Raw genomic sequence first — 72,089 nt, 5'->3', positions numbered from 1 at the left:
GGGAAATAGTTTTACTTTGTGTAATGACACATCCACTCCCAGTCTCTATTCAAGCCTAAGTTAATTGTATCCAGTTTGCAAATTAATTCCAATTCAGCAATCTCTCATTGGAGTCTGTTTTTGAAGTCTTTTTGTTGTAATATTGCGACCTTTAGGTCAGAAATCGAGTGACCAGAGAGACTGAAGTGTTCTCCGAGTGGTTAATGAATGTTATAATTCTTGACATCTGATTTGTGTCCATTTATTCTTTTACGTAGAGACTGTCCAGTTTGACCAATGTACATGGCAGAGGGGCATTGCTGGCACATGATGGCATATATCACATTAGTAGATGTGCAGGCGAACGAGCCTCTGATATTGTGGCTGATGTGATTAGACCCTATGATGGTGTCCCCTGAATAGATATGTGGACACAGTTGGCAACAGGCTTTGTTGCAAGGATAGGTTCCTGGGTTAGTGGTTCTGTTGTGTGGTGTGTGGTTGCTGGTGAGTATTTGCTTCAGGTTGGGGGGCTGTCTGTAGGCAAGGACTGACCTGTCTCCCAAGATTTGTGAGAGTGATGGGTTGTCCTTCAGGATAGGTTGTAGATCCTTGACGATGAGTTGAAGAGGTTTTAGTTGGGGGCTGAAGGTGATGGCTAGTGGTGTTCTGTTATTATCTTTGTTGGGCCTGTCCTGTAGTAGGTGACTTCTGGGTACTCCTCTGGCTCTGTCAATTTGTTTCTTCACTTCAGCAGGTGGGTATTGTAGTTGTAAGAATGCTTGTTTGTCTCTGTCTGAGGGGTTGGAGCAAATGCGGTTGTATCGTAGAGCTTGGCTGTAGACGATGGATCGTGTGGTGTGGTCTGGGTGAAAGCTGGAGGCATGTAGGTAGGAATAGGGGTCAGTAGGTTTCCGGTATAGGGTGGTGTTAATGTGACCATCGCTTATTAGCACCGTAGTGTCCAGGAAGTGGATCTCTTGTGTGGACTGGTCCAGGCTGAGGTTGATGGTAGGATGGAAATTGTTGAAATCGTGGTGGAACTCCTCAAGGGCTTCTTTTCCATGGGTCCAGATGATGAAGATGTCATCAATATAGCGCAACTAGAGTAGGGGTGTTAGGGGATGAGAGCTGAGGAAGCGTTGTGCTAAGTCAGCCATAAAAATGTTGGCATACTGTGGGGCCATGCGGGTACCCATAGCAGTGCCGCTGATTTGAAGGTATACATTGTCCCCAAATGTAAAATAGTTATGGGTAAGGACAAAGTCACAAAGTTCAGCCACCAGGTTAGCCGTGAGATTATTGGGGATAGTGTTCTTGACAGCTTGTAGTCCATCTTTGTGTGGAATGTTGGTGTAGAGGGCTTCTACATCCATAGTGGCCAGGATGGTGTTTTCAGGAAGATCACAGATGGATTGTAGTTTCCTCAGGAAGTCAGTGGTGTCTCGAAGATAGCTGGGAGTGCTGGTAGCGTAGGGCCTGAGGAGGGTCTTTGTTTGTGTAGGGGAAATCACTCAGATTCTGGGCCTTTGCATGCCAAATTTCAGCCTGCATTGAATGTGCATGTACTTTGGTAAATACTATGTCTAGTGGAAATATGCATCTGACTAAAACACTGGCAGTGTAATGAGACAGTATTATAATATGCTCTTTAGGTGCTAAGGGAGATATGTCTTTTAAGATGCAGTCTACTCCTACTGTGCTGGGTAATTGGAAGCCTCCAAACTTATTTTTCTTGTAGTCTTATTATATAAATTGCAAAAGCATCTAGAAATCCCAGCTGAGATTGGGACCCATTGTGTTAGGCATCATGCGTACATGTAGTAAGAGACAGTCTTTGCCTCCCAAGAGATTTTAATCTAAATAGGGAGGCAGTCACCCAGATCTAAATAGATCTCTTCAAGAGTTTATAATCTAAATGGATATCTTAAGTCTGAATTTTACCTCTTCCCAAGTTTTAGGCCCACACAACCACCCAGATCTCCATGCTTGTGGTGGTTCTGTGTCCAATATCCACTCCAGGTGTCATAGTGCCATTCCAATTCCACCTCCTCATTTGGCTCCAACATCAGTGGGCTACAGCAGAAAAAACTGTCTTCCCTAATTGCCTTCCCCTGCTTGGAAGGGTGACTTCAGTTCTACCTATTGGCTTCCCAGTGTGCACACGTGCCTAAGTGGGGTGTATGAAGCCCCATTAACAGGTGAGGTGGGAAGATTTTGTAACACCCTCATGAGTGTTGGACAGTGGATCATGAGTACAAAAAGATGGGGAGATGTGATCACAGCTGGCAAGACAGTTGGGTGCAGGCCCATGCTACATTTTCAAGGGCCCCTCAAAAGGTTGCTTTGTTACTGAGTATCTCTCATTTCTATATGCCTATTTTAGAGTGATTCTAGCATAGAGGCCAGGAAACTAATGTTTGAACAATCCGGTTAGTATCAAGACAGAGTAGACCTATTTTTTATTAGCACAAAAACTGCCAATGAACATAAAACACAAGACATGTTCCCCCAAATGTTTCCTTTTATTGGGACACTGAAACAGTTTAATGCTCAAATGCTTCGGGTTAACCCTAAGCTCATGTACATTTCTTGTATCTGAGGATGCAAAATACTTTTGCAGTAGCAGCTTCATAGATCAGTGAATGCCAACACCCCGCAACCTAGTTTAAAATAATAAAGTCCAGATGGAGTGACAGAAAGGAGACAGTACACTATTCTCTGCAGTGACCTGGATCATATTTCAAAAGTGTAAAATCAAAGCTACTCAGCCATACCTTCACTTCTTTCTTAATATTTTCCTTATGTATTTCACCTCCCATCCAAAAAATAACGATCTCTACCATAAACAGAAAAGGGAATTGCAGATTTCCTTAAAAAAATGAAACTAAATACAATCACTTATTTTCAAATGTTCAAGTAAATAATCTTCTTTGGGTTTATAATCTTTGAGAAACTGATGGCGTTAGGTAGCACGGAATTATGAATTTTATACTGTAAAGATAATTTTGCAAAAGGAAATTATCTGGCTGCCATCAAAAAACACCCAATCTGTATTACTGATCACTGGCCACTTTAAGAGGACAACTTCAATAACTCACTATTGAATTAAGATTATTTTTTTCCCTAGAAACCAGATGCTAAATTTTACTAAAAGTGTTAATGCTCCTTATTCTTGATAGCTACTTTTAACCTATTTTTATGGCACATCAACCTGCTATCCCTATTGAGGTGAAACCCTCAGGGCCAGAACCTTAGCTGCTGTAAAAAAAATCAACATATCTCCAAGAATCTGGACCTTTAGCTGCAAGAGAAGCATTGAAGTTTAGGATGAGGCTCACATGGATTTCATCTTAATCCCACCTGAATTTGATGAATGCTTTTCCATGTACTTTAATGGGAACAGGACTGGGTCCGATGTATGTTACTTGAAGAAATACGCCTTATGATGAAATACATGAACAAACTGATTTATGCAAATATAACAACAAAACACCTTTGCCCATAAAATTGTCTGTATATGGTTCTTGCAAGCCTAAAGTACTGAAATTTAAAGTGTCCCAACTAAATATTGCAATCTGTTAACTTCCTAGTGTGAAAAGCTTAAACATATTCACCAACCATCATTATCACCATCCCCTTGCCCTGGCCTACATAAAGAAACAGGGCTAGATTCAAAAGAGGGACTTAAGAAGCCTGTTGCCTAATGGAATTCACAAGCCAAGTCAGGGGCCTGAGCATAGTATGGGGAGAGTTAGGCCCCTAAAAAGGGATTCATAGAAGCCATCTCACTGACTAGGGAGCTGCCTAACCTACCCAATAGGAACTGCCAAGAAGAGGGGTTGATCTCACGATTAGTTATTTTTCTAAAAGATCTGCTCTAGGAATTATTTTCGGGAAGTTCTATGGCCTGTGCTACACAGGAGGTCAGACTAGAGGACAGTGGTCCCTTCTGGCCTTAAAAATCTATGAGTCAAAGGGAATTAGGCACCTAAGTCTGGCCCAGAGGGAGTTGCCTCCCTCCCTTCAGGATTCACAACTATCCTGAAGTTAGGTGCCTAAGCCAGGTCAGTCCTTTCTCATAGCCAGAGGTGGTGGTGGTATGGCTTCTGCCAGCAGTGCACCGCCCCTCACACCCAAGAGTCCCGTGGTTAGAGCACTCAGACAGAATGTGGGATACACAGGTTCAAATCTCCACTCTTCCTGATCCAGAGCAGGGACTTGAATCCAGGTCTCCCACATCCTGTGGGAGGGCCTTAACTACTGGGCTTTTGGGTGTGGGGAGGCACTGGTAGTAGCAGCAGGACCACCATCTCTGCCTGTAACAAAAAACTGACCCAGTGAACATATAAGTGTTTCATACAAAGTGGAACAGCTCTAACAGGGGAGAGTCCCACACTAGAATACCCTCCATTAGACCAATGGTCAGAGTTCATCTCAAAGGAAAAACGGGTAATGGAATGGACATGAGCAACACATCTCAAAGAACAACAGTTACGAAATGTAGGTAACCATTTTTCTTCTTCGAGTGCCTACTCTTGTCGATTCCATTCTAGGTGACTCACAAGCAGTATCCATGGAGGTGGGCTCGGAGTTCACGGTAGTGCGGCTTGCAACACTGCTCTAGTGAAGCCAGCATCATCACAGGCCTGCTGGGTAAGTGCGCAATGAGACGTAAACATGCGGATAGATGAGCAGGTAGAGCCCTGCAGATATCTTGAATCAGCACTTGGGCCAGGAAGGCCGATAACAACGCTTGTGCCTTAGTCGAGTGGGTGGTTACAATCGCCAGTGGAGACACTTTCGCCAGATCATAGCAGAAAAATGGATTAAGGCAGTGATCCAAGATGAAATTCTTTGGGCGGACACTGGAAGATCGTTCATCCTGTCTGCCACTGTGACGAACAACTGCATCAACTTAAGGACTGGCTTGGTCGTTTTGATGTAAAAGGCTAGTGCTCTCCTGACGTCCAGAAAATGTAATTTGCATTCCTCTTCTGACTTATGAGGTTTTGGAAAGAAGACAAGCAAGTATATGTCCTGCCTTGTATGAAACTGTGAAACTACCTTGGACAGGAAAGTCAGGTGTGGTCACAGTTGGACCTTGTCCTTGTAGAACACCGTATAGAGCGGCTCCAGGTAAGCACTCTCATCTCAGAGACCCTGCGGGCAGACATTATTGCGACCAGGAAAGAAACCTTCCAGGAGAGGAGGAGAAGGGAATGGGAAGCCAGAGGCTCGAAGGGGAACCCATGAGCTGCAACAGCACAAGATTCAGGTCCCAAGGAGCGACGGGGTCCCAGACGTGGGGATAGAGTCACTCCAGACCCTTAAAAAAATGAACCATCATATCGTGAGCAAAGACTGACCTGTCCTGAAACAGAGGGTGGAAAGCTGAAATAGAGGCGAAGTAGAACTTAACTGATGAAAGGGACAGGCCCTAGAGCTTGAGATGTGGAAGGTAGTCCAAGATCGACTGCAGCAAGGCCTGCTTAGACCGGATACCCTGATCCGAGGACCAGCACGTGAACCTTTTCCATTTGGCCAGGTAGGTTGCCCCGGTGGAGGACTTTCTGCTACCCAACAGAACCTGCTGGACAAGGGCCGAGCACTCCTGCTCTTTCCTCATTCAACCACGCAGCAGCCAAGCCATCAGGTGCAGCGCTGCCAAATTCGGGTGTAGTAGACCACCATGGTTCTGGAACAGCAGATCCAGCCAGAGAGGCAGCTGCAGCGGGGTGGCCACCAAAAGGTCTGGCAGCATGCCGAACCAGTGCTGATGAGGCCAAGTTGGGGCTATCAGGATTACCTTCGCCTTGTCCTGTTTGACCTTCATGGGGACTCTGTGGATTAGTTGCACTGGCAGGAAGGCAGACGTTAGAGCCCCGACCACAGGAGCAAAAAGGCATCTGACAGGGAGCCTCTGTCAATTCCCTGAATCAAGCAGAACACATGGCACTTCCTGTTCTGTTGGGACACGAACAAGTCCACCCGAGGAGTCTTTCACCCCACCTCTGGAAGATCACACTGACCACCTCCAGACGGAGTGACCATTCATGAAGAGAAGGACCTGCTGAGGTGATCCACTAACATGTTCCTGGCCCTGGGGAGGTGGCTGGTCATGAGATGAATGGCACACTGCACACCCAAGTCCCAGAGATGGACAGCTTCTCAGCAAAGGGCTGATGACCTGGCTCTGCGCTGCTTGTTGATACATAACATTGCGGCCATGTTGTCTGTCAAGACCTGTACCACCTTGCCCTTCGGGTGGGGCAGAAAAGCCTGGCAGATCCAGTAAACCGCTTTGAGCTAACATTTATGTGGAGGGAACGATCGTCCCGTGACCACCAGCCTTGTGTGCTGAGATTGCCCAGGTGGACTCCCCAGCCCAGTCCGAGGTATCGGAGACCACAGTCAACGACAGGGACGGGGCTGCAAAGAGACCTCCTCACAACACCAATCAGGGATCCAACCACCATTCCAGGGACGACCGTATGTGATCCGGCACCCTGACTACTAAGTCTCGTTGGGGATGTAGACCAACAACAACCACGCTTGCAGTGGTCTGAGATAGAGCCGGGCGTGATGGACCACTTAAGTACATGCTGCCATGTGGCCTAACAACCTCAGGCCGGTGCGAACAGTGGTGAGCAGGTGAGCCCTCACATGAGAGATCAGGTCTGACATGGCTTGGAAATGGGCCCCTGGAAGGAAGACTCTGGCCTGCATGGAGTCGAGGACTGCCCCATTAATTCTATCCATTGCACCAGCATTAGTGTCGATTTCTTTTTGTTTATTAACAGGCCCATATCGTGGGAGGTAGAACATACCAGATTGAGGCTCCTCTGCACTTGATCCCGAGATCTGCCCTTGATGAGCCAATCGTTGAGGCAGCAACAGAGAAGTGGTGTGAGAAGGGCAATGGCATAACCAGCATGCCCCACACAGTTCAATATGGCTACTGGCCTTGCTGCCAGGTCAGCACTGCGAAAGCCGAGGTGGTCTCAGGCACCCACAAGGGACACTGCTGTTGTAGTGAGAGGCTGAAGTCCCATTCCAATTCAGACGAGTCCCCTTCTGGTGGCCAGGGTGGGGCCATAGAAGCTTTTGTCTGGCAGCTGACCGTAGCCAGGGGAGAGTGATGCCTCGAATAGGAAGACTGTTTTTCCAGAGACCGGTGCCGAGAGCAGAGAGATTGTTGCCATGCTGCTGATTGGTCCTGTAGTCAAAGGAAACGATGCACCAAAGGAGATCTAGGCCGAGGGATCGGCTGGATGATCAGTGCCAGAGGTATGGAGCCCAATGTTTCCCTATAGGCAAGCCATGCTGTGCTGATGGTGACTGCAAGCATGATGCCAGTGCCCTGGGTCATCTAACGAACGACCTAGGCTTTGGAGCCAGGGAACACTACCTCTTCTCTGACAACTGATGGCATTCAACTGCCCTCTGGGGCATTCTCAGGGCTGGCTTACCCCCATGGGGAGCCTTAGCCGGATCCAATGCCATGAGCAGTACCGGCAGTGCCAGGAGAGCACTCTGATCCCTGGATGCCAGGAGAGCCTCAGATGTGGACAGCCGCGCCAAATGTCTGGGCCCCCTACCACTCCCGGGAGTCGGATCCCTAGGGGGGTTGGGGAGTCTGGTCCGAGAGGTATTGTGGCTCTGGAGAGGTCAGGTGGCCCAAACTTGATCCTTTGCCCAACACCCCTTTGATCTTTCTTGCTTGGTGCAAGGGAGTCTCGCTTCTTCAGCTGCTTCTTGGGCACCGGTGAAGGGGAGCAGTGCAGTGCACTGTGTACCAAGGCAAAGGTGCTGGGTGTAGAGTCAGAGTGGGAAGACTCCAACGCCGGGCAAAGTGCGCCCTCCATGAGGAGGGCCCTTAGACGAATATCACGCTCCTTTTGAGTTCTAGGATGAAAGTTCTTGCAAATACAACACTTGTCCTTCATGTATGACTCCCCCAATCACTTTAGGCAGCTGCTATGGGGGTCGCTAACAGGCATAGGCCTATTGCAGGCAGAACAAGTCTTAAAACCCGGGGACCAGGGCATGCCTAACCTCGGGGCTAAGTCCCTGCTGGGACTCTCCTTCACTGACTAACACTACTTAACACCTACTTACTAACTACTGTAAACAACTATACAAAGCTAACAATGATGAGAGTTGGAGAGAAAACAGCTATCCACTTGCAAGGCAAGGGGAAGGTGCTCAGACCATCATGGGTGGAAAGAAGGAACAGAGGGCATAGGACCAAGTGGCGCCGAATATACCGATGCATGAGCGCGCACTTCAGAGGGCACCACTGCCAAACCTACAGATACCGTTTAGGCAAAAATCTCCAATGACTGTGTACATTGGTGCACACACACCTAGAATGGAATCGACATGAGCAAGAACTTGAAGATGAGCCATCATTACTGCACAAGGTGAGTAACAACTTCTTTCTTCCCTCACCAAAAGGAGAGGAACCCCTTATTGCTTTTTACCTCCCACATCCTGGATAAGCCCTCTAAACACTGGACTGTCGAGAGCTCCTCCACCACCACCACCATCTTTTGTGCATGTCACGCATACTCAGAGCATGCCTATGGATTGAACCTCAGAGGCAAGATAGGTAGGGAAATGCCTAGTTTGTAAATCCTATAGGGGCTAACATGAATTTAGGTGCAAAGTAGTTGGGTAGTGTCAGGACTCAGGTGGCTTTGCGTATGCCCACTGCCTGGAATGTAAGCACCTATTCTATTAGATAGTAGCTGAGCAGCGGTTATGCGAATGCCAGTGGCATCTAAATGTTGGACTTAGATGCCGAAAGGAGGAGTTAGGCACCTAAGTTTGCTTTGTGAATCTAGCCCATCATGCTTTTTAATAAATAAAATAAATAAATAAAAGCTAAGATGCAGCAGACCACATCTGTCTAAACCAGCACAGGAACATCTATCCCTGTGCAAGCTAGCCCCCCTGTACCTCAGGGAAGAATTTACTTGAATGATAAGTGGCTTTTTAGCGTGGCTGTAGTAACATTCAGTACCAAATACCTGTTAATGCTAGCCGTAACAATTCTACTTTACATCAACTAACCGCAGGTTAACTCTATTAAGCACTATCATCACTGGAAAAAGGATTTTCTGTTGATCTCAAAAATAGTAATGGCAGGTTTTCAGGTGAGAAGAGAAATTTTACTTTTTTAAAGACCATGTAGAAGTTAGCAAAAATGGGACGGACTATAATGCACATTAAAAAGAGGGGGAAATAAGCCATGATTAAGTCGAGATGTATTCCTGGACTTTGAATTTGTGGTGGAATTCTATCACTTACTATCAAATGATGCTTCAGCATCTGAGCTTTAATTTTTAAAATGTTCCTAGCCCTTTTAATTGCAAAGAAAACCCTTCCAAGGGTAAACAGAACATAATTCAATAGTAACCTTTGAGCATGCAGATAGCCGGAAATAAAAAGTGTGAGAAGTGAATGTGGTATTGACTCGGATACCTAATATTTCAGCGTTGGTCAGTGTTATGATTACATGTTAATATGTTTATTATTCACTTCCAACCCATTTCCTACACGGCCCTAGTGTCAAATGCCTGACATGTCCCCCAAATACTGTCAAATGCTTAACTTTGCCCCGACAAGTTTAACAATTCAGTTGTGTGTTAATACAAAAATATGGCATACTGAAAGCCTAGTGGCAGGATAAAATTAACTTAAAAAGAATACTGTGTGCTTATTCATTTGCACATTTAAGTCAGGAATAGGTTCCCAGAATAGTATAGCATTTAGGTCTAGCTTGTTGCACAGTAGAAGGGCCTTTTATTCTGGTCCTCTGCCAGAGAGATTTGGGAGTTAGGATGCTCATGTGATTCAGACAGAGTCTCAAGAGAGCTGGGTTCTATTCCCAGCTCTGTCACAGGCTTTTTCTGTGAGTCTGGCGTCTGTGCCTCAGCTCCCGTCTTGAAAGTGGGGATAATACTCCCTTCCTCACAGCCATGCCTATTCAGATTGTCATCTTTTCAGAGTCTTTTACTGTTTCTTCAGTACCTAACAAAATGGGGTCTTCAGCAGTTAGGGATCCCAGGGGTGCTACTGTAACACAAATACTTAAGCCATTCCTTCACATTTGTGTGAAGGCCTCTCTGTGCAGTCAACTTCAGGTTACTATTCTTGTTGCCAGCAGCAAATTGTGTCAGTCATGAAGGTGTTCTAAACCATACAGTGTACTAAAATGGATTGCCCTTGTAAAACACAATACAGTGGGATTCACCCTCTTTTGGGCCAATGGTTTTCTTTGAAAGGGTTGCATTAGAAGGGGATGTTGACCTAGCTACAAGATGTGCAGAAACAAATTCTCCCATATCTGACTGCACAACAGAAGATAAAGCACCTGCACGGAGTTAAGAGGGAGCTGATGAGGGATAGTGAAGTTGCAAGCTTGTTTCCCAGTGGCTGGACACCTCCGATATATAACGGAAGCATGTATCCTGAATGATGTGGTGATACCTTAGAGAAAGCGCATTTGTGGGAGGATATTCTTGTGATGTTGGCTACGTCTACAATGAGCTAAGTGAGTCATTCCCTGGCTTGTGTACACATGTTAAACGGTAGCTCAAGTATAAATAGCAATGTCGCCATGGCAGCATAGGTAGCAGCAGCCCTGCTTAGGCACATCAAGTACAAGCCTGCCTGAAACTGGTGGGTACCAACTTAGGACAGCTAAGCCATGCCTTTGCTTACGCCAACTACGCTACCATAGCTACGCTGGTATTTATACTTGCACTAGCTCAGTGAGAACTAGCGTATGTATACACGAGCAAGGGAAGCCTAGTCTGAGCTCGCAGTGAAGGCACAGCGATCAACTGAAGCCCAAATGTAATTACTGCACACAGAAACTGCTCCTATGACCACACCAAATGGCATGTGAATTGCATAAGCAGAAATTCTCTAACCAGTTAACCCCTGCTTATTTGCAAGTCTTCCTCATTCAAAATGGTTTGTTTGGCAGTTGAAAAAAATAAGATGCAGGACCTGAGTATCACAAAGGTTTAGGAGTCTAACAGAGTAATTGACAAGCAGCATTTTTGGATGAAGTTTTTTTGCGGTTTTTAGCACAGTGTTTGTATCCTGTGCAAGTTTATTGTTGGCAGCACACAGGCACTGTTCTTAGAGCATTCTCCACTAACATCCTTAAAAAAAAAAAAAAAAAAAAAAATTTCCTATGTGAGCTACCTTTCCATGTTATCCTGACATAGAAAGGAGATGTCTTCACAGTTTCCTGTAGCCCAAGGCCTGCAGTCAAAAAGAGAGGAGGATCTGTCCTTGTTCTGAATCAGGATTTTGGCAATACCTGCTGATAAAATATACTGTCAACACTTCCAGAAGTAGGGCTCTGAAGGAATATAAAATACTCCAAGCAGAACGCAAACACCACACAACTTTGGTGGTGTATCTGAGTGCAAATATCTTGTTATACTTGGAAAGACAGCACACAGACAACCTCACTATGTACTGAAAAATTTGACTGAAGTGTCTGATGTAGAACATTCCACAAAAATTTTTAAATTTGGTAGTAATTTTACTGTGACACATGACATTTTGAATCAAAGATGTTTAACTTTATTTAAACAAAGTTCTTTCCCAAATATAGCACTGTAGTCTTTGTAGCAGCAACCAAAAAAGACATTATAAAAACCCAGAATACAGAATAGGCAGAATACAAAACATGTTTTCAAACACAATTAGCCTTTCTAAAAGCTCCTGGAGTACACAGTAATGGTTCATATGTTATAAAAGTCACAATAAATTATGTCACCCTCCCTCAGTTGTTTTCCAAGTGATTGGTGTTATGTTTGTACCCTCATCTGTGTTTACTGCAAACCCGCACATGGACTTGAAGGTGGAGATTTTCAAAAGTACATAAGTTCAGTTGTATCTCAGTGGGACTTGTATACCTAAAATCCTTTAAGCATTTTTGAAAATCAAAGTCTAAATTATAGTTATTGATAAGTAAACCACAGCATAATTTAGAGATCACATTTCAGAACTTTCACATTGTTATTATTGGTATACAGTGGAGGGGGGGGTGGGGAGTCAAAATTTTGGTTAGTCCCCCGCCCCGCCATTTAAAGTCTCTCCTAGATCTCTTCAAACTAGTAGTCTTTAGCCCGGTGGTGGGAAACCTGCGGCCCGTCAGGGTAATCTGCCGGTGGGCCGCGAGACAGTTTGTTTACATAACACATCCCTGAGGCCCGCGCTGCTTCCTGCAGCTCCCATTCGCCTGGAATGGTGAACCATGGCCAGCCGTGCCTGCAGACGGTCAGTATAAACAAACTGTCTCGTAGCCCACCAGCCGATTATCCTGACGGGCTGCAGGTTGCCCACCACTGCTTTAGCCCCTTGGCTGCATACAGTATATGAAAGGTAGCAAATTCTAAAACTAGATGTGAGTTAATCATAAGAAAAACCTCATCTATAACAGTCAAACCAACATATACTTACAGATCAAATCCATTAATCAAACTGTATTTGATGTGAATCTCTCTTTTTGGAAAATGGACTATTATAGGGGCAATGATTAAGAACTGGTTTCAAGGAACGGTTAACCGAAGAAAGTTTTAGTTTATAAATATAGGATGTACATCATTTTAATAATAAAGTACTTACGTACTTAGTATAGCTCAAAACCAAGAATTCCTTAATACCTTAACTATTTAGCTTTTAAATATATTAGAAATATCTTGAAATAGGTAATATTTTAAACAAAATTAAATTTACTTTATCGAGATTATATTAAAAGTTCCTACATTCTCATAATGCTCATCAATCTTTTGAGAGAAATGGAGTGTTTAGATTTTCAGGGGACTGAGGGAAGTGTAAGGCCTTTACAAAGGGGGGGGAAATCAATATAAAATACTGCTGCACAATAATGATATTCAATTTAAAACAGTACTAGAAGTAGAGTTTGTACTCTTTACATATGGTGTATGTCATTTAGTAATTCCAAAATTCATCGTTTTTCCCCTCACCAGATCTACACGATTCTGGAATGGCTCCATTAATTATCAAGGTTTCAATTCTATCAATGGTTGAGCCATAAACAGCTGGAACCTTTGGAGTGGAAGCCAAGACACCATACAGTGGAAAACATTTTTTCATAATGTCAGGATACAAGTATCCAAATCAGCAGTTTAATTCAGTACAGACTCTGCAGCTTCCCTGATAATCGATGCAGCTTTATCCAATTCTTCTTCTGTTTGTTCCACTGTTACCACTACTCGAATACTGAAAAGACAAAACCAGAAGAGTTGGCACTTATAATGGCAATGACACTTATTCCTTGCTTTGTTTCTCCTGAACCAATTTTAATTTATATCAGAATTGTTGGGTAAAAAACTTGGTTCACACCAACTTAACAAGCTTTATTAATTTTAAAGCTTTAATGTGAGAATTTTAGAATATACTACCACCTTAATTAAAACACAGTATAAATGTGTAAATAAAACAGAGAAGAAAAGGGCAGTAATCAGTTATCTGATCATGGGGTGCAGGAAGGCTGTTTCTTTCATTACCAGATCCAGACTGGTTTGATCTTGTGGTGGGGGTGGAGGGGAGGGTGTGTGTTCTGCATTGCTTTGATTTTTAATGCTTATGTAAGCTGTACATTTCTGCATACTCATACCTAATCACTTATTTCCCTTGTCATATCGGATATATTTCATGCTATGTACATGCTACATTTTTATAGAAAACACCCTTCTAATTGTTCCTTCATATCGATTACATACAGATCATGCATAGCAACAGTGTCATTTTGCCCATTCACCCTATTCATATGTTTGCTATTTTTCCTCAGCTTATCTACTTTGCTATCTGGAGTACTTGTTCCTGATGTTTGGGGTCTAAGGTACTTTGTTCTTCTCAAACCACCTGTTTAACTTTTAGCAAGAATCTGTTTTTCTTAACTTTTAGTTAAGACGCAATCTGACAGTTTAGAACATTTGGTCTAATAAATAAGATTATGTTGAACTGAGCAACTACATTTTCCATTCTTAATAAACGTTACATAGATTATTAAAGCTTGCTAAGGGTTTGGTTCATTTAATGATAAAGTCCTTAACTTAACAGGCCCCTCATCCTAATAATAAAGAGACTAAGGCCTAGCCTTAACTCTTTACTCTATTTATGTAACTATGACCCTCACTCAATATTTTGATTCTCCAGCAGAGTGAAGGAATGGCTCCCTCACTCAAAGGCAATGTTTGGGCCATGAACTCAGGCACAATGACAAGTAAGGTATATGGCAAGATAGAGAACTTGTGAAGCAATGGCTCTCTAGCAAAGAAAATAGACATAGTATCTCTTTCCAATTCGGCATTGAGCATGTCACTTGCCTACCACACACCGTCTTATTCCCAGATTTAGATGTACTTTCAAGTTCAGTGGGCCTCTTATGAAAACCTGTGTGGTAAGCAGCCAGGGTAGTAGTGAAAACAATACAATGCTGGTACTGAAGATTCAGTTTATTTTGATACATTATCTTGTAAATAACCATTAGAACATGCCATAATACCCATTTAAAGTTTATTGTAGACAGCATATTTCCCATTCCTCACCTGGCAAACTATTAAAAGGCCTAAAGCAGACAGCTTTTTTTTGGGTAAAAGTCAGGTGGTTTTCTTCATTCAAGACAGATAAAAAGAAACAGAGGTTTCTGAATTTCCACTCACCTCGGCGGCGGAAGACATTTCTCTTCCTTCTCCAGATAGCGGGCCTGAGTTAATGCAATACTTCTATTCATACACTGCAGACATATAAATAAGCAGTTATGCAACTGAGAACTTTGATACCACATTACCATTACATTCTATGAACAGTGGTTATTTAATGTCTGGAAGACAAACATGGCAGAATTTCATACAGCACAGTCAGAGCAGAAAGAAGTATACATCAAACCAACACCAAGTCCAGTATCAGAAGAGAATTATTAGCATCTCTCTAATTAGCTGTCAGTAAGAAACATTCCTGCACACAATGCATCCTTTAAAAGTTTAAAATTTTAGAAACTCATTTGAGGCTTTTTTAAATATAGGTGGCTGGGTTATACAAGAAGAATAGAGATAAGGGGGTAGGTTTGACCTGTCCTTCTACAGCTTATGACCAGCTTTTGGGAGTGGTGAAGTTGGTTTTTAGAGAAGGAGGCCTGAAATGGAGTATGACGACTGCTCTCCTAGGTATTTCATAAGTCAGTTGAAGTTCTTACATATACCAAACTGGGAAGACTAAGGATAGGCTTCTTTAATTTCACATTTGTCGAAGTTCAGCTCAAAAATGTTACTTGAAATAGGATTAAATTGCCTATTTACAGAATAGTGGTATTTAAAACAAAAAGGACTAAAGGAATCCAACTATGTCTGTTGAGTATCTCTGCTTTGCTTCTATGGACCAACATTTCTATTTATCCTAGGATGCTTCATAAATTGTTCACGTTGGTTAATATACGCTGACTACATGTCAGTATCTAGTAACCCTGTCTGTAGAAGTCGTTGCTGCTGGAAGTCAATACAACTACTGTGACTAGATTTAAGAGAGGACTGATTAACTTCATGACTTAACATTTGTAGCTATACTGGCAGAGAAGAAGGTAACTGCAGTCTTTAAGGAATAAAAAGTTATTGTAGGTTATATACCATGAGTATTATCTTATTCTTTAATAAAGACTCCCATGGAAAAAAAGGAGAGAGAGCTCCTCAGCATAATGGCTCTACATTATTCAACTTGTACTAAAACCACCAAGGTAGGCAGTTACTGGGCATATACAGAAAACTGTTTAATATGAATGCTGACATTTAAAAGATTTCTTAAAACAGAAGAGCACCTCTTTCAAAGAATTACATTCTTCGAATTTGGATAAGTTAGATGAGCTCAAGCACAAAACAAGTACTATCATCCTCCCCCAACCCGAAAATGCACAAGACACATCACTCATCTATAACATACTTATACACTTCTCAAATTGGGTGTCTTGAGAATTAGTTTCAGAGTAGCAGCCGTGTTAGTCTGTATCCGCAAAAAGAAAAGGAGGACTTGTGGCACCTTAGTGTATAGTGATGATGGAAAGTGCTTTAAGTGCTAAACATTATAAAAGTCTGCCAAATAATAATAATGTTCATGGACTCAAATGTAAAATTTCATCCTGTAAAAACAAACAGCTTTATAAAAAAATACAGCTGAATCACAAGTGGTTCAGTACAGCAACAGAAATCTGCTCATAGAGAATAACCTGAATTTCTATAAATCTCAAAAGTTCTCTCCAATCTGTTCATACACATCCATTCTCTTAAAGTTAAAGAGAAACTTGTGTTTTGATATGTCTCTGACATGTATTAATGTTGTCCAGTACCAAGGTCAAATATTTTATTGATTATCAAAATCAAAGCAGGAGAGGGGAGGAAGACTGCTACCATGGGGTGGATGATAAAGACTTTTGCAGCTGGGGAAGTGAGTTTTTGAGTGGATGTTTCCTCCCCTCTCAGGCTATTTTCCTAACCTCACTCCACTCCTGTGATTGTTTTTTTTTTTTGTTTACACCATTTCCTCTACATTACCATCTCACCTACACTTTCAAGAAGCGAACACAGGCCTCTGCTGTTCTCTCTATTCAATTGCTATTTTCCAAATGGGATCTGGAACACTCCAGGTCATACAGTAATTCAACCAACTACATGCCATGGCTTTGCACAAAATTGTTGCTTTGCTAATAATTAAAAGGCAGATATGCTTTAATTGCAAAAGGAACACTTACATAATCTGCAATTCTCTTGAGTAACTTCATATCATTCTCTCGAGAGCCACTGGTCTCTTCTAACTGAAGGTGTAATGCTGGAGAAAATGACTCTCCCACAACTAGTAGACCAGAGATTCTGAAACAAATCAAATAAATAGTTTCAGCGTACATCTGATCGGAAGTATATAAATAGACAGCGAAAAGATGCTATTTAAAGGCTTGCTCAGTTTTGGTGGTATTTCAGGAAAACTTTCTAAATTGTTTTACATCGGGAGTATTTGTTACAAAACAAATTCAGACGCAAACAAAGCTTTACACCTTTGAACTTCTGTATACCAGCAACCACAATATAAAATTTAAACTATGTAGCCTTGAATTACTCATGAGAACATCTAATTATTGACCAAATCAAACAACCCACTCCACATTGTTTCTTTCACACTCCTGGTGAATCTGGGCAAGATAGAGGATTTATTTTAATTCAGTTTTATTGCTTTATACAATTCCTATCCCGTATATTCTTTATCTGCTTTCCTCTGATTTCTCCCTCGCAAAACTAATTAACTTTAATAGCTTGTCCTGCTCAAACAAAAAATTTACAAAACAAATGGGGAATCAGTTGTCTGCCATAGCTAATGTTAATTTTTAAAATAAGATTTTATGTCAATTGAATGCCCTTCCTTTACAATTCCTTAAGGTTTGTAATACACGAACCTAACATAACTTATTCCGTGATTTTCAAGACTCTGATCCTTTCAAGTCTTTAAAAAACAAAAACAAAAACAAACACTTGAGAAAAGATGTTTACATGCAATGTGTTTTACCAATAAAAAAAGAAGACACCTGGACACCGAAATCATAATTTAGAATCAGTAGTGGGAGAGGGGAAGAATCACCTTCTCTCATGCAGAGCTGTAAATTCCCTATCAAGAAAGGATGAAAAAAGCCAATCCTTTGCTCCCAAATATTAACAGCATATCACATATATGCACTATTTTGCTACTGTCAACCTTAACTTAGATTTTCTGACTTTGGTCAGTTTGTATTACACACAATGTGTTGTAAATGTATAAAGTATTTTTTATCCCCATATTAGTTTCCTATTAAAAAAAGCAGCAAGAAGTTAGGGTCTTTTCAGAAAACACAAGTTGTCAAATCCATGGGAAGAACAGAGTGCCACAGACATAATGAATAATCGAAAGAGATGTTTTAAGGTCTGAAATACGCCTTGTATTTCCACAAAGCTCTACTGATTTGGAGCCCAGTTTTGAAAGGGAACTTAAACTGGCCTTCAATTTTTGCAGCAACAAAACTGCACTCACAACTGGTGTCATGTAGATATAAAATCTGAAGTTGTTTCTAAAAAGAGAGTCATGCAGTTAAAAGAGCAAATGTTCAAATACTGGCATATATCTTTAGAAATCCTGGGGAAGACAATAAGTGGCAACATATGGAGCCATGAGAAGCAGTCTGAGGCCATTCTGTAATGTAGAATCACAAATGGAATATATAGCATGACAGATGTCAGTCATTAGGTACGTTCTATGATAGTGACCTGATGGTATAGAAGCACAATTCTAGAAATTAACAGATAGGCACTGTAGTCAGACATGTTACCATACAGCTTAAATTAATAGATAAAAAGGTTTCCTTGCAGCAAATAATATTCTCTTAGTCTTAAAACTGAGTATATATCTGCTAGAACTTAATGAATACTTGCTACTAACAATGAGATTTTCTTTTTAAAAGCTGTGCATCAATATATTAATGATATCAGTAGCTAATTACATAATATGAAATTTTAATTTAAGCTAGGTAAAGCATTCATGAACAGCCTCAAAAAGAAAGGAGGGGAGGGCAGGAGAGGATGAGTAAGAGTTAATGTATTTTAAATCAGGAAACAGCCTTTGTATCACTGCCAATGCAAACTTTGAATCTCACTGACTCTGTCCAGACAACAATGTCTTGTATTAACTATACACACTTGACTTAGAGGCTGCTTTGCAAATCCCAAATTGACGTCTAATTTGAAGTTCTGTCAGTTACAACTCTAGTTAATAAACCCTAATCCGACTCAAGCAGCTGTCTAACCAAGGATGAACAATAAGAAATGCAAAAGAGCCAGTTCAGCACAGTTTTGTCAGAGAAAGGGACACTCAGTATGTGAAAGAAACAAAAGGTTGGCTGTGCTTTTCTTGCAAGCTTTGGTTAAGTGAAATAACATTTGCAAGTCCACAGCATGCACAGAGTAGTAACATCCCACCCCGCCCCCGATCTTAACTTTTCCAGTGAAGCAGCTAAATTATGGAATCTTGCATAAAAGTGTTTCCCACCTCTAATCACTGCCATTCATCCATTTTTAAAATAGGATACCAATTCATACTATTTAAAGACAATATTGTATAGGAATCTCATCCAATGCCTTGTCTGCTACCTCAAGAAAAGGCGAAAGAAACTTAAGAGCAGAGAGTGATGGAATAACTTTACTATCGGGTTTAGGAAGAATTACATCCTCCCCCCACTCATTAGCTAATGGTTGGCTTGTGCCCTGAAGCATGAGACCTTATATATACTTACCTCCTTATTTTAACATATATATGGGAAATGTGGATTTTCTCATTATCCTTATGAAGATCTAAACCTATTCTGAATTCTATTAAGCTCTTGGTATCGGTGGTATCTTGTGACACTGAATTTCAAAGTGCCTACTTGTGCACTGTGTAAAAAAGGATTTTTTGCTGGTTTTAAATTTGCTGCCTTTCAATTTGCTTGTTTTTGTGTTATGAAAAGGAGGAAAAATCAAACTCCTGTTTACCTTTCATTATTTTATACAGTTCTATTGTACTTTTCACTTCTGAAAACTTATATCCATTCTTTTCAATCTTAGTTAAACTGTATAGATATGTATATATGGGAGAGAGAGAAAAATCAGAAGTAAATACCGTATTCCAGACAAAGGCATACTACTGATTTATATAATGGCATAATACATTCTGTATTTTCTATATACTTTTTTTTATACACCCTATTTCTCTCCCCTCCCCTGCTATTTTGGCAGTCACCGCACATTTTCTAAAGCGATTATTAATTTAAAATCCAGCAATATGCAAGAGTAGTTCAAATTATTCCTTCTGACGTGCTTTTACGTTTGTCAGGGAATTTCATCTACCCTTGAGTGCCCACAACTAGCACCAGTCTTTTAGTCTTCTCTAATGCTGCTGAACTTAAATAATTGTGTCCTCTACAGTAACTCCTTGCTTAATGTTGTAGTTATGTTCCTGAAAAAATGTGACTTTAAGTGAAACGATGTTAAGCGAATCCAAATCCCCATAAGAATTAATTTAAATGGGGGTGGGGGCGGGGTTTAGGTTCCAGGGAAATTTTTTTCACCAGACCAAAAAACTGTGTGTGTGTGTAATATATATAAACACACACACACACACACACACACACACACACACTAACTATACGTTTTAAAACAATTTAATACTGTATACAGCGATGATGATTGTGAAGCTTGGTTGAGGTGGTGAAGTTAGAAGGGTGGAAGAGAGTGGGATATTTCCCAGAGAATGCCTTACTGCTAAATGATGAACTAGCTTTTGGCTGAGCCCTCAAGGGTTCACACGTTGTTAATGTAGCCTCACACTCTACAAGGCAGCACAAATGGAGGGAGGGGAGACAGCATGGCAGACAGACACATACCCTGTGTGTGTGGCGGGGGGTGGGGGGGGGGAGAGAGAGAGAGAGATGCGCATTGCCCCTTTAAGTACACTGACCCCACTCTTAAGTGCATTGTCTTTTTAAAGTCGATCAGGAAGTTGAGACACCAGCTGCTGCCCCAAGCTCTCTGTCTCTCTCCCTCTGTGTCCCCAACCTGTTCTATATGGAGGAGGGGTAAGCGGGGTGCAGGAGCAGGGGGGAGGGAGACACCCTGACATTAGCACCCCCTTCTCCCCCACACACAGCAAGCAGGAGGCTCCCAGGAGCAGCTCCAGGGCAGAGGGCAGGAGCAGCACATGGCAGTGGGGGTAGGGACAGCTGAACTGCGAGCAACTGATAGCCTTCTGGGCAGCTGCTGCATAGGGAACTTAGGGGAGCGGGGAGCTGATGGGGGGCTGCCGGTCCACCCTGGTTCCAAGCCCCACCAGCTAGCTCCAATGGGCTTCTCTTCCTGCAAGCAGTGGACAAAGCAGGCGGCTGCCAACATAAGGGAGCACTGCACAACTTTAAAAGAGCATGTTCCCTAATTGATCAGCAACATAACAAAACAACGTTAACCGGGACGACTTTAAGTGAGGAGTTACTGTACAAGTTTTGCCATTATACAGTTGCTCAAGCCCTTATCAAGAAGAATGTAAGAAAGGCCATACTGGGTCAGACCAATGATCCGTCTAGCCCAGTATCCTGTCTTCCATAAATGGCAGGTGCCAGATGCTTCAGACGGAATGAACAGAACAGGACAATTTCAAGTAATCTATTGCCTGTCATCCAGTCCCAGCTTCTGGCAGTTAGGGACACCAGAGCATGGGATTGTGTCCCTGACCATCTTGGCTAATAGCCATTGATGGGCCTATCCTTCATAAACTTATTAAATTCTTTTTTGAACCCACTTCTACTTTTGGCCTTCACAACATCCCTTGGCAATGAGTTCCACAGCTTGACTGTGGGTTGTGTGAAGTAGTACTTCCTTATGTTTGTTTTAAACCTGCTGCCTATTAAGATCATTGGGTGAGCCCTGGTTCCTGTGTTATCTGAAGGGGTAAATAACACTCTCCTATTCACTTTCTCTGCAACATTCATGTTTCTATAGACTATCATATACTGTCCCCTCTACCCACACCGGTCATCTCTCTTTTCTGAAGTGAGCAGTCCCTGTCTTTTTTTAAAAAAATTTCATATGGAGGTGGTTCCATTCCCCTAATAATTTTTGTTGCCATTCTCTGTACTTTTTCCAATTCTATTATATTTTTTTGAGATTGGGCGACCAGAATTGCATGCAGTATTCAAGGTGTGGGTGTACCATGGATTTCTATAGTGACACACACACACCCCTTGAATACGGCTTGCGGGGTGTGGGTGTGGGTGTGTATTATATATATATATATGCCATTATATTAAAAAAAAACACACACACACAGTTAGCTTTTTTGATAGTGATATTAAATACCAGTCCTAGTACAGAATCATGAGGCACCCCACTGTTAGCCATTTGTCAGATTGAAACTTGACCATTTGTTAATCCTACTCATTTTCAATTTTGCCCAGTTCCTAAACCGTGACAGTACTTGTCTCACCCTGTGCTTAATTTTCCATAACATCCTCTTGTGAGGATTTTGTCAAAGGCATTTTGATAGTTAAAATAAATTGACATCCAGCTCTTAGACACTTGTTGTAGACACCAAGAGTTCTAATAAATTAGAGGTGCACAATTTCTTCTTACACGCAGTCTGTCCCTATCACTTTCATCTACGTTTGTAAATATCTTTGTAACCAATTTTCCTCAATACTGAAGTAAGGCTCTTGTCTGTATTTCTCAAGATTACTACTAACAGCTTTTTAAAGGTAAATTCAAAGTTTCCAGTGTAGTAGCTGATTTTAATGAGATTTTGTTACTGACAGTTTATCTGCGTGACATTCAAACTTCTAGTCTGTTCATAGTGAATTTGTTTGAGTCTGTATTGTTCCTCTAGCTACACTCATTAATTTCTTAAGAAAAAGTTTATATGGCTCCTATATAAATACCTACAAATATAACTACAGAAGAATAGCACTGTTACATATCTGCTATGACCATTTTACCTCAGTTACAAGTTTCAATCATCAATTGTTTAGTGCCCCCCATTACGATTAGTTGTAAGAGAATTTAAGTTTATCAAGCAACATTGAGACCAAACAAACAGTTATTGGCACAGAAGCACAATTCAAGGAGACCAGACTGTTCTGGACTACTTACATCACCTTACAAGGAAAGCCTTAAGCAAAAACTGACTTTATTTCTTTATCAGAACCATTAGAAATTTTTTTTTTCTAGATTACAAAACTAACCACTAAAAGACTATCAGAAAGAATACAGATAAAGCAAATACTGTTGTGAAATAAAAAGTAGAATATTGTAATTGCTTGACCACTGCTAAAAAATCAGTGGTCATTAAAACTGGATTATAGATTACTGCAATAACTGACAGAATTTTAAGAAACTTTAATCTGATATTGAAATTGAATTGGAACTATAGGAGCAGGTAGGTATTTATTCTGAAAATTAGTCAATTGACTATAAATACATAAGGTATCAAATCTAGAATACTTACTGTATTATCAAAAATCTGTTGCCAGAAGAATTATATTAAACTCAATTATAGAGGGTATTATATTCATGATACTTTGCGATCTATAAAATGTTGAGCAAGTTGACAGTAGTCAAGATCAAATAGTTTACCTTTGCAAAGCTTTGTGAATCCGTTTGCATTTCTCTCGTAAAATCTGAAAAATGACTAGACAAAAAGAAAAAAGAGCCTCAGTCTCTTGCTGTATATTTCTATAAATCCCAAATAAGTGTTTAAAATATTAAAGTTTAATACTAAAGTTTGAGCCTCTTTACCTCTTCTAGTCACTCCTAAGGGGTGACAAATGTGTTCTCTCCCCCTCCCCCTGCCACTGCTATTCCAGTGGAGTAGTTTCTGTCTATAACTTTTTTGTGTGAGCCAATTAAAGGACATCACATGGAGAATCAAGACACTATAGGCTGAAGGAATATAATTGGAAAGTAAGAGCGGGCTACAACCTTTGATAACTATGACCCCCTTTTTTCCTTAACTTACCTTGAAAATTACCAAATATGTTCTGGTCAAATGGGAGGAGGGAAATCAGTAGGACATTTGTTCGTAGTGAACAATAACAGTTTTTAATAAGTGTTCAGTGGCTCCCTTCTCTGGCTGTTTCCATCTCCACTTCTCTTTTTCACTGTGTGTGAAAAAGGAAGGGGGTAGGAAAGAGATGTATGATGGGAAGAGAGAGTGGGAGGGAAAGTTAAAGGGAGAATGAGTGAAAAGGAGATAGTGACTGTAAGATGCAGAAAGAGTCAGTGGAAAGGGAGCAAAGAGAATGAACGAAAGAAAGGGAAAAGTAAATGAGGAAGTGCTGGACTAAGAGGGTGAGGGATGGAAGTGGGGGAAATTATGCCCACAGGCTATAATCTTGAGCTCCAACAGTTAGTGTTCTCTCTGAACAGAATAACTTTTTATTATTATCATTACAAAGTATCTGATTTTTCAGAATGAAATACCTGGATTCTCTTCCATGATATTGAGGGCCTCAATAGCAGCAGCAGCTAGTAGGGGAGGCAGAGAGGCTGAAAAGCAGTAACCCTGACCCGACAATCGCTGAGAAAGAAAATGAAGAGTCAAACAAAGCTGAAAAGCTTTTATATCAATTTTGCTTGTTCACGATAGTACAGAAAAAAAAATCTTTAAAGTCATTTGGTTTAAATTAAGGAAAAATCATAACTGAACAGTGGTTCTCTAACTCATCCACACAATCTTTCTGAAGAAGTGGTCTTCTAAATGGAACAAACTCCTATGTAAATCATTTATATCAAGATGCAGCTTACAAACAGAAGTCAAGTCACTGTCATTTCTTAGAAATTCAGTCTGCTATTCCATTTAAAAATAAGAGGTGGCATACCTGATGGTCAATAACAAAAGATCTTCCACAGCAAAATCCTCCAATAGAAGCCAGGGAATTCTCCATGTTTGCACTAATCAGATCTATATCATCAATCTGCCATTCAATTAACAGAATATATTATGAGAGAGGAATGAGGTGGACGGAAGTGAAGTGATGCTTAATTAAATCAAGGTAATTTACAATATATAAACTACGCTTCAAATTAACATGTGTACTAGGGCAAAATATACCAGGCTACCTACCACGCATACACAGTTTCAAATTAAAATGGAGACAGTTCAGCCATAACTGTGTTTAAATGACACAAACAAGGAGCTTTAAAACTATGTTTTTAAGGATCCATATATATTTCACTTAAATGTTTTCAGGTATTGCAATATATGCAGCATGTAACAATAAAATTATGCACGTGTAGGCCCCAATCTAATGAGGTACTTTGGTACCTGATCTATTTTAAGCATGGGAGTTGTCCCAATTAAGTCAATGGGACTGAATGTGATTTCAGTTACTCGTGGGGGGATTCTGCGCCGATGTGGAGGCGCAGAAGTCATATGGCCTGCATTTTTCTGTGCCCCCCACGCAGAAAAATGCAAAATCTGCCAGGGGACACGTGCCTCTTCCCTGGCAACGCATCTGTTCCAGCATGCCTGGAGCAGCCTTAGAGATGGGGGCTGGGCAGGGGGAGGGAGGGAAGGGAAGGGGGGAGAGAAAGGAAGGCTGAGCACACATGCATGCCAGTACTATACTCCTAGGGGGATTCTGCGGGTCTGAGCACCCACAGCAGAAAATGGCCCACCCTCCCCTCTCCCCCCACATTTCCTGCTTTTCCCTGCAGAAAATGGCAGGGAAGCCTCGTGGGGGCGCACGACCACATGTGCAGTTTTTTTGCGGGGGGCTGTCCCCCAAACAGAGGTGAGGCATGGGGGGTGGGCACACAGGGTTATGTGCCACTGCCCCCCTCGGAGGCAGTCTCTGGTCTTGGGCTCCGCTGACTCTGCAGCTGAACGCAGCCTTCTGGGTCCCAGTACTAGTTCTTCTTCCATTTTGTGTTTTGGGAGCCTTCCTATTTTTTGTGGAACAGTGAGTTCCTATGGTGGGGTTGGGGGAAATGAGGGAAGGTGGGTGAGGAGGTGGGTGGAGAAGAAAAAGGGACAGGGGAATCAAGGGGGGGAGCAGAATCTCAGCAGGCAGTGTCCCCTCGGCAGCAGCTGGGGCTCCCCCATTAAGCAGGCCCATCGAACCCTCACCCTGAGGAGCCCTACCCCCCTACACCTGGATCCCTCCGACAAGTCCCCCACACCCAGACCCCCACCCCACTGAGCCCCAACCAGCTGCACCTGGACTCCCACTACCCAGACCCCCCTGCACTGAACCTCCACACCCAGACCCTCCCACCAAGCCCTATCTACCCCCACCCGCTGAGCCCAACCACTATCACCTGAATCCCCTGCAGAGTCCTATTGCCCTTGCACCCAGAACCCACCAACGAGCCCCTGTGCATCCAAATCTTCCACTGAGCTACCCACACCCAGATTGCCCCACAAAGAAACCTCTCGCCCCACATCTGGATCCCCCCACACTAAGCCTCTCCACACTTGGATCCTGCTGGGCTAACCCTTCCTACTCACACCTGGTGCGCCTGGCACAAAGGGGCAGGACCCTGAGGTGTTTCTGGGGCAGGCCCAGCTCTTGCACTCTGTCAGGGTCAGGTGCAGCCTCACTGCCGAGTCCCTGTACTGGGGGAGGTGAGGGCTTCAGGGTGATCTCCTCCCACCTCAATGCAGCCAATGGCCTGTGCTCCCCACTGCCATGCCGGAGCCACATTTATTGACAAATAAAATTTGCAGAATTTTGAAATATTGGGTGCATAATTTTTTGGTGCATAATTCCCTCAGGAGTATTTAAGTACATGCTTAACTGGAGTTGGCTTTAAATCCGAGAAATACCTAATTGTCCCATTAACTCATTGGTTGCAAACAAGTTCTCTTTTTGAGGTGTGCAATACAGCACATAGAAAGAAATGGTCTTTACCACAAAGAGCTTTAATTCTAAATAGACAAGACTGACAAAGACCGGGGATGGGCAAAGGGATTTTACAACAAGCCAAGCAATCAAATGATGCTTGGCAAACACCATGGTAGTCCCACTTGCACTGTGTTTCTTCAAATTGTTTTTTTATTTTGTTCCAAATATATTATGTGGGTTGGATGAGTTAGAGCAAATGAGCAGGAAACAAAGGCAGGAGAAGTGGAGAAGACATGGGAGCATGGAAGGCAGGGAGTGCAATGTTGGGAGAGATCAGCAGAGAAGAAAGGATGCCAGAGGTCAGATAGAAGGAGATAGAATTTGACATTACCAATGTTCAGAAGGTTGCGAAAGTCGCTTCTGCTGAGGAACCACTGCCTCCTATGTGCACTTTTCTTCCTTCCCCAGCCAATGGCTGATGACGAGATGGGCCCCTGGTGGCCTCACTATACAGGTCATGCCAAACCAGTGTTCCCAAGCATAGGGAACCCACTGAATTTGCGAGCACAATGAGCCAGGCTATGGCTAGAACCTACCTATAGAAAGTCTGACTTCATATGCCAACCACCCTGTGCCCCACTGAAGGAGAGTCAGGAATGGAGGCACAGTACACAGAGAGGGACTTGTGACCTTCCCTACCAGAATATTTTTCTGTTAATGTAAAATTTTGAGTTTGTGGTGGTGTAGGTACGGGCAGTAAAAAAAGTGCCTGGGCCCAATTTATAAACTGAATGGACTTAATTTATCTTGAAAAAAATGGCAAGTATTTTTAGAGACTAAATTCAGTGAGCTGTCAAATAGAGAGAAGTTAATTATGCTTTCAGTGAAAAGCGGAATGCAACCTTAACTGTGGAGACACCTCTACAGTACCTTCCACTTTAGCTTTAAGATACCCTCTTTCAAGTCCACGTCTTGGTGTTCTGAAGTGTGCCATGCCCAAGTACAGGCTAAAACAGAGATATTGGTACCCAAACAAAGTATGATACAAATGTCTTTGGAGAAGTTACAATAAGTTGTGCCCATCTGTAGCATGGTGATATTTAATATTCATGCACTTTAAAAACATTCTTTCATGTAAGTAGGATTGATTATTTTTAAGCAGCATTTCTTTCCCACTTAACATTTTGTTTAAGAGCAAAAATATTCTACTGCATTTAAAATTAAAACTCATCTCTACTATCACACATGCAGGCTCACATTACTATGTAAACTGATGAGTCTGTTGCCACATGTGTATGAGCAGAGTATTAGACTAAAGACTCCCCAGTGCCAAATGTATTCCACCACCAACCCTAAGTACAATGTCCTCATAAGACAAAAATAGCATATCACATTCACTAGTCCCCTCCATTCTAACAAGAGATATAAATAAACCAGTTTTTATTAAGACTTTTCCTAAAAGTAGTTCACTCTTCAGAGAACTCTGTGCAAAATTCAAATCCAAAGTGAATGCTAATGGCAGATGATAAAAGGGGTCTTTTAAAGGGGAACAGTGCCAACTCCATCTACCTCCAATGCTGCTATTTAAACTAAAAAATTAAGTGGTTGTGTCTTCTATTAAACAAAAAGATCAGCATAGTAATTGGATAGACAGATTGACTTAAAATTCCTACCATACACAGATGAACACTTCAAATTTTTAGTACTGTCATTGCCAAAAATATACAAGAAAACCAGTATCAGAACTTGTTCCAGGCTACAACTCTCTTGCCAACACAAAATAGTCCCAATGGAAGAAAAAAGAGCCTGGCACTTACATTTATTCCAAAGTGTTCTGTAACACCTCGTCCATATTCTCCGAGGACTCCAAAGGAAAGACTTTCCTCCAAAAAAATCCTCACTTTATATTTATATTTCAATTTTATCTGCAGATTTAATTGTACAAATGATACAAGACAGTCTGATATTACTGACATATTTTGCAAAGAAATAAGTACAAGATACATGTACAAAAGATTGAAAATCACATGAAAGATCCTATCAAGTATCCTGAACAACGTGAAACGCTTAATCCTACCAGAATACTCAGCCATTGTGTGCGTTTTAGAGTCCTACACACCAATACCACTGTTTAACACTTAAAAGAAGTATAGGAAATCTAAAATGCCCATAGTCATTTATGAGACCTAACTTGGATTTTCTTTTTAAGAAACAGGCTATAAAATACTTTAAAATATTACATAAAATATGCACAGCATTCTCTCCATCATCAGGAACAGTGTTGTACACAAAATCTATGTTTAATAGAGAAGGTTGTACTCAATGGAGACAAGCGTACTGTTTTCATTATTTAAGAGACCAACCTCAATTTTTAAACTAAAACAAAAATGTGATTTTAGTCTAAACCTATCATGCAGGTATATACTCTGTAAAAACAGATCATTGCTATAGGATATGTATATTACAGAACTGCAAAATTCCGAACCTGATTATGAATACCTCAAAAATGTCAATTCCAACAATCCACTTTGTAGCTAACACTTACTCTTAAGGCTCAAACATGCAATATTAATATTTTATTAATAATGTGTGTATATAACATACCACAGCTTAAACAAACAAAACTGAAACCACTTACCAATTCTGGAAGAGGACAAATATCTCCAGTATTCATATATAGCCCTTCCACCAGAATAAACCTTCGAGTTACACAGGCCTTACGAGGATTCTTCAGAGAAAATGTATGTTTCAGTACATATGAATTGTTCAACAACAAAAAATACAAACTTATATTAAGATAACTATTTGTTTTGAAAAAAACTTTTATATCCCTAGTTGGACGTTAGTATTTCAGCTCTTATAACCATATTAAGTGTCTTACAGTTGGCTATTTGGCTTTATTATTTTTAAAGTTGCTGTATTTAAGATTCTGTGCCTCTGTGTAACAAATCAGGGACTGAATACCACTGGTTCAGCTAAACTGCATACTTATACTAAGGGAATAAAATTCAGGACTGTATATTTTGAGACCAGGTCTCTACCACAGAGAGTAGAAATGCTCCTTTAGTTGTGAACAGCGTTCAGGGTGTAATTCCTCTTTGTCATGAAAAGATAAGTGGAAACAGTGCAGTTTAAAGACTTGAAGGCTTTTCAGCATAAGGTTACTGCAGTCAATTTCAACTCAACAGAATCCTTTTACAAGGGCCCTTTTATAACATACCTCAAATATAGTCTTATAGATTATGAGGCCAGAAGGAACCACTGTGATCATCTAGTCTGACCTCCTGAGTAACAAAGGCCCTAGGACTTCTCTGAATTAGTTCCTGTTTGAACTCTCTTTTAGAAAGACATCAATTCTTGATTTACAAATTTCCAGTGATGGAAGAATCTCTCGCAATGCTCAGTAAATTGCTCTAATGGTAGATATATCCTCACAGTTAATAATATGCACCTTACTTTGAGACTGGATTTGTATACCTTTAGCTGTTAGATTGAAGAGCCCTCTTATCAAAGTTCTGTTCCCTATGTAGGTACAGTAAAAGCTGTGTTATCTGGCCCTGTACCAACTGAAAAAAAAAAAAAAAAAAAATCTATAAACCGGCATTTCTAATCTTCATAGAAAGTCCGGTTTATAGTTCGTTTGGTGCAGGGCCAGCAGGCTCGCTACCGGGGTCCGTGTGGTTCCCCAGCTCCGTGTTCGGAGTGCGGGAGGGGGATCAGGAGGGGTTTCTGGGTGTTGGGGCACGGGAGGGACACTTACTTCGGGTAAGTCCCCGCAAGTGGCAACATGTCCCAGCTGCTCCTAGGCGGACGCGCGGACAGCTCTGCATGCTGCCTCTGCTTACAGGCACCACCCCTGCAGCTCCCTTTGGCTGTGGTTCCCAGCCAATGGGATTTGCAGAGCCAGCGCTTACAGCAGGGGCAGCATTCAGAGCTGCCTGCTGTGCCTCCACCTAGGAGCAGCAGGGACAGGTCGCTGCTTGCAGGGGGCAGCCTGAGGTAAGCGCCCCCTGGATCTGGCACCCTACATCTCCTCCCGTGCCCCAACCCCCTGCCCAGAGCACCCTCCTGCACTCAAACTCCCTCCCAGAGCCCATGCCCTGCACCCGCTCCTGTGACCCAACCCCTAGCCCCACACCCCCTCCCAGAGACTGTGCCCTGCACCCAAACTCCCTCCCTCTTAGTTAACTGGCATTTTTCACTTACCGAGACCCCCCATTTCCCCAACATGCCAGATTAAAAAAAGGTTTTACTGTACTTATAGACCCATCAAGTTACCCCTTACATTTCTCTTTGATAAGCTAAACAGATCAAACTCCTTGAGTCTTGCCTATAAGGCATGTTTTCCAATTCTTTAATCATTCTCCTGATTTCCTTTTCTGAATCCTTTCCAATTTATCCACATCCTTTTGGAAGTGTGTACATCAGAACCAGACAGTATTCCAGCAGTGGTCGCACCAGTGCCAAAAGCATACGCTACCTATCCTCTTTACTCCTACTCACAGTTCCCCTGTTTATACATCCAAGGATTGCATTCGCCCTTTTGGCTACAGCATCACATTGGAAACTAACATTCAGCTGATTATCCACAAGGACCCTCAAGTCTTTTCAGCGTCACTGCTTCTCAGGATAGAATCCCTCATCCTGTAAGCATCGCCTGCATTTTTTTCCCCTAGATGTAGGATGTTATATTTGGCTGTATTGAAACACACTGTTTGCTTTGGTCCAGCTTACACCAAGTGATCCATGTTGCCTCTGTATCAATGACCTGTCCTCTTCATTATTTACTACAATCTAGGTATCATCTGCAAACTATCACTCAAAGCTATATTTTCTTCCAGATTATTGATAAAAACGTTACATAGCACAGGGCCAAGAACTGATCCTTGTGGGACCTGACACACCTACTCAATGATTTCCCATTTACAGTTACATGCTGAGACCTATCAGCCATTTTTCAATCAAGTGTGCGCGCCATGTTAATTTTGCATGGTTCTAGTTTCTTAATCAAAATGTCATGCAGCCCAAGTCAAATGCTTTACAGAAGTGTTAGAATAGTCTATCAACACTATTTCCTCTATTAACTAAACATGTAACCCCAAAAAAGGTAAGACATTTTTTCATAAACCCATATTGATCAGTAATTAATTATATTACTCGTCTTTAATTCTTCAGGATTAATGTCAGACTGACTGGCCTATAATTACTCAAGTCATCCTGTTTACCCTTTAATATTGGCACGACATTAACCTTCTTCCAGTCTTCTAGAATTTCATCAGTATTCCAAGACTTATATTAAAAAAATAAATAAATAAAAAATAAAACCCAACAGTCAGTCAGTCTAAAGAGCCCTTTGGCCAGTTCTTTTAAAACTCTCAGATGAAAGTTAACTGGACCTGCTGATTTAAAGAGGTCTAGCTTTCGCAGCTGCTGTTTAATATCCTCCCAAGTTACTGCTTGAATGGAAGTATTTCATCATCATATTTGGCTCTAATGATAGTTTTTATAAAGAGGGAGCATGTGAAGAGTACATGAGGAAAATCATCTCACCTCTTCTATAGTTCTGGCCTATAATTATTTATTTATAAAGTTAGGGCTGTTCTAACAATTTTGGTACGGATTTAGTTATAGTGGTTTAGAAACTGATAGTTAATCAGTGTCACCCCTAGGATGGGGCAGTTACACAGATTTCAAAATAAAAGTGTATAGGTACAAAAAACTGCATTTAAATCACAAGCCCTTAGTGACCACCTCCGTCACCTACTCTTAATACAATTATGGTAAGCGAACACAGCAGCCAAATCCATTTTAACTATATAAGCAAAATTAAGCATTCAGCAGGGATTTATATAAAACAAATTGAATAGATCCAGTACTCGTAGTCTAATATACAACCTACTTAAGAAGGGCAAAAGACTACAAAGAAATTTTACCTTTTGATCTTCAATCTCTTGTTCTTTCAGAAGTCGCTCAAGGTCAGCCATATCATTATGTTTAAATAACTTAACGTTACTTCGAGATGCCTGTAATCCTTTCTGAATAGCAAAGCAGGCAGCTTCATCTCTATAAACAGAGAATACTCTTTCATTTTGCACTTGGTTTGTTAATCACTTTTAAATAACAGCATAGGTCAATTACCTTTTTAGGCCTGCTTTATTTTTAAACTGCCTTGTATACTTATGTGTATAAATAAAATCTATGTTTTATTATACACAACTTTAAATAATTTAAAATTGGTTTCTAACACCTGTTATCCTCTGCGGCTATGTGGAGACATCTTTACACTTTAGTTGTGAAATGTACAATTTAGAGTTTCTCTCTAAAGCAAGGATCAGTGCACAGAAGTCATACTAAAGTATTTTCTCGTTTCCAAATTATACTGAACTGTTCATATGAAATCACAACAAATATATGTAACTATTTCCATTGAGAAGCCATTTTACTGTCTCTGCATCTAGGATGACTATCAGGCTTATTCTGTGGTTACCTATTTTTCATTGTGGCAGTTAAGGCTGGCATAATTCCCAAGACCAACATTCCATCAATAGGGGTATAATACCCCTACAATTATCCATTGGTTCAAGTCTGAGGATGTGCCTGACCTCTCTTACCAGTCTTAAGAGTACTCATACTCATTCTTCCTCTTTCATTTCACCCTATGGGGAGCATTTGTCCCTGTTTTCCAGGCCTGGTAAGCCATTTCTTCAGACTTAAAGATGAATATGTAATTCTTTCCCAACTAAGTTATGCTTTTTGGTAATTTCTTAATTGGATATACCCAGAATTCCTTTTGAAGTTGGAAATCCCTCCTTCTGCACATACTGAACAATAGTAATTTAAAATTTCAAAACATCAAATTCATAACATGATGCTAAGAATACCCCTTTTTTGTCAGTGATAAATACTGTGTGCTACTGAAGCAGAGACTCTTAGGGTACATTTATACTTAAGGCAGCGTGCAAGGTACAGACACCACATTCCCAGGTAGCATGGGTACAAACAGCAATGTAGATAGTGAGACACATCTTAGGCAAGTAGGGTGCCCTACATGCCTGAAGCCTTAGGTCATATGTCCTACACAGGCTCTCTACATGCCCAAGCAGTGCCTCTTCCTTGCCAGAGCCTTTCCTGGCTACAGTAAAAGGCTTTGGCAGCTCTGCCGCACGTAGCTACATGCTGCAGTGACAAACAGGGATGCAGCCTGACTCACTGCAGCATACAGCTACACATATGGTGCCCATACTTTATATACCACAGTAAGTATAGATTATAGCCTTACTGCAAAAAGAATAAATATGCATGAATTCAGCATATCAAGCTTAAAATATTCTGGTCGCTCAATGCAGTGCATTTTAATTTGCTTTAATTTAAAATGTGAATACACAAACTGCAGCTTTTATTAAAAAGTCAAGAGAAACAAGTTAGGGAATACAGCCTTAACCATGAGTCTACTGCTATTTATTGCATGGGTTTTTGTTCTCGCAGAATACAATCTAAGTTAAATACAGCCTATTTTCTCATCACAAAGTGGGATACATTTCTTTGGAGGAAAAAGGTTAGGTCTGAAGCTTTTCTGTTTATCCAGCAGAACCCTTCTATTGTAGCTTTGTGGTTGCAGAAGCATTTTGCGTGATAGGAGAGGCAAAATTTACTAACTCCCAAAGAAAGCATTCAGCTAGTAAGCACTTTTTCTTCGTTAACTTTGAAGTGTTTTGTTTTGTTATTTTAGACATTTGATACCAATTTTGTCAACTGCTCTCCATACTATTGCAATAATTGCTTGTCAGATTGTCATCAACTCATTTTAATTGACAGTGTGAGTGAGGTAATTTGGAAGTAACCATAAGTTGTCAGCAGTATTTAATACAATAACTTCCAAAGATTTCTATAAACTAGTTATTTTTGCCCATAACAAGAACAAATATTATCACTTACAAGCTTAGACTCTCTACACATCAACTTAATGCATTTTTAAGCATGCTAGAATCACAAAGGTAGTACATTTGGGTCCTGACTTCTTATCAGATGCAGTTAGCTCTATAACTAAAGTTTCAAATTTTTTGCAATGTACCAGGTTTAAAAATTTAGGTTTTCTAGACCATCTACAGATTTTTTTCCTTTAAGCACTGTGTGCAAACCATTATGCATCAGGCATCACTGCTTCACAGCAATGTTTAAAAAGCATACCTGAGTCTAAAGCACTGTTTTAAAATACTTTACCTAGTAAATGGGTTTTTTTCCTAAAGTTGAGTATGTTTTAGGTGGAAATTAAGATAGGCAATTAGGCATGGAACTGGTTACTTTTAAAAAGTGTCAATCGATTTTTAGAGTAGAACTAGATGTTCAAAGTTAAAATTGAAGTAAGCTGATTTTGTTTTAGAAGATAAAGATTGCAAATTCCTTGAGGTAATGTACTCATCATCCTGTTTCTCTGTAAAACATCAATGCCACAATGGTGATCTGCAAATAATTTCGTAAGTTACTAAGTTTCGTAAGTTACACTATCAGAAGTGTAGTTTGTGGTACAACCCTTTTTTTTTTTTGTAAAGAGGGAAAGTAAGTGATTGCCATAATGCAATATAGGTAAGTGTAGCTTGAAATGTCACAGGGAAACCAGAAGGCAGCAGAAATATTTCTGAAAGTTATTTTTTTATTATTTAATATTCAAGTCTCTTCGGAATGAGTTCAGTACCTCACAGAAGCTTGCCTTCAAGCTGCTCCATTCAATCTTGCTTATGATTAAAATTCTTGCTCTGTCACAGTATTAGTTCTTTCAAAAGATAATATTAGTCTTATGATAATTTTTGGCATGACAGAGCATCTGAATATCTAAGTGACCTATAGCCCCACTATCTGAGAAAGCATGTACCTGAGTTCTCACCTTCCATAGACAATTCAGGATTTAGACTGGCATGAGTGTTGTCAGACTTAGTTTGTCAATCTGGGCTGGCCTCTCTGTCCCCTGACCCTTCTAACAGTTATGAAGGCATCAGTGCCCTGCAGGCAAGATAGAAAAACCTGCCCATCTCAAATGAGTTGCCAACGACACTGCACAATGGCTAATAGAGGAAAATTAACCACTGCAACCTTGCTGTTCCTTGCATACATGGGGACATGTGTTCCCTCTTTAGGTGGAAATCACTGCCAAAGTCTGATTTTCTTGGGTAACAGCAACAACTGAAAGCTAGCAAATTTGGTCTGAAGAACAAATCAGAAGAGATAGGAGTTTTAGGCCCACTGATCAGTTTACATGTTAAATATTGTTATACAAACAAGGTTAAATTGCTCTACAAAGTGGTTTTATTAAAGTTTTCCTTTTATTCTTATGACATTTAAACTTTTTCATTTTAATCCTGTCTGACTTTCAACCTACCGATCAAGCTTAAACCATTTCATGACAACTTCTATTCATTGTAGACATTCAACTTTAGAAATATGTTCCAGATTCTCCTCTCTGTTCAGGCTGCTTTGCAGTGTGCAGCTGACAAGAAGTGGCTCTCCTGCAGTTGGCTATGCCATATTTAGGATCATCCCTGTGGGGCACAAGACCGTCTAGTGGCATAGAGTTCGTTTACGACTTCCCCACCATGACCCATTGAGTTCACCAGTAGGTGATGCAAGTTAAAGTGAGTTTCAAAATGTTCTAATTTAAGCCAGGGCAACTGCTTAATACACAGCCAGCACAAATAGCCATCTTTGCATCCCTCCTTCTAAACTGCACTGTACGCTTCTCAGGAACAACTGAACGTTAAATGTACAAATTTATGTGGAGATGCAGTTATCTGGCTAAAGAATACCAGACTTTTGAACACACACAATCAAGGAGTTCTTCAAGATCTGAGTAATATTCCCCCCTCCTGCTAGCCCCCCCTCCCCCAACAGAAATTTTACTCTGGGATCTCTGCAAGATAAGTGTTACTTACACAAACACTATGTCCCCTCGCTTTGAATATGCTGGAATAGCACTGGCAATTGTGGCAAATCCATATGAGTATATAATAGATTCCTCTGTCCTCATAAATTTTGCTAGTCGATCTTCCAATTCCAAGTGTACATCTGAGGGGAAAAAAAATAAAATTCTTAGACAGTTAAATTGTTCTGCTTTTGTCGCAGAATGGCTTAACAGTTTGTATTCAGAAATGTAACACAGCCATGTACTGCAACAGAAATTTGCTAAGGAAGAGTGCAATTGTTTACCTCTAGTAACAGTGTCTCAGTAAATAAATCACAAAACACCAAAGCTGATGAATCCATCCCTGATGGGCATTGAGTGTTTGTCAAATTCAAGCATCAGAAGTTCTAACAGTTGTCAAACCATATATTGAAATATTTTTAAGTGTTACATATTTGTAGAGTTAATATGCTTGTGTACTCAGAATAGCAATGAGAATTTCCTTATACTTAGACTGTAAACACCATGGGGCACAGACTGCCTTTTTGTTCTGTTTGTACAGCACCTAGCGCAATGAGGCCCTGGTCCATGACTGGGGTTCCTAGCTGCTACTACAGTGCAAACAGTAATAAGCAACGCAATTTCCAGCAATTAACTTAATCCTGGCTGGCTGAACTTCTGTCCATCCTAACTCAGAAGAATCAACACAACCCAATATAATTGCCCAACACTGCACTGAAGCTTATGCCTTATTGCTTTGTTTTTACATGAACAGAGGAAAAGTGAAAAAAGGTAGACCATTCAGTAGTCTACGAACATTCTACTGCCCCAAGACTGATGTGTCTGTTATGGTATCAACGTTAAAGATGCAGGTTTTCATATTTAAGAAAAAAGAAAAAAAACCAAACAGGAATTGCAGCAAGATCCTGGATTTGACCCATGATCTCCACATCATGTGAACCACAAATATATACCATTCCCCAGAAGTGTATTTCTACTAGATGCCTCATCTGGAGTACTGTGTCCAGTTTTGGGCCCCACACTACAAGAAGGATGTGGAAAAATTGGGAAGAGTGCAGCGGAGGGCAACAAAAATGATTAGGGGACTGGAACATATGAGTTATGAGGAGAGGCTGAGGGAACTGGGGATGTTTAGTCTTCAGAAGAGAAGAATGAGGGGGGATTTGATAGCTGCTTTCAACTACCTGAAAGGGGGTTCCAAAAAGGATGGATGTAGACTGTTCTCAGTGGAAGCAGATGACAGAACAAGGAGTAATGGTCTCAAGTTGCAGTGGGGGAGATTTAGGTTAGATATTAGGAAAAACTTTTTCACTAGGAGGGTGGTGAAACACTGGAATGTGTTACCTAGGGAGGTGGTGGAATCTCCTTCCTTAGAAGTTTTTAAGGTCAGGCTTGACAAAGCCCTGGCTGGGATGATTTAATTGGGGATCGGTCCTGCTTTGAGCAGGGGATTGGACTAGATGACCTCCTGAGGTCCCTTCCAACCTTGATATTCTATGATTCTAAGTATATGTACATATTACTCTTTGCATATAATAGGTCTTCCCACTATAACCCTCATCCACGTGATCTGGAGCCATTTTATCCAGTCCTTTCAATACTTTAGAAACTGGACCCGTCCTCAGTGTGAGCTGGAACTGGCGGGGTCAAACAGAGAGCAAGGGCCCAAGCTGAGCTGTGCCAGCCAGCGGGGCCAGAGATACAGCCCAGAGAGAGCAGATCCTGTGCTGGGAGCAGAGTTGCAGCCACAGAGTCAGAGAAGCAGTCCAGGAGGCTGGAGGCAGAGCAGCAGAATCAGTGCTGAGGAAGAGTGGAGCTAGGGCTGGAGCCAGGTGTGGTGAGCAACTTGGGCCAGCCAAGGGGGAACCCTGGGCAAAGGGCCCAGCACAGAAATACACCCCCAGCCAAGGGTCCTTGCAGGCCAGACTGGGAAGGGGATCTTAACCTGATGGGTGGCTGACGCTAGGAAGAAGGGTCCAACCACCCAAAGCCCGGAGGTGTGTGGCCACCACCAGAGCAAGTGTCCAATCCACAGCATCCGTGCAGCACAGCCAGAGCCTGAGAAGAAGGCCTGGGACCTACAAGGAACAGACCATGAACTGCCCTGACATTCCAGAGACACTGTTTGTGACGATCCCTGCCACATCCCAGGGGTGATGTGTTTTCCTTTAATCTTTCCCATTTTTCCTTATTCTTTTTTTAATTAATTGTTGATTAAATAACTTGCATTTGCTTTAAATTGTATGTAATGGTCAGTGGGTCAGGGAAGTGCCCAGTGCAGAGAGAGTACCCTGGAGTGGGGACACCCTCGCCCCTGTCCTAGGTGACCGCAGCAGGGTTGGGGGGGGGTCGAGCCCCCCAGGAATCCTGGGCCCAGCCTTGTTGGGGTTACGAGGACTCTTCCAGACAGAAGAGTGGAAGGGGAGTCCTCAAGGGCAGGGAGGCCTCTGGGTAAAGGAAGTGGAAGCAAGGACTCAGATCCTTTCACTAGCCCACCTCACTGGGGTTGTGCAGAAGCCAGGAAAGTTCCCCATAATACAAAGCATGTGCAACTTAACCTTGTGGGAGCCCCTGTGGCATGGGGCCCTGGGCTGTTGCCCTGCTTGCTACACCCTAATGCTGGTCCTGGCTTTTATATGCAGAAAAACAGTTGTTGTGGCACATGTGGGCTGTGGAGTTTTTATAGCATGTTGGTGGGGGCCTCAGAAAGAGAAAGGTTGAAAACCCCTGGTCTAGAGGGAAAAAAAAAGAAAGCTTTCTAGAGAGGTGTACGTGGATGACTTATGCCTTTCAATAAAAATACATTATCTGAAAGCTCAGAACATCAGGCAGCTATCTGGGGAATGAGGGAGAGAAGATGACATCTATAGATTTACTAAGCTTTAATTGATAGATACAAACACCACACACACAGTGAAGGGGCTCTATATACAGAAAGCATTGTTATTTGCAGCAACCAGGAAGTGAATATAATCAGTTTCTCATTTAAAACTTAATACTTGACAACCATGATAAGTTACAAAAGTGTTGCCAATATGTAAAAGTCCGAACACTCAGGTCTGCTAGAGGTGGGTAGTGAGACTACTGCAATGAGTAAGAAATCTGTAGCATACCCAAAGTATACATAGCACCAAAAAAAGAGAATGAATTTTATGTAATACAATCAGAATACGGCTTAACACAAAAAGTAAGACCAGCAGGACTCTATTCATGATCCTGAAAAGCTCAAGTCCAGAGAAAGCCAGGAACCTAGTCTGGGACCTAGCCAGAAAGTTGACTGTCCAAATGAAGCTGAAATTGAACAGTCGCTGACTTCTCAATCACCTTGCCTAGGTCTGAGATTGGGTGATAATGTGAAGGTATATCACGCACAAGCATTAATAGTGAAGGGACATCACAGATATATACCACTTTCCTTGAGAAACCGGGATAGTCAGATCCCCAAAGAACCCAGAAGATCACAGACAGTGACCAAATCAAATGCAAAATATACAGCCACCAGTTAGAAGCCCATGATTCTCATATTGAAGAGGACTAGAGACACCAGCCTGGACCCCCTCATTCACAAAACACCCCAACTTGTCTCCACAATCCATTTGAAGAAATTACTAAAAAGGTGAGAGAGACTGAAACAGCAAAGACTGACAAAAAAGCACTTGCGATGAAATGTTCTCTGAGCTCATGCTGTCCTCCCACACTGACAGAGCACAGGAAAATAGGTGGAGGCAGACAATGTCAGAGTGCAGGAAAGCACAAAATGAACGCGAGGAGAGGTGGCGGGCTGCAGAGAGTAAGTGGCGGGCTGAAGAGGAAAGGTGGCAGCAGCGTGATGACAGGAGGCAGGATTCAACGCTGAGGCTGCTGGAGGATCAAACTAATACGCTCCAGCGTATGGTTGAGCTGCAGGAAAGGCAGCTGGAGCACAGACTGCCGCTACAGCCCCTGTGTAACGAACCGCCCTCCTCCCCAAGTTCTGTAGCCTCCTCACCCAGATGCCCAAGAACGTAGTGGGGGGGGCCTCCAGTCACTCCACCCCAGAGGATTGCCCAAGCAACAGAAGGCTGGCATTCAATAAGTTTTAAAGTGCTTCCCTCCTCCATCACCCCACTTGGTGCTTCCCTCCTCCACCACCCCTCCCGGGCTACTTTGGCTATCCCCCATTCGGGTGACAAATTAATAAAGAATGCATGAATGTGAAGCAACAATGACTATTGCCTCTGCAAGCGGTGACTGAAGGGGGGATGGGAGGGTGGTTAGCTTACAGGGAAGTAGAGTGAACCGGGGGGGGGGGGGAGGGGGGGGTTCATCAAGGAGAAACAAATAGAACTTTCACACCGTAGCCTGGCCAGTCATGAAACTGGTTTTCAAAGCTTCTCTGATGCGCACTGCGCCCTCCTCTTCTAACCGCCCTGGTGTCTAGCTGCGCATAACCAGCGGCCAGGCGATTTGCCTCAACCTCCCACCCTGCCATAAACGTCTTCCCCTTACTCTCACAGATATTGTGGCGTGCTCAGCAAGCAGTAATAACAGTGGGAATATTGGTTTCGCTGAGGTCTAAGCGAGTCAGCAAACAGCGCCAGTGCGCTTTTAAACGCCCAAATGCACATTCTACCACCATTCTGCACTTGCTCAGCCTGTAGTTGACCAGCTCCTGACTACTGTCCAGGCTGCTTGTGTACGGCTTCATGAGCCATGGCATTAAGGGGTAGGCTGGGTCCCCAAGCATAACTATAGGCATTTCGACATCCCCAACGATTATTTTCTGGTCTGGGAACAAAGTCCCTTCCTGCAGCTTTTGAAACAGACCAGAGTTCCTGAAGATGCGAGCGTCATGTACCTTTCCCGGCCATCCCACGCTGATGTTGGTGAAACGTTCCTTGTGATTCACCAGTGCTTGCAGCACTATTGAAAAGTACCCCTTACGGTTTATGTACTCGCCGGCTTGGTGCTCCGGTGCCAAGATAGGGATATGGGTTCCGTCTATGGCCCCACCACGTTTAGGGAATCCCATTGCAGCAAAGTCATCCACCATGACCTGCACATTTCCCAGGGTCACTACCCTTGATATCAGCAGATCTTTGATTGTACTGGCTACTTGCATCACAGCAGCCCCCACAGTAGATTTGCCCACTCCAAATTGATTCCCGACTGACCGGTAGCTGTCTGGCATTGGAAGCTTCCACAGGGCTTGTCATAAATATAAAGGGAAGGGTAAACCCCTTTAAAACCCCTCCTGGCCAGAAGAAAAATCCTCTTACCTGTAAAGGGTTAAGAAGCTAAAGGTAACCTCACTGGCACCTGACCAAAACGACTAATGAGGAGACAAGATACTTTCAAAAGCTGGGAGGAGGGAGAAAAAGAAAGGGTCTGTGTCTGTCTGTATAATGCTTTTGCCAGGGACAGAACAGGAATGGAGTCTTAGAACTTAGTAAGTAATCTAGCTAGGTATGTGTTAGATTATGATTACTTTCAATGGCTGAGAAAATAGCTGTGAATAGAATGAATATTCCTGTCTGTGTGTCTTTTTTGTAACTTAAGGTTTTGCCTAGAGGGATTCTCTATGTTTTGAATCTAATTACCCTGTAAGGTATTCACCATCCTGATTTTACAGAGGTGATTCTTTTTTTTTCTTCTTTTAAAAGTCTTCTTGTAAGGAAACTGAATGCTTTTTCATTGTTCTCAGATCCAAGGGTTTGGGTCTGTGGTCACCTATGCAAATTGGTGAGGATTTTTACCAAACCTTCCCCAGGAAGTGGGGTGCAAGGGTTGGGAGGATTTTGGGGGGAAAGACTTTTCCAAACTACGTTTTTTCAGGAACCCAAATAAAGTTTGGTGGTGGCAGTGGAAGTCCAAGGGTAAAACAGTTTGTACCTTGGGGAAGTTTTAACCTAAGCTGGTAAAAGTAAGCTTAGGAGGTTTTCATGCAGGTCCCCACATCTGTACCCTAGAGTTCAGAGTGGGGAAGGAACCTTGACAGGGCTATTGCCACTCACTTCTCAACTGTGAGGGCTGCTCTCATCTTGGTATTCATGCGCTTCAGGGCAGGGGAAAGCAAGTCACAAAGCTCCATGAAAGTGCCCTTAGGTATGCGAAAGTTTTGCAGCCACTGGGAATCATCCCAGACCTGCAACACGATGCGGTCCCACCAGTCTGTGCTTGTTTCCTGGGCCCAGAATCGGCGTTCCACGGCATGAAGCTGCCCCATTACAGCACCATGATGCCCACATTGCCAGGGCCCGTGCCCTCATCACTCTCGTCACCATGCTGATATCGCCTACTAGCCCGGTTTTGCTTTGGCAGGTTCTGGTGCTGCATATACTGCTGGATAATGCACGTGGGTTTAATGTGCTCCTAATTGCCAAAGTAATCTGAGTGGGCTCCATGCTTGCTGTGGTATGGCGTCTGCATGGAAAAAAAGGCGCGGAACGATTGTCTGCCATTGCTCTGACGAAGGGAGGGGCAACTGACAACATGGCGTACAGGGAATTAAAATCAACAAAGGGGGTGGCTTTACATCAAGGAGAAACAGAAACAACTGTCACACAGAATGGCCCCCTCAAGGATTGAACTCAAAACCTTGGGTTTAGCAAGCCAATGCTCAACCCACTAAGCTATCCCTCCCGCCGGTATTCCAGGCAGGACTGACTCTCCATTAAACTTTTCAAGGTGCCCCTGACAGACCTCACTGAAACGATTGTCGGCCGTTGATTTCACGAAAGGAGGGAGAGGGGAGCAAATGAATACAAAACAAATCTGGTCTATTTCTTGTTTTGATCCACTTCATCTATCTTTTACATCTTTGGCTGGCAGCAGACGGTGCAGTACGACTGCCGGCGGGACTAAAGAGAATGACCTGGTCGAGTCACTCCTATTTCAGTCCCTGGGCCCACGTCTGCCCAGGCGCTCCTGACTGATCTTACCGAGACGGCCAAGAGCACCTAGGACATGATGACGATGGTTATCAGGCCTATTGCACCGTCTGCTGCCACAAGGCAATGAGCTGCTGTTGTGTAGCAATGCAGTACCGCGTCTGCCAGTACGCAGGAGACGTACAGTGACAGTGAGCTGAGCGGGGTCCATGCTTGCCATTGTATGGCATCTGCACAGGTAACCCAGGAAAAAAGGCGCAAAACGATTGTCTGCCGTTGCTTTCACGGAGGGAGTGAGGGAGGGCCTGACATGTACCCAGAACCACCCGCGACAATGTTTTTGCCCCACTAGGCATTAGGACCTCAACCCAGAATTCCAGTGGGTGGCGGAGACTGCGGGAACTGTGGGATAGCTACCCACAGTGCAACGCTCCAGAAGTCGATGCTAGCCTTGGTACTGTGGAAGCACTCCGCTGAGTTAATGCACTTAGAGCATTTTGTGTGGGAATACACACAATCCACTATATAAAACGATTTCTAAAAAACTGACTTCTATAGATTCGACCTAATTTTGTAGCGCAGACATACCCTTAGACTCAGTCATAGCTCGCCTGCATATCGGCACAAATTCCACATACAAGATCTCTCCTCTAAAGTCTTCGAGCAAGTTTTTTGAAGTCCCAGAAATCACCACTGAACTAGTGACTCCTGGACACAGGGCTGCCAATATATGGTGAGGAAGTCAAGGAATCAAAAGCATCCATAAATGCTCACTAGTAACTATTATTAGATGGCTATCACCTTGGTTGGAGAGGCAGACCAGATATGTTGTGACATTAATGAACAAAGTCTGCAGAATTAAGTCTCAAAGGCTGCAATACAACAATCTTGCTCTAGCAGATATGAAATATTTATCAAATTTAAACACAAAGTGATTGCCTGACCACGCAATAGGGCTGACCTGACTAAATGAAATATCTAAACCAGCCTTCTGGAGAAATCAAACATATGGTTGACGCCAAGGGAGCTCTCTACAACCATCTGGGTTAACAAAAGAATCCATGACTCCCAGGGAGTGACATGAAAGCTCACAAGACAAGACAACATTTTAAGCCTGTAACTATCCTGCCCTTTACGTCATCTGAGTGGAGACAGCAAAGGAATAATAAACGCCACAATTCTGTAATGAAATATTAGAGAGGCTAGTTTCACAACTAAGCTGATTATAAATAGGAAAAAAAAAACAAAAAAAAACCCAACCTTCACATTGAGATTTATCATAACTAGAACTCCTCCCACCACAAAAAGTCTTAATGTTTCTTGTAGAGGATATTTCATTCTGAATACAGTATTATACAAATAAGACAAGTTTCATCATTAGAATTTTAAAATATACAGAAGTCAGACTGCCCTCTTGTGGTCTATTTAGCATTTAATGAAGGAGTTTAAAGTGCATTTCTACTTCAACCATTTTAAACACACTTCCCAGTATGGCAAATTCCACAGCATTATAAACAAGGGAAATTTTGAAACATAAGGAAGCGTCTAAAGAGAAAAAAAGTATAGTAACAATTTACTTGACAAGTAATTTCTATATATCCTTGCTGTTACTGACGTTATGTATTAGAAGACAGTTGGGTAGCTAGTAGTAATGAAAATAGCTACTTTATTACATCTTTTAAAAACACTTAAATATGTCTCAGTCTTGACTGGATTGTGCATATTCCCTCTTTTAGACTCAAACCCATCATCATTTAATTGTACTTATTTGGACTCTAGTTTATCCACATTCTCTCTATGGTGCCCTAAACTCAATACGTCAAATTCAGCATTATGACTTGGCTACAGGATCTGTTAGATGGACTACGTGAAAAGCGCCTTTTGTTTAAACACTTGTTTAATTTAATTTTAACAATGATAAGCATCACAGATCATTAGCAATCATACCAAAAAGTCTGTTGTGTGCCAGCCACTCCATGCATTGAGAAACAGACAGCGTACAGAGTACGTATTTTGGAAATACCCAATACCTCAATATGAAAATCTTTAAAATAAGATAAATTAAAAGCATGTTAGTAACAGAAAGCAAAGTTATACTTACCAAAAGTGCCGTAAAACCCTCTAGGTCCACAAGTGCCAACTCCGTACTTCCTCAAAGATGCCTGGGCTGCATTCTTTAGTGAAAACATTAGATGAGAAACAACATTTAGCTTATTTCTACAATAATATATTCTGCACAATTCACATTGTCAATTTTACATAATTGTCAACATTGCTTTTCTTGTTCCATATAAGTTATATAGCCATAGAACCAAATGCAATTAAAATGTTGTACAACAACTAATTTTGTAAACTCATTTGCCAATGAGACTTTACTATTTTAATCAGGTATTTAGGCTTAGTTTACTGTATAACAATACTACACCGATGGTACACTGAGGAAAAAAGTACCTAGTAGGTACCAATAAGTTAACTTTAAAATCAAGCAACTATATACGATTCCATACCTACTGAAATATTAGCCATTTCAGTAGTACTGTTCTAGCTGAAGGACAAATTTATATTTCACAAAAAGGCAAAGATTATATTCTACTACCACCTCAGAAGTGTATTATTTACTTTGTCCTTTATTTCCTTCACACAAAGAAACTAAGGAAAGATTTTCAAAAGCACCTTATGGAGTTAGGCACCACTGCAAATCTCACTGAGACAACAGTTGCCTTGAGATGTTTAATTTAATAATAATGTAACAGTCACCTACTAATTTAAGAACTTTCATTTTGATGACAACCTATAGTAAATGTCACCCTATCTACTTTGGTATTTCACATAAGTAAACTATATTCCTTAAAACTTCAGGAGCATAAAGAGAACTAGCTAAACTCTCTCTCAAAATAAAAAGAAAAGGAGTACTTGTGGCACCTTAGAGACTAACCAATTTATTTGAGCTCACAAAAGCTTATGCTCAAATAAATTGGTTAGTCTCTAAGGTGCCACAAGTACTCCTTTTCTTTTTGTGAATACAGACTAACACGGCTGCTACTCTGAAACCTCTCAAAATAAAGTTTTCAAGCCGACACCATCCATCAATGACTGCACTATACACAGCTATAAACTAGTTATAGTCTTCTCTGTTTTTATCAATATCAGTTGGGGAGAGTGCCTCTTCAACACCTAAGGAGAAGGAGGAAGTCACTTCTATCAGATTACCTCCTTTACAGTAAGAAAAGGAATATTAGATTAAACATTAATTGAAAAAATTATTCAGCTCTTGCAACAAGATTATATATAGTTCTGAATACAACCTGAACAAGTTATAAAAACTGATTTGACTTTGTCTTCTTATATAGAAAGCAGTTTGAATGGAATACTCAGGGCCATGAAAAGATCAAAGTTTAAGTGCATCACCCCCTTTCCTGCAAAGCATGGGCATGATCCTGTTAACACCTCACTATTTGGCACAATGCGTACTACTGTACCATGATTAGTCTCACTGAAGCCAGTGAGCGTACCGAAAGTAGCAAGCACTATGCCACAGAGAAAGATGTCCATAAACTCCTCTATCAGATGCCATTTAGAATCTCAAAGTTTGTCACTAAATTTTTCTAGAAGATACTTCTAGAAGTGTTTTTAAACAATTCTCTCTGTAGTCTTTATTTTTGGTTACAAAATTTAAACTCTGTCACTTTTTCTAATCTGAAAGAATGACAGGGTAGATGAGGCTGTTTATTTCCCAGAGAATTCTGTTTGGTTGTGCTAAAATTGCTAGGGCAGATATAGCCCATATAAAAGCAAGGATAATCAAGGAAGGGGAAAAAATAGATTATCTACTCAACTTTGGAAGAACTTACGTATAGAGAATTGTCCTTTTCAAACCTATAAATGCCTCAGAATTGAACACAATTATGGATACAATTTTGTCACAGCAAAATTAGGTAAAATTCACGGAATAGTCATGGTAAAAACGGACAAAATCAGTGTATGGCCACTGCAGGGCTGAAGCCTGAGCCCGGCCACCCAGGGCTGAAGCCCCAGAAGTCACAGACATCTGTTAAAGTCACGGAATCTGTGACCAAACAGTATCTTATTTATAATACACAAACTACAATGATGCATATACTGCCATATTTAAATGTTGATTAAAGTTTTGCCATTTAAATTCCTAGCACTTTCACACTTCCAGTATGCACTGGAAATAACTGAGGCATAACACAAGTTATTGCTATCCATTTATTTCATGTTGTTACCGGACTGCACTCATGTGGAAACACCTCACCCAAGAATACTTATTTAATATTTGCATATGGCTTTGAATATGTCTAAATATAAGAGCTAAATGTTTTTAATTTTGGTAATTCCTATGAGGTAGGTATGTAAAGATCTTTTCTTTACAAATAAAGAAATGTAAGCAGAGGTGAAGTGACCTGCTCAAGGTCACATGGTAAGGCATCAGCAGAACCAGGCTTAGGATGTGATGTGGATGAAGACTACTACTATGCTAACTGTTTGAGAGAGTCATATTTTGAAGTCATCCCCAAACTAAAGATAAAATGCAATAGCACATTTTTAAAAATCCCTTTGTATATAACTGTGCAATCATATAACCCACTCACCTTCACTCTTTCGTTATCCAGAAGTCCAAGAAAGTTAAAGGATGCAAAATTTATACATTCCTTGCCGTTCACTATGATTTTATGACTTGGGGGGCTACAAAAATATAAAAACAGTGCTATAGTTAAAGTTAAACATTTGTCCATTTCATAATGGTCAAACAGTACACGGATTTTTTTTTTTTAAAAAACATAGTAAGATTAATTAAAACATGATTTTTTCCCCCCCCTATTCTGCCATGTTTTCAAAGTCTTAATTTTACTCTGAACCTAATGCCATGTCTACACTACCACTTATGTCGGCAAAACCTTATGTTGCTTCGGGGGGGGGGAGGAAAGGGGGGGAAGAGAAGAGAGGGAGGTTCACAACCTCGAGCGACATAAGTGGTAGTGTGTACAGTGCTATGTCAGCAGGAGAGCTTCTCCCACCGACATAGCTACCGCCGCTTGTTGGGGGTGGTTTAATTATGTCGATGGGAGAGCTCTCTCCCGTTGCCATAGAGTGGCCACACAAGATCTTACAACGGCACAGCTACATCGGTACAGCTGAGGTGGTGTAAGCATTCTATGTAGACATATACTAACCACAGCATCTTGTCAAATTCCAGTTTGAATAATTATATTCTGCCTACCTAAAATTCCGTCTCTTAAACTAAATGGAGTACTCTCCAAAGTTCTGTTCTAAACTGTTTAGGATTGCTGCTTGTTTAAATAATTGCTGGTTCATGTCACAAAGGTGATATATTTAAGTAATGGTTAAAACTTCTCCTTTGTATAATTTGCAAAGTGCATTTGGGATCCTTTGGAATAAGAGATGCTATATATAAACAAAAGATAAAAGTGGGATTTAAAAGTTTTCCCTCCCACTTCGCTAACAAGAGTTAACTAAAAAACAATAGTTTCATCATAAAGCAAGATCACCCTTGCAAACACGTATGGAAAAAAGTTATAAAAATAAAAAGGCACCAAGTTTATGCAGACACTGAACACAAGATGTTTTAGAATGCTTGGGAAATCTGACATGCTAGATTTCATTCTGTTTAATTCATAGAAGTTATAGTAATTCCAGGAACTGTTTTTGCTAGGAGTCAGCCAGCCAAAGAACCAGGATTTGGAAATAAAAATCAAGCAATGACGACAAAAAATAGTTGTGCAGACAAAAATGTGACCAGAGCAAAACGTTCAGCAAAATCTAGAACAAGCAGCCTGTAACCAGGAGAATAATGAAATCTTTTACACTGCAAGCATTTTACCAGACACCTTTACTGAAGCAATGAAAAAAATCTGATTTAAGAGTTTGCATTAGCACTAGCTAACTCAGTTTGACTTGCTTTTCCTAAATTTAGGCATCAGGCCAGAAACCCCTAATGTCTAACCTACAGATTAATCAGACCTCGGTGTTCTATACTTTCTAACAGTGATTAGAAATGCTAAAGACACTACTAACTCAACATTAAAGTTTCGTTTAATAACAAAGTAACAGGAAGTAAAGTACTAATGTAATGATTGAATACAAAAACCATTTCTCCAAGCTTGTCTAAGCAGGGAACAAACAATATTATGTGACCTATATATACACACACACACACAATCAAAACCGACCAAGGCCGCTCAAATATCAAACATCCTCAGACAGTTGTTTCAAAACTGTTTTCTGACCCTAATTCACCAAACAATTTTTAATACATTTTGAATGAGTTAAGTTTGGAGAAAGTTTTAAGTTGAACAAACTACAAACAGAAAGAGGCTAAATTTGAATTCACTACAAATTGTAAGAAATGTTTCAGCTTACTGCACACAAGGGTTCATAACTTTGAAAAAACATGGATTCAGTTTTCTTCAAACTTGTTAATTCCGAAGATCAAACTAATGAGAAAAATCAGCAAAACAGTTTTGAAAAGTGTTCAATTAACTCGCTGTATGTCCTTCTGAAATGCATCTCTAAGGTCCTGGCCATTTAAACATGCCCACAAGTAACCAGACAGGTTAGTAGTCCCGTTGAGGTCAAAGGAGTTCTCATGTACATATGTTTTTGCAAGTTCAGGGCTGCTTATTGCCATGATCAGTACATTCCCAGATGCAATTTTTTAAACGCTATTAACTTTGGTAATTAAAATAATTCCCCATCATTCCCCAACCCCTCAGGCCCAGTAAAGACACAAAGTGTTCACTGAGAGCTTGCCATGGAGAGTCTCAAAACTGTAGCCCTACTTAAGGAAGGTATGGTCAGATTCCCCTCTCATTTCAGATTGATAAGATTTTGTTCAAGCTTCTAAAGAAGCATTATCCTTGGGCAAAGACCAAACATGGAAAACTTCAGTCCAAATGCAATTGCACTGGAAAGTTATAAGCATATGGAAACAAGATACTGAATTCTGTAAACTACTTTGCAACCTCAGTTATAGCAGGTGCTACAAGATGAAAACTTCCCACGCTTCTTTGTGAATGTGGAGCAGCCTTAAAGCATTAAGAAAAGGAGTACTGGTGGCACCTTAGAGACTAACCAATTTATTTGAGCATAAGCTTTCATGAGCTACAGCTCACTTCATCGGATGCATACTGTGGAAAGTGTAACCTATTTCCCCTTGTTTTTTCCTACCCCTCTCCCCCCCAGACGTTCTTGTTAAACCCTGGATTTGTGCTGGAAATGGCCCACCTTGATTATCATACACATTGTAAGGAGAGTGGTCACTTTAGATAAGCTATTACCAGCAGGAGAGTGGGGTAGGAGGAGATATTTTTTCATGCTTTGTGTGTATATAAAAAGATCTTCTACACTTTCCACAGTATGCATCCGATGAAGTGAGCTGTAGCTCACGAAAGCTTATGCTCAAATAAATTGGTTAGTCTCTAAGGTGCCACAAGTACTCCTTTTCTTTTTGCGAATACAGACTAACACGGCTGTTACTCTGAAACCTGTCTTAAAGCATTAGTGTTTTTTTATGCTCCACAGTTCCTACAATATCACCTATGGGACCACTAGTTGTTTATATATAAACTAAGAATGTGGGCCACTCAAAGAATTCCAAGTGATGTTCATGGAATCTACATGTGTATTGATTGGATAATGTCTTTTGGGGTCCTAAGACTCCAAATCTGTGCTTGGGGCTTTCACTGATATCGGGAGTTGCAGACAGAGGCAAACATTGAATTTCATCTTCAACATAAAACACAAAGATATATCAAAAGTTATAAGAAAACAAGTAATAACGTTTTATTAAAGTTAGCATAGAACAAGTACTAATGTCTAGAAAGTTTTTTGGGGATTTTGTTGTTTCAGGAATACACTTCATTTTTAGCATTTACGTTTCCAACATTTCATTATTTTTCCCTTAAACATTAAGGTGCATATTTGCTGAATGAGAATTCAATATGATCCTATCTAAATAGGCTATCTTGCAGATAGTTTCCCTAAAAAGCATAGGCTATTATATTTCATGAATCAGTTAATTCAACATAGATGCTCTTCGAGTGGTCTTTTAACAGTAATTAACTTAAAATTGGTTGCTCTTTGTTAGGAAAATGCTCTGCATTGCTGGTTTTGCCACCATTAACAACATTAGCTGCTGGAACTTTTGGTTAAGTAACAAATTCATCTGTTTAGGTCAGACAAGAATCTATGTAAGCGAACTGAACATGAGGTATAGAACGGTCTTACACATTATGGTGGAGGTATTATTCTCCTTTGTAGGTTAGAATAAATCAAGAGTTTTCATTCTACTTTTAGCAGACAATATTTCATACTTCTTAAGGTGCTGTCAGCTACATATGCTTCAAATCCACAAGCTGTATTAAATATGGCAATAAAGAACCCCCACCACATACCATTATAATTAAGAGATGCATTACAGGCACTTTTGTGGAAGATTAACAACAAAATCACTGAAGGAAGACTGTGGTTACTGTCAACAGGATACCTGAAACACTAATTTAGCAGGGAACAAGATGGCTCTTGAACTGCCAATAGGATATGGAAATTTTCACTTGTATATTAATTCTAAGACATGAACTAGGCTGACAGCCCAAGTTACAATCCAATGGCTGTTCAATGGCCCATGGGAAGGTAGCTAGTTGGTGGTCTTAGTGTTACCAGCAAGGTGCCAGGATTCTTCCTCCTCATCCCCTAACTATTAAGTGTAGCAGCCCTGAAAGGCTTTGAATAGTTTATCTGGGCATTTTTTTAACTCAAATGAAAGATTTTCAAACACTGAATATTTTCCTTCATCCCATAATCAAAATGTCTCAGTGGGTGTTTCCCCACACCCTTTCCCAACATCTTTGAAAACAGCTCTGGACAGGGAAAAAGTGACCAAAAATATCCACATCATAGAAGCCACAATTAAACTTGGCCCCCATTTTTTTTTTTTATTTTATTTTATTTTATTTTTTTTTTAAAGCAGAGTTGCTTCCTCTTTGACAAGGCAGAGGCACATTGCTTTAGCATGCTAGCCTGGCAATCACTGTGCTGCTTGTGCCACACTTGTTTCGTGAGTGGAAGATTTTAAAATTACTAGTGTTGTTAACCTGGCATCTTTCATGAGCACTAAAATATACTTTTATTTTTAAATGCTACCAACATAAAAGTTAAAACAAAAAATGTACCATTCCTGCAGTACTATGATGTACACTCTAGAAGTGTACTTATGTTTGAAATGCATCTGTGTTGCAACATGTATGGGAATTGTGGATCAGTATCACTCTTCTGAGAGCTTTTCTGTCTACACAGTGCATTAGTCCACACCAGGGTGTCACACGCTAATTGGCTAGTGCTCATTGGTGTAGTCCCATTTCAAATTTGTAGACAAGCCCTAAGATGTTATAGCCAAGATTTCAAATGACTCCACTTTTGAGAGCCCGGCTTGAGAAACCTTAAAGTAGTGTAATTTACGAAAGTGCCAATCCTCTCAAAAATCAGGTCCCTCCAGTTGGAAACCCAAAAACACTAGTTGCTTTTGGAGATTTAGGCCTATACCTTTACAAAACTTGCTTCATTTTGGTTATTAATCATCAAACAGAAAAAGATCCTGAATAAGATACCAAGATGAAGCCCAATTACTTAATAGTTTACTATAGGTAATGAATAAAAGAATCAGATTCTCTATACTATCGTATCTCCTCAGAATTTAATTCTGTTTCGACAAAGATATAATGAACTTTGATAGGAGGCTTTAGCATCAGTGACAAACCCAGTCCTGTAATCCTAATATGCAACTCACTCGCAAAGATATTCCAGGAACATTAAAATCCTCATATGTTTAAAAACAGAGAAATTTGAAAAGAGATTTATATTGAAGTTGAACATAAGACTATTTTGTGCTAAATTTACCCTGAAACAATTTTGTAGTTGAGAGCTGGATGATCTTTTGATACAGGAGGAACAAGAGGTTCTGGTTGCCACTCTTCAATCAATTCTTCCTTTTCCTGAAAGGATCAGAAGTCAAAGTACCCAATGTTTAGTATCTTTCAAATATGATTTCCATTATAGCAGATTATGGTATGATAAGCAGATGGGTATAGTTCTAGCCAAAAGAACTATATCAACATGTGGCACCCTTCCAAGTCAATGTTGAACTATTACCCCCATATACTATACAGAGGGGCTCTGCACTGCTCAAGGTGACTTTGAATTAAAGATCTCATGGCATGTTTTGTAAAGGAAGAGGTGTTGACTCTGTGTCCTGGTCAAAATTTTAGCTAAGGCAATTTCTGATTACCAACTAGCAAAATCACCCTCTAATTTAATATTGGATACAGTATTCCTCACTTCCCGTCCTCAACCATTCTATAGCACTATTTAAGCAAACAGCTCTTGCATTAGAATGCTAAGTGAAGTGACACAACAGAAGTAACAATTACTAATCAATTTATCGCAATCTGCACATTGGGTAATATTGCATAGCATAGCATGTCATAACTACTAATCCTGCAACACATGCAAGGTAGGCAATTGTTCCTGTCCATTTTTCAGATGGAGTAACAGAGGTTATGTCACTTGCCCAAGGATACATAGTGAATCAGAGTCAGAGCCAACATTAGATTTCAGGAGTTCCTTAGTTCCACCTATTCCTATGCTCTCTAGCCCCTGAACCACACTGACACTAAGTAGGGCTATGATATGAGCATTAGCTATTAAAGGGATGTTAAGTTTGAAACTACTTTTAACTTATTTTAAAAGACTAACTAAATTTTTAGATACTGTGACTACCACTGACAACCTCCACTCTTTGGTTTTATAATTTAAGTAATTCTGTTGCACTGAATGAGCCCCATACATAGGATATGGGCAATTAACTAAACTTACATTTACACTAGGATTGATATTGCCAATATATCCTATTATTGTTCTTAGCACCAGTGTAGAAAAGGCTCCAGGAAGACTTCTGACATTTTAAGTACCACTCTGTCTAGCCCAGCTACACAACAACGTTTAAAATGTCAGCAGTCACTATGACCATGAGCTCTAAAATGTAACACCTCCCTTAACACTGTTGAAGAGTAACATTTCCTAAGAGTTATTTACCAGGTATAACATGCTACCTATCCTTGCAAAAAGACAAAGAAGGCCAGACACTCCTGATGATCTATTCACAAATGCAAAAAAGCTTTATGATATTGGATTTTCACATCAATATTGTAATTAAATGTCAATATAAACTGTAAGGCTAATGGAATATTTAAAAACTATATGACCTACTTACTGATACTTATTACAGGATTACTTTAAGAAAATCCATTATTTTAGTAACTTCAATTTTTGTTTGAAGATTCTGATGCAGAAAACTCATACTTATATTTAAAGAAAAAATTTCAAAGTCTAAATGACAAAAAAGATTAGAAATAGGAAAGGGAAGTGTACACAACTGTAAGTTTATTCTGTTGTGGTTTCAATATTTTCCTTTTATTTAGATGAATGATTTTGTTTTTGAACTGTGACATATTTGAAGAGGATCAAAATATAAAAGGCCCTATGTTTCAGAAGAGATTTTCTTAAAATTGTTTTAAGAAAGTGTTTAGATAAAACATTTGATCTTTTACATGTTGTATTTCTTATTGGAACTATGCCCAATGGCCATATGTTTGAAAGGAAATAAAGTGACATGAATGTGTGCAACAACATTAAGTCTAAATATTTGTTTAATATTTAGAAATAGCTACAATCATGTTAGAATGTGTGCTTGGCTACTACTGAGATTGAAAGCTCATGTGCTCATGAATGTAATTATAGCACATGCATTAGATTTCTTCTCCCCCATCCCCATTTCTTAAGCAGTCTGCAAGGGTTAAGAATTCTCATTAAGTTCCATCAAGTATTTAGCTAGTGTTAATGCTGCTAGCCTAGCATGTTGAGGGTGACATGCTACCGGTTTTTTTTAACTAAATATTGTAGTTTTAATACTGATCTCTCTGTTCTCTATCAAACTGTCAATACAGTTTATTGCTGTGCAGCATTGTCCAGCAATATCCATATTCACCATTATCACATAAAGAGACCTGGGAGATGATGCCTGAAGAGTAAAGGCAGTGTCATACTGGTGGACAGAAGGTGAATATTTAAAATTATAACATACAATTATATTGGTTAAAAATCTCAGGAACCCATGACCTGCAGTATGATAGCCTGCTGGTGGCAATACTTCTAGCCTAAGCAGATCCACTAAGGCCTCTCAGCCCCTTATTGACTACTAGATACCAGTACAGAGGAAGTAATGGGGGGCTCCCCACCATCATCACTACTTTTTAGAATATAATGGCTCTGAGTATGAGGTGAAGTAGGAGAATCAAGAAAGAGAAAAATGAAGTACTGATGTTTAATTCTGATACTTACACATGCTTAACTTACATGTGTAGTGCAACTGGAGTCAATGGGACTTCTAGAGTTAAACAAGAGTACAACAGTTTGCAGGAATAAGTTTAAAAGTTTAACAGAATTTTATCCCCCCAGATGTATAAAAGTTCTCAATCCTTTCTTAGACTTGCTAATATCTGAAGCATTAAGTGCAGTATTTTATGCTGACATTCTATTTCCCGATTGATGATTTAGCAATTGCTTTCCAGGACAACAAAATTCAGCATGAATTTCAATTTCTCCAACAGATTTAAAAAAAAAAAAAAACAACTACCACCTGAAGTTTCCATTGTTAAAACAAATCCATTCAAAAGTAGAGCTGATACCAATTTCAACTCTCTAGAAATTTAATTAATCCAATTCCTTCAAATTTCTGATTTGTAACTTTCTAAAAATTAAGTTTTCCTCTAATTGGTGTAATATTTATGATCAATCATTTTTCCTGCCCAAAAACAAAACACATATTGAAAGATCTCTTACTCCATTTTGGAGTCACTAGAAATATCACCTTATCACAGTGGTTTCAATTTGTGTGGTGACCACACCACACTCTGAGTGTCACAACAGACAAATGTATTAGTATTATAAATTGTTGCTATAAGGAAAAAATCTGCACATTGAGAAGAATGTTATTACAATATACCTTAGGTGTGAGGTCAGATCGTTCTTGAAGTTTATAGGTTTTAGAGAAAAGAAGTCTGATTATCCACAGTATTAGAATTCCTTCCAAAATAAGATGGTAAGCAGGAGCCTAGAAATTAAAATAAATAAATAAATAAAAAAGTCCATATAAGTTTTAATCAGCTGGTATTTTTTCTTTCCATTATTAGATTTCTAAAAGAAACAAAGTTGTCTTGCATCAACTAGAACTGTTCATACATACCTCCTTTATTTAAAAGAAGAAAAAAAAAAAAAAAAGCATTTTTATGAAAGTTCATGGCTTTGCAGATCCTGCCTACTGAGTGCTAAAGTGAACAGGTATGTGTTAGCAGAAGACATAATAAACTGCTCTCATAGTTGATATGTTAGGCAGTTTCAGTTCTAGAAAGGTGCATGGGAAGATTAGCGAATACACTGCAGGTTAGCCTAAATTACTCTAGCAAAGATGTGGATAAGGAGTTTGTATGGAAGTGAATTGCATACTTTATTGACTCGGGGTCACTTTTAACTGCATTAAATTCATACTTAAAAAGTTACACAGAATCACTGCTAGACAGACTACATTTGATTAAATCTGCAGCCGAATTAATAGAAACTGCATAAGGCTAAACCCTGCCCACGTAAGGAACAAGTTCATGCTAGACATAAACCTAATTCTAAAACATATCAACACTTGATAGCTCTTTCAGAACATGCATTTAGCTATGTTTAGCTGATGTTGTGAAGGCCAAGACTATAATAGGGTTAAAAAAAGGATCTAGATAAATTCATGGAGGATAGATCCATCAATGGTTATTAGCCAGGATGGGCAGGGATGGCGTCCATAGCCTCTGTTTGCCAGAAGCTGGGAATGGGCGACAGGGGATGGATCACTTGATGATGACATGTTCTGTTTATTCCCTCTGAAGCACCTAGCCTTGGCCACTGTCAGAAGACAGGATACTGGGCTAGATGGACCTGTGGTCTGACCCAGTATGGCTGTTCTTATGTTCTATTCTATTTTAACAAGGGTCCAGTATACAAAATGGACATCAGTTATTTTTCAAGAACCTGATAGAGACACCCTTCTACCCACTCCATATAGGAATAAAACTGTGCGAAGCTATTTCCAAAAACAGTTTAGTATTTTGCAGTTTAGTATTTTGTTAGTATAGGGCCTACAGAAATGGAGGAAGTAGAATGCAAATGCACTGAGAAACAAAAGTAGTAATTACCAATACAGATATTTCGATAGCCACCATAAACGTGGTAATAAGGACATATGCAACACATCATTTCACGTGATGACAGAAGTTGGCATCTGAAGAGCACTTTTCCTTTAACCAACATGAAAACTAAGGCACAAATTTCCCTGAGGTCACATGTTAGCAGAAGAGTGGGAGACGTTTTGGAGAAGAGTTTACAGCTCCATACTTAACTTACAACACTCCTGTTCAGTTCCACCAGTAGTAATAACTAGGGCCCTACCAAATTCACAGCCATGAAAAACATGTCACCGACCATGAAATCTGGTCTTTTGTGTGCTTTTACCCTATACTATACAGATTTCATGGGGAGACCAGCGTTTCTCAAATTGGAGGTCCTGACCCAAAAGGGAGTTGCAGGGGAGGGAGTTACAAGGTTATTTTGGAGGGGGGTCACAGTATTGCCACCCTTACTTCTGCGCTGACTTCAGAGCTGGGCGTCTGGAGAGCGGCAGCTGTTGGCCAGGTACCAAGCTCTAAAGGCAGCGCTCTGCCAGCAGCAACACAGAAGTAAGGGTGGCATGGTATGGTATTACCACCCTTACTACTGCACTTCTGCCTGCTGTGCTGAGCCCTCAGTCAACAGCTGCCACACTCCGGCTGCCCAGCTCTGAAGGCAGCAGCGCAGAAGTAAGGGTGGCAATACCATACCATGCCATCCTTACTTCTGCACTGCTGCTGGCTCTGCCTTCAGAGCTGGGCTCCAGGCCAGCACCCGTTGCTCTCCAACTGCTCAGCTCTGAAGGCAGCAACCCACCTGCAATGCAGAAGTAAGGGTAGCAGTACCACAACCCTTCCTACAATAACCTTGCAACCCCCAACTCCTTTTTGGGTCAGGACCCCTACAATTACAACACTGAAATTTCAGATTTAAATAGCTGAAATCATGAAATTTACAATTTTTAAAATCCTATGACTGTGAAATTGATCAAAAAGGACCAGGAATTTGGTAGGGCCCTAGTAATAATGGTAGAAGTGCTATAGTAGACAGGCATCCGGAGCCACCAGAATTTAGTAACTTTAGCGTACAATTCCCAATGTATTGCTCATTTAAACTAGAATTTGCTCTAAACAATCCAGTGGCTATCAAAGCCTTGTTCCACTATGATCACCAGAGGAGAGGAACTGGTGGCATCAGTTAGATAATTTCAACATTAGATCATTTGAGGGAAATAAAAGAGAGTATAGATAGTGACTCTCTCTGGCCTTGTTGTCATAGTACCATTGTGAGACCTCATGGTCTCCTTCTTTTGGGTTAGCACAAACAGGCAGAGTAGCAGGAATGATACAGCCACAAGATCATAGTAGTAACAGCAGAATGCGTTATATAAGAGGAGACAGAGGCAGCTCCCCTCCGGGTACTGCTGACTCCTGACACTTTTACTTCCCCCCCAGGCAACAAGCACCCCGACCTTCTCTGACTACACTTACTGGGGGATCCACGAGCAGTGAGCGACGCATCGGCAGGTGATTTAGCAGGTCTAGCGAAGACCCGCTAAAATTGACCGCAGATCACTCTCCTGTCAATTCCTGTACTCCACCAGATCGAGAAGAGGTGGGGGAGTCGACGGGAGAGCGTCTCCAGTCGACATCATGTAGCGTGGATCCCGCAGTAAGTATACCTAAGTGATGTCAATTGAGTTACACTATTCACGTAACTCAAACTGTGTAGCTTAGATCGAATTTCCTCTGTAGTGTAGACATGGTCTTAGTAAACAGGGAACTGAGAAGAGAAAAATTCTGAAGATACTCTTTCACTGCTCAACCTCCCTATTAGCTCTGAAAGTGATCAAATGAAACCCAAAATCCACTAGCCAAGGGGCAGGTTGTACTACCTAAACAATTAGCTAACTTATTCTCAGGTTTCAGAGTAGCAGCAGTGTTAGTCTGTATCCGCAAAAAGAACAGGAGTACTCGTGGCACCTTAGAGACTAACAAATGTATTTGAGCATAAGCTTTCGTGAGCTACAGCTCACTTCATCGATGCAGCTCTCGACAGCTTATGCTCAAATTCATTTGTTAAACTCTAAGGTGCCACAAGTACTCATTCACCTGCACATCTACCAATGTGATATATGCCATCATGTGCCAGCAATGCCCCTCTGCCATGTACATTGGTCAAACCGGACAGTCTCTACGTAAAAGAATAAATGGACACAAATCAGATGTCAAGTATTATAACGTTCATAAACCAGTCGGAGAACACTTCAATCTCTCTGGTCACTCGATTACAGACCTAAAAGTCGCAATATTACAACAAAAAGACTTCAGAAACAGACTCCAACGAGAGACTGCTGAATTGGAATTAATTTGCAAACTGGATACAATTAACTTAGGCTTGAATAAAGACTGGGAGTGGATGGGTCATTACACAAAGTAAAACTATTTCCCCATGTTTATTCCCCCACTGTTCTTCAGACGTTCTTGTCAACTGCTGGAAATGGCCCACCTTGATTATCACTACAAAAGGTCCCTCCCCCCCCCCGGCTTTCCTGCTGGTAATAGCTCACCTTAAGTGATCACTCTCCTTACAGTGTGTATGGTAACACCCATTGTTTCATGTTCTCTATGTATATAAATCTCCCCACTGTATTTTCCACTGAATGCATCCGATGAAGTGAGCTCTAGCTCACGAAAGCTTATGCTCAAATAAATTTGTTAATCTCTAAGGTGCCACAAGTACTCCTTTTATTAAGGTTAGAGATGCTGCTTCTTCTGTGAGCAGTACTTTTCATTGCCTGACCTGCTAAGTAACTCAAACAAGATTCCAATACACGTAAGTAGGTCACCACCTGGATTGTATGTGGGATAGAAGAGATTAGAGCAACACCTTTACCTATGAAGTGGCAACCAGGTCATCAATTTGTTTCTAACACAGAAACGCCTGTTTCTAACAATCTGGAAATAATTACCCATTTCTCCATTAGCATAAAATGACAATAGAGTCCCTCTTAAGGGAAAATAAATTCAGAGTTTGAATTCATAAATCTTTGCCTTTCAATAATAGTACTAAAGGTGTAAACTAAAGTCTCATCTTATTGCCTCCACTCTCTTACCAAAATGATAGATTTCGACTCAGAAAATAAGTGTGGCAAAAACAGCGTGTACCAAAATATAGCATAGAGTTTAACAGAAATAACATCACAATATGGAACAAACTGCCTCCAAGTCAGAAGTGGCTCATAATGATGACGAGCACATGGCATAAATTCTCAAGGTGAATGTGAAGCCCCCCGCAGATGGATACTAGATTTACCTTGAGACACACAAATGTCACCATATTTTAACTTTGACAAACATGCACAGCATCTGCCAATATAGGAACTGCTCTTCCGGACCGGACCCAATGTCCATCTAGTCCAGCGTCCTGTCTCTGATGCTTCAGAGAAAGGTGCAAGAACCTCACAATAAGCAGACAGGAAGTAATCTACCTCCCATATTAGGTCTCATCCTAGTCTCTAATAGTTGGAAGTTGGTTCATACATGATGCATAAGGTTTAATACCCTTTCCAAAACCTGATAACAAATTATGACAACTATGGATTCCCAGGGGTCATATAAATGTCTAATCTCTTTTTGAATCTTTTTTTTAATTCTTGGCCTCAATGACTTCCTATGGCAGCAACTTCCACAGTCAAAATGACAGGTCATGTAAAAAACTAAGTCCTTTTATCAACTGCAAATTTCCCACTTTTTAATTTGGCCAAACATCCCCTTGAACTTGGATTAAGTCACAGGAAGATACTCCCGCTCTACTGTCACTACTGCATTTGTTATTTTCTATACTGTGATCCCCTCCCCTCCTCTGCAAGGTCAGCAATCCCATTTCCTCACACCCTGAGTTTCTCCAGGCCACTCAGTCATTCTCCTTGCTCGTCTCTGAGCCCCACTCAGGTCTGCGAGAAGCGACCAGTGCTGCCTGCTCCAGTGGTCTTATCACAGAGGTCAGCAAACTACGGCCCAGCCTGCGGGACCCTGCTGCCCAGCCCCTCCCCCACAGCCTCAGCTCACTGCACTGCTGGTGCAATGCTCTGGGTGGCGAGCTCCTGGGGCAGCGCAGCTGCAGAGCCCGGCCTGACCTGGTGCTCTGTGCTGCGCGGTGGTGTGGCTGGCTCCAGCGGGGCAGAGCAGCTGTAGCGCCGCCAGCCATCGGTGCTCCAGGCAGCGCGGTAAGGGGGCAGGGAGGTTGGATAGAGGGCAGGGGTGGTTGGGGCGGGGGTGTGGATAGGGGTAGGGGCAGTCAGAGGGCAGGGGGGGTTGAATGGGGGCAGGGGTCCCGGGAGGCAGTCAGGAAGAAGGAGGAGTTGGATGGGGTGGCCGGGGGCAGTTAGAGAGCAGGGGGCGGTGGATAGGGCAGGGGTCCTGGGGGGGACGGGACCATCGGGGGCGAGAAGCGCGGGGGGAGGGGGGGGGATAGAATCATAAATAACGGAGTTGGAAGGGACCCTGGAGGCCATCTAGTCCAACCCCCTGCCCAGAGCAGGACCAATCCCAGCTAAATCATTGGATGGGGCTGGGCCACGCCTGGCTGTTTGGGGAGGCACAGCCCCCCCAACCGGCCCTCCATACAGTTTTGGAAACCCGATGTGGCCCTCAGGCCAAAACGTTTGCCCGTCCCTGCCTTATCATCAGCTCTATCATACCCTGCCGCGCCGACTCACTGCCCCGCTCCCTGGGCGGCCAGTACAGCCTGGTGCTTGGCTCCTGCTGGAATCACCAAGGCCATCGGGTCCCCCCCGCCAGGGCCCGCCAGCGCGACACAACCCCCCTCCCCCGAGAGCTGGTGTCACCAGCGGCCCGCTCCCTCAGGCTGAGCTCGCGGCCCCGCAGAAGGAGGTGGGGACGGGGCGGGGGGATGCCGGACCCGGCTCGAGCGGGGGTGGGGAGAAGGCTTACCTCATAGAAGGCCTGCACCATCTCCACCAGCACCCACTGCTGCCCCATCCCCACCGCAGCCGCCGCCATCGCTTCCGGGCCCCCTGAGCGCGCACTGACGTCAGCCGGCGTGGACGGGAGAGACAGCGCGCGGCTGATACGTCACCAGGCCGTGGCCACGCCCCTCCCCGCCCCAGCCGCGGGATTCAGGGCTTCCTCTGACGGCTCGGGCGGGGCGGGGCCGGGGGGCGCGCCGAGCAGAACAAGGCGGCTGCGGGGGGAGGGGCGCTCGGTTGGCCGGGGCCGCGAAGCGTTTGTAAATCAGCGGCTCCCTGCCCTGGGGAGCACCGACCGCACGGGCCCGAATGACCGTGGGCTCAGTGCATAGCTGGCACGTTGTCAAAGCAGGGAGGTCAGGGAGGCAGATGGGTTGGAAGCCTGTGATGAATAGTGAATAGAAACGCCTCAAGGAAGCACGCTTCATTATTAATTGCAAAGAGAAGGGCACAAAATAACTGGCCGTTTTTGCTAACCTGTACTAGACATTGGCCCAGGTTCACACAGGGTATATTCCAGCTGGGACAGAGGGCCTGAGAGGGGGAAAGTTCCCCTGGGGGTGGGTGTAAATAGTTTTCCTGCCTATAAGGACAGTATTTTCCTCTTTTGGAATAGGTGAATATACACTGTGTACACTTGTGTTGTTTTTACTTAGTACGTTGTTTTAAGCATTAGAAATCGTAATACACCTCTTTTTAACTTCCATGTCCTTGGGACTGTTGATTTATACAATAATTATAAGGAATTATACAGCAGGAGAAATTTAGTTTAGCATTGGTTTACCACTTATTTTGATTTAATGGTGTCTTATGCTTGACAGAAGCAGAAGTGGATAATCAAGCTTGATCTAAAACTATGCCAAACACAGAATTCCAACTTCTGCTGTAAATCATGAAAGGACAGCGTACAGGGGAGAGATACTGAGCAGAGATAAGGAAAATATTAAGCACTGAAAGAACAACTTTACACATTCCCTGATCCCAGAACTGGAGGAAAGCGAGAGTCATGCTTAAGTAACCTTTCCAGGATGAAAATATAAAATATGCTAATCTCGGGGTCATTGGGGAAGAATAAATGTACTTGTTTTTGCACACTGACCCTGTTAAAGTTGCTGGACAACACCACACCTAGTTGCTTCTAGAATCATAGGAGAAGAGCTCTAACAACCCTCAACTTCTTACTTAGGTTTTGAGATGCCAGTTTATAAGCCTGAACACTATTCATTTGTTTCTTTTTCATGATGTTGGGGCAACATGCTTGAAACTTGCTTTAAAACAGTCTCTGGGGTTAGTTTTGTTCATTGTCACCAATTTCTTTTATTTAGAAATTGGGCTTGGTCATTGCATGAGTGACTTTATCCTAGAAATACCCTGTGTAGGTAATTACTAAACTTCCTAGAAAAGTTATATGAAATTATATGACTGGTTCTTGAGTACATTTATTTGGCATGATGGCTAGTAGGATGTTGCTGTGTAGAATCTTTCTATTTCTGTTTTTCTATAACAGTTTTGATAAATGTATCAGATGTTTCTAAACAAGCACTTACAAATCAAAATTTGCTTACTGCCTCCTTTCACCTTTCCCATAAACCATGGCCCGCCTCACAGTTCAACTTCTCTTTATCCCAACTTAACCAGTTCTGAATAGTAGAATGATTTTATTGTACTTTAAAGATATTAAAGATACATATTACACTATGTATTCTCTAATGCCATCTTTGCTATTATAATAGTCTTTTAAAATTATATATTTATTTAAATTCTACATCTATATAGTTGGGTAATAATGCAACACCTGTTAAAAGTTTAATGACAAAGGTGAAATCAGGTGACAGTAGGAATAACTTCTAAAGGTGAACTGAGTAAACAGATAAAGAGACAAAATAACTTTAAATATAGGTATTTTGAACGTAAACGCCAGTAAAGGCTAAGTGCTGCATAGCCAACTGTTAAAGTCAACAAATGAATTTCACAATAAAGGCTGTTCAGGAAATTCGGAATGTGCTAGATTCTGTTCTTAATTAAAGCTATGTTCTGGACTTTCCAAGGTAACATGGCAGCAAAAAAGGGGAATGATGTAGTTGTGGGCTGCATACACAAAGGCATCAGGAACAGGAAGGTAATTGTCCCCTCTCTGTGTACAGCTCTGATGCAACAGTATCTGGACTATTATGTTAATTTGTAGGTACCTTATTAACCAACAGATGATGACAAATTATAGGGTGTGAACCCACAAAAAAGAAAAATAATTAGTGAGTGGAAAGAAGGATGTGAGAAAAGATGAGAGAGAAATAAGTATAGCTTTTCTAAATGATGACTATGGGTGGGACTATGATAAGAGTGTACACATATTGAAGGTTGTAAACACCATAGAAGGAGATGAGTTGTTTAGCATAATAAAAAAAGGAGTGTAAATAGGAGAGGTTGATTATAATTAAGAAATGGATATTTTGTTATTTGGTTCAGGTTTTTAGGGACCTTTCCATGATACTATCTGAGCATCTCTTGTGAGTTAAAAGATGACATTGTTCCCCCTTCCCTGCCATCAAGAATCCAGCTTAAGTGGTGTGCTTTGGTTTGTTTTTAAATGTGTCTGGCAGAATGAGGGTACTATTTTGTGAAACATTGGATTAAAAGGCAGGTTTTGCTTTTAACTCTGATTGCAGCAAGATTATAGATGTTCTTAATGCTTCTGGCAGTGAATCCTACATCCTTGGTTCTGTCTCTCATAGTCATGTGCCTGTCCCTGTTGTTTGACAAAAAGAAAAGGAGTACTAGTGGCACTTTAGAGACTAACCAATTTAATTGAGCATAAGCTTTCGTGAGCTACAGCTCACTTCTGTAGCTCACGAAAGCTTATGCTTAGATAAATTGGTTAGTCTGTAAGGTGCCACAAGTACTCCTTTTCTTTTTGCGAATACAGACTAACACGGCTGCTACTCTGAAACCTGTTGTTTGACAGTTTCACTGTTCCAATGGAATACAGTTGTTATGGGAGGTCATGGTCACAGAAGCAGAGGCATCACTCTGGTATCTAGAACTAATTCCCTTCAGACTGAGTATCAGTTAAATCTTCCAGAGTGTGGGATTCATTGGGCCATATAAGAATGGCTATATTGGATCAGATCAGTGGTCCATCTAGCCCAGTATCTTGTCTTCCAAAAGTGACCAGTGCCAGATGCTTCAGAGGGAATGAACAGAACAGGGCAATTATTGAGTGATCCATCCCGTGTTGTCCAGTTACAGCTTCTTCACCCAGCGCCTAGGGTTGCATCCCTTACCATCTTGGCTAATAGTCATTAATAGACCTATCCTCCATGAACTTATCTAATTCTTTTTTGAATCCAGTTATACTTTTGACCTGCACAACATCCCCCAGCAATGAATTCCACAGGTTGACTGCATTGTATGAAGAAGTACTTCCTTATGTTTGTTTAAAACCTGCTGCCTATTATTTTCATTGGGTGACCCCTGGTTCTTGTGTCATGTGAAGAGGTAAATAACACTTCTGTATTCACTTTCTCCACACCATTCATAATTTCACATCTGCCTTTAGTTTGTATCTTTTCTGAGATGAACAGTCCCAGTCCTCATACAGAAACTTATCCATAACCTTAATAACTATTTTGCCTTTCTTTGTACCTTTTCCAATTCTATTATATCTTTTTTAAAATGGGGGCAATCAGAACTGCACCCAACATTTAAGGTGTGGGTGTATCATGGATTTATAAAGTGGCATTATGATATCTATCCTTTTTGTAATAGCTTCTAACATTCTGTGAGAAGTCTCCGAGAAGTGGTAGAAAGCACATCAGATGTGACTTTTCGAACTAAACTAAATAAAGCACTAAAAGAACAGGGAACAATCCTGTACTGGAAGGGAGGAGGACTGGATGATCTAATTGATTCCTATAAATTCTATGACCAAGTTCAGCTGGGAGTTTGGCATTCAGCCAAGAAGATGTCAACATCAAGCACAGAAGGTGTCCTAACTCAGTTGAGAGCTTAGCCTCAAGCCAAGCAGGCATGCCCCAACACATAGTAATAATAGAAGGCTATTTTGTGGGAAGAACGTGTAAGCCTCAAGAAATAAGAGTACTAGAATCTCAAGTTCCACAACTCTTGCCTGATGATACCAGGAAGGAAAGGAAGGTGACTGTTCACATTGTTATGTAGACTGATCTAGCATGATCTAAGACTATAAGCTACTGCATATTATAGAAAAGATATGGCACCTTAGAGACTAACAAATTTATTTGAATATAAGCTTTCGTGAGCTACAGATGCTTATAAGAACTGAGCCTACCCTCTTATAAAGCCACTTTGAGCTATTTCAGTGGCACAAAGCAACCTTAAAGAAAGCTGCCATAACCAGTCGTCTGCATTTTTTCATAGCTTTACACCCCCTCTACCAGTCCCTCTGGTATTGGGGAAGTGTTGGGACAGGAGGCATAGTAGTCACAATGTGCTGCATTCTAGTTATCCCTGACTAGTGTAATGGCTCCTTGGAGATAGTTGCAAACTGGCATAAATTAGAGCAGACTTGATCCTGTTCTAGTTTATAATGGGGGCTGAACTGACCCCCAGCTGCTTGCAGTGCTGAGGGAGTGCAATGGTTGTGTACACCTATCTTTGTCCCCTTCTAAGATCCTGCACTAACAAGAGCTTCGCTGGACCCAAAGATCAGGAACTAAGTGCTTATTTACAAGATGATATATTTTTAATAGATGTACTGTAGACTATATTTACTTTATACTTCTGTTTGGATACAGTTGGTATTTTGCATACCCTATCCTTCTGAACATTAAAAATAGTAATAGATCACTTTTTAATCCCAATAACTATTAACCAACAGTTATAAGGTTATGAGGAATCATAACTGAGGAAGGATTCATCCTCAAACCTATAAAATGCTAGTCTGCTGATTAAATATAGAGGTATCAAAAAAACAACCCTTTAGCCTAAGTAATTTATTTGGAAAGCTTCTCCAAGCTGTGGGTCTTTGGCTCTATGTAAATCAAGTGTTTGGTGTCCTGAGTTGAGTACCTAAAACTTGAAGCTTAAAAATTAGTGACCACTTTTGAAAATTTGTTCAGAAGCAATTTTGGTTTAAGTCAAGCTTTTCTGATGCTAAGCCATCCCACAGCTGGTTTAGATAGGAAATGAGACACTACAAATCTTGCTGCCTTCTTTGGTTGTGACCGGAAGCAACATTGATAAAATATTCTGCATTGTAGGAGGTAAAAGAAAAAGTCAGAAAAATATTTTCCTTTTTCTGTTTGTTTAACAGATGTCTTTAACATTAATACATCTTTTATGCTTAAGAAGTTATTTTTCCAAAAGCATCATCAATAATGCTTGCCATCCAGCAAAGGTATATAAAACTCAAACACTTCAGAAAAAAATTTCACGCTCAGCTGGATTTATATCTCCATCATCTCCTGTCTTTTTTTGATTTCTCTGAAGTGATGAGACTTGGAAGGAACTGATCATCTGATAACTGGCTTGGACCTTTGACATATCCCCTTTTTCCTTTTGATGTTTTCACTGCTTTAAAACAAGCTGTCAATGAAACTTGGGCAAAATCTGTTTTACAAATGCCTCTAATAAATCACATAACACAAGGAAGTTCAAATGGAAGGAGTTAGTTAACCCATTAATACCAGCTGCTGGAATTTCCTAAAGCTTGCAGTAAGAGTTGTAACGCTAGTAGGTTTAATAGCATCAAGAGTGCTCAAGATTCACAGCTACTAGTATAAATGAAACAAAGGATGGTGATACAATCATGTTTATCATAACAAGCATGTGTAGGAATTTAGATTGGATGCCATCTCCAAGATAGCATAAAAGTTTCATAGTATTGCTTTGCTACTGTTAAAGTCCTTTCTGAACCTGATCTGTGATGTGCTGAGTCAGTTCAGCTTGCAATGAAATTAATGGGAGTCACAGAAGTTGAGCATTTGCAAGATCAAGCCCTCAGAGAGTGAGATAGAGGCATTCTATGACATAGAATCATAGAATATCATAGAATATCAGGGTTGGAAGGGACCTCAGGAGGTCATCTAGTCCAACCCCCTGCTCAAAGCAGGACCAATCCCCAATCAAATCATCCCAGCCAGGGCTTTGTCAAGCCTGACCTTAAAAACTTCCAAGGAAGGAGATTCTACCACCTCCCTAGGTAACGCATTCCAGTGTTTCACCACCCTCTTAGTGAAAAAGTTTTTCCTAATATCCAACCTAAACCTCCCCCACTGCAACTTGAGACCATTACTCCTTGTCCTGTCCTCTTCTACCACTGAGAATAGTCTAGAACCATCCTCTCTGGAACCACCTCTCAGGTAGTTGAAAGCAGCTATCAAATCCCCCCTCATTCTTCTCTTCTGCAGACTAAACAATCCCAGTTCCTTCAGCCTCTCCTCATAAGTCATGTGTTCCAGACCCCTAATCATTTTTGTTGCCCTTTGCTGGACTCTCTCCAATTTATCCACGTCCTTCTTGTAGTGTGGGGCCCAAAACTGGACACAGTACTCCAGATGAGGCCTCACCAATTACAGACAACTAGTCAAACATTACAGACAACTAGTCAAATTATACAGCAAAAAAAAGAGAAATTATCATATACTCTTAGTCAAATTAGTATTCTAATATACTGTAAAAACACATTATAAGTGATTATTCACTTAGCTCTCTTTCACATGACACATGCCCAATGCAGTGGGCACATATATAACTATTAAACTATAAACAATTAGTACCCATGTCTGATTAACTGAAACTCACCCAAAAAAACTGTAAGACCCTTCCAGACTTAGAACTCTCCTACCATATCCATTAACAACAGGATATTTGAGTACTTCAGAATTTGATCAGGGGTGTCATGCCAGAAAACTTCAGAAAGAGGGGAGAAATCTATGGCACTTGTATATTTCTGAACTATTCCATCAGAAATCCTCTTTTAGAAGAAAGAATACTTAGCCTCCTGGAGTAAATGGATTAAAGTAGTATATCTTGGAATTAAAAAGAAGTGAACATGTTTTTCAGAGAAAGGAGCTTAAAGGGAATGAAAGGAGCTTTGACAGTGATCCATAACACTAAGAACTATCCATATCCATTTAATGGCATTCCTGGAATCTACAGGGAAAACGTGTCCAGCTGTACAAAATTTATAAGAATGGGGCAACACTGGGAATAGTAAGTTTTCATTGGATTAAAGGATTCTATTTCATATTCCACAGTTTTTACAGCCTATGAAATTTCGCATTTGGTCCATGTCTCCCTTTTTTTTGCCCTGCTTAGTGTAACCTGTGTCCTGAATCCCTTCTTTGTGTTTCAGTGCCAACACCAGTGTTGGGTGTGATGCAGACGAATAAGGAACAGAAAGGGACAGATTGCAGAAACCAAACTTCTCTACTGTGTCGTGCACTCACATAGCTACTCCCAGAATACCTCTCCCCCCACCACTACCCATCCCCAGTGATTACCTCTAAACACAAGGAGAAAAATTCTGCACTCCTGTATGCTGGTGCCTGTCTGAAGTAACTCCATTGATTTATTTCAGAGTAACAGCCGTGTTAGTCTGTATTCGCAAAAAGAAAAGGAGTACTTGTGGCACCTTGGAGACTAACCAATTTATTTGAGCATAAGCTTTCGTGAACTACAGCTTATGCTGTAGCTTATGCTCAAATAAATTGGTTAGTCTCTAAGGTGCCACAAGTACTCCTTTTCCATTGATTTAGTGCCACAGTGGAAGCCAGTGTTACTTCAGAAGAAGTTTTGGCCCAAGGTACAATTCAGTTATTCAATGGACTAATATAGTGTAGTCAAGTACACCATCACTCTTTAAACCAAGATTTTCAAAAGTAATTTTGGATAGTAGTTTTAGGATGCCCAGCCTGAAACATCAAGAAGGGGTGTGTTTATTTGGGATTTAAGGTATTAACTCAGATCTGGTGTTACAGGCTCCTCTACATTCTTAAGAATAACTTCCCCTGTGCATTATTAGTAAAGAGAAATGGGACCAAACCTAATGGGACCAAACCTAATATCATCACGATCGTTAAATTCAGACAGCACAGTAGTTGAAGATTACTAGTTACACTTTTAAAAAAATATGTCAATGATATACTGTAGATTCAGTGATTTGCAATAACAGTGTGGGAAGCAAAAAGAAGAACTGCAAAAGTTGTAAATCTTATCTGATAGCCAGGAGCAAAACAAGCAGAAGCCCAGAAGGCTGGCTTTGTAGAATCAGAGATGCCACACCCTGCCTGGATTGCCATGCTGGCTTAATTGCCTCACAAGAATGAAATTTGAAGGGGAGCAGTGAGGAAGTGTCATATGCACACCTTAAGCTGTGATCCCAAGAAACCCAGAGTCCTGCCCTTTTTCTCTCCACTCATCAACCAGGATTTTAAGTATGTTGCAGCCCTTGAGGGTCGGCTGATACATATGACAGATATTTATTAGGGCTGACTGCTATACCAAGGATATAGATTTATCAGAGCTGTGCAAATCAGACAGAGTCTGGCTGCTGAGGTTGGCAGTGGACCAAGCTGTGATATTCAGTTGAAGATTCAGGTACTAAATTAAATCAAACCTCCAAAAGTCCCATTCCAAAAGTGTCTTTTGTACCCAGACTCCAGCGACACCCTCCTTCTTACCGCGGTGACTTTAGGGAGGGCTTCATGGCCTGTTCCCCTCCTGGAACTGAGTGGCCCTCCTCATTTTCTCCTGAATGTTGATGGGAGCCAGACATCCACTACCCTCCACAGAGTTTTCAGGGGCCACTGGTTACTTCTATAGTGAATGCATTTAATTAGTATTATGGGGTGCAAGCAGACATGGTCCCTTCTCACGGAGCTTGCAATGAAGGTTAATTCTGGACAATTCTGAGCATGGTAAGTAAGGATATGCACTAGGGAAATGAAGCCCCATAATCACTAGAACAGTCATCGAGACCATAAATTTCAAAAGTGATCACTGATTTTGGGTGCCTAACTTGAGACACTTGAGGCCTATTTTTTAGAGGTGTTCAGCACCCACCCAGAATGCCAATAGAAGTAAACAAACACTGAGGGTGCACAGCACTTCTTAAAATTAGACTCAAGTTATGCACCCAAAAAATCCAAGCTATCCAAAATCACTGGCGACTTGTAAAAATCTGGTCTGAATGTCTATGTATATAAATGTTTGCAGATGGGAGTGGAGTACAAGGGAAAGGGAGACAAATGTGGGGCTTTCAAGCTTGATCATGTCTAACAAATAAAGATTGAAGCAATGTGAAAGAGAATTTAAAACGTAATCTCTCTCTCTGCTTGTGGTCAAACATCTGTACAGGAAGGAAAACGTTCAGTGTTTTCTTTGGAGACTTGATCCCATGCACCTCTCTAATGGAATCATGAGTAAACTCTCCAGTATGCTGGTTGACAATTTCTGGAGTTTTGTTTTATTTAAGTTCACCCTAGAAATAAAACTCTTTTGACCTTTACATGGCTGGGAGGCCACATCATTATGATGACTCTCACTGCATTTACAGTAATATCATCCACTAGCTATTCATCGCAGACTCCAGTTTGTGTGCTCTAACCACAGCAGGTACTAAGGCTAATA

The 72,089-nt window shown here is 41.2% G+C and overlaps 1 protein-coding gene across 3 annotated transcripts; it reads right to left on the bottom strand.

Annotated features, from left to right (window-relative positions):
- Positions 1-11,566: 11,566 nt before the first annotated feature.
- Positions 11,567-62,661, bottom strand: SPTLC1 (serine palmitoyltransferase long chain base subunit 1). Of its 3 annotated transcripts, XM_037901663.2 has the most exons (15): positions 62,446-62,661; positions 56,289-56,396; positions 53,126-53,220; positions 47,803-47,896; positions 45,291-45,363; positions 36,331-36,463; positions 32,341-32,470; positions 29,046-29,135; positions 28,225-28,332; positions 24,440-24,535; positions 24,042-24,138; positions 23,196-23,250; positions 16,775-16,892; positions 14,700-14,773; positions 11,567-13,254 (listed from the first exon to the last, which is right to left on the bottom strand). In XM_037901663.2, exons 1-15 carry the CDS (start codon positions 62,512-62,514, stop codon positions 13,161-13,163), a joined length of 1,434 nt encoding a protein of 477 aa, XP_037757591.1. In that variant the 5' UTR covers positions 62,515-62,661; the 3' UTR covers positions 11,567-13,160. The 3 variants fall into 3 exon arrangements, with proteins under 3 accessions (XP_037757591.1, XP_043402816.1, XP_043402817.1); XM_043546881.1 differs by lacking the exons at positions 53,126-53,220; positions 56,289-56,396 and having other exon boundaries at positions 62,446-62,551; XM_043546882.1 differs by lacking the exons at positions 53,126-53,220; positions 62,446-62,661.
- Positions 62,662-72,089: the final 9,428 nt, after the last annotated feature.

Source organism: Chelonia mydas, chromosome 5 (genome assembly GCF_015237465.2).
Source record: "Chelonia mydas isolate rCheMyd1 chromosome 5, rCheMyd1.pri.v2, whole genome shotgun sequence".
In the NCBI taxonomy this organism is placed as follows: Eukaryota; Metazoa; Chordata; order Testudines; family Cheloniidae; genus Chelonia; species Chelonia mydas.
Note: the sequence above shows the minus strand (reverse complement) of the source record. Positions and strands in the feature narration are given on the sequence as shown.

Excerpts from the sequence above, each read along its gene's own strand:
- SPTLC1 (XM_037901663.2), bottom strand. The coding sequence starts at position 62,514 with ATGGCGGCGGCTGCGGTGGGGATGGGGCAGCAGTGGGTGCTGGTGGAG. Across the intron at positions 53,221-56,288 it reads GATCTGACCTCACACCTAAG|GAAAAGGAAGAATTGATTGA; the intron begins GTATATTGTAAT and ends TGATCCTTTCAG. Across the intron at positions 13,255-14,699 it reads AAATGTCTTCCGCCGCCGAG|TATTCGAGTAGTGGTAACAG; the intron begins GTGAGTGGAAAT and ends TTGTCTTTTCAG.